Raw genomic sequence first — 61578 nt, forward strand, 5'->3', positions numbered from 1 at the left:
TTAAAAAAGAATTAAATTGTGTCAAAGTCCCACTAAAACCAATAAAAACATTTAAAATCATAATTAAAAACCCCATTATCATCAGTCCAGGTCGGCCTGTTGGAAAAGATATGTCTTAAGGTCACGGCGAAAGGACCGAAGGTCTGGGGCCATCCGGAGCTCAAGCAATGCTCAATGCTCTTGCTCAAGCAATGAGAGCATCCCACCGCTTTTGTCCAGGTTCAGATGTTAAGCTGACCTAATCATGACCTAATCATACTCCTAAACAAGGAGTATCAGGGAACCCCAGAGCTGCAGGTTAGCATATTGGAAGAAGACAATGGCAAGTCATGTCTACACTTGCCCAAAAAACCTGCATGATTGTCAAACGTAACCCAAGGGCATTTTCCCCCTAACCTTTTTACAGAAAACAGACCATTGTGGAGAAATCAACAGCTACTAGAATATATGTTTTCAATGAAAGGCAGCAATAATGAGCAAAAGCACCAGACAAATGTGGGACATGGTGTTCTATATGTTGCCAGGAAGTAACATCCTTTTTACACTTCAGCACAGTCATAAACTGCTCCACCGCTGGCTTGGTTGCTACATTTAGGTTAGAACCAAAACCAAATAAAATCAAGTTAAAGCTTATGCGATGTGTGAACCCCACCGCTCTAAGCACAATGAGGTAGGGATGTAAAAAGTGTCTCACACATCAACCAAGAAACCTGTTAAGAATCCCAGCTAGGCTTCCCTCAAGCCAGCTGGTCTCACCACTACAATTCCTATCATTCTCAGCCAGGAAGCTACAGTCCTGACTCGGAGCTGACATGGGTCTTCCTTGTGCCCCAATTCTTAGAGGTTGAAGCAGGCTGAGCTTACAAAGCCTCCCTCTCTGCCAAAACCAGAAAAACGGACCATCAGGAGAACCTCTGAAAGCCCTATGCCAGGGGTAGTCAACCTTGGCTCTTTAATGCCTCGTGGACTTCAACTCCCAGAATTCCTGAGCCAGCCATACTGAGGGGAAAGAGTGTTTCCAAGCTGAGCCATGCTGGCTCAGGAATTCTGGGAGTTGAAGTCCACGAGTCATAAAAGAGCCCAGGTTGACTACCCCTGCCCTATGCTGTACTGGATAACATAAATATTAAGGTATATTGCTAGTCCGTGCATGATAGCGTCCCTGTACACTAAATAAATATCGGAGAGCAGATTCTGTTTTTAACTAGACCTGCTTTTGAACGTCCAGATTACCACCACCACCACCCCGCCGCCTTAGTTGCTACTTAAACTGGCCGAGATTTCCTCCCTTACTCAGGAAGGCCATTCGAAATCCCAATCGCCTCTTCCCAACGGGGTTAGTTAAGACTACAACTCCTATCACCTCCCAGGCAGTTCCCTAAACCTATCATTACAGCGCCTCACCCCCGCTTTCTTAGCAGACCGTGTCCTTAACCTTCCGAAGGATTTTATTTTTATTTATTTATTTATTATGGGACTTATATGCCGCCCTATCTCCCGAAGGACTCAGGGCAGCTAACAGCAATAAAAAACAACAGTACAAAAGTTAAGGGGAAAAAAATTAAATAACAGCCCCAAATATTAATTACACAGTTAAAAATTACAACTTTTAAAAACCCATCATCAATCCAGGTCAGCCTGATGGAAAAGGAACGTTTTGAGGTCTCGGCGAAAGGACCGGAGGTCCGGGGCCATCCGAAGCTCAAGGGGGAGTTGATTCCAAAGGGCAGGCGCCCCCACAGAGAAGGCCCTCCCCCTGGGGGTCACCAGCCGACATTGTCTGGCCGACGGCACCCTGAGGAGGCCCTCTCTGTGTGAGCGCACTGGGCGATGGGAAGTCGTTCCCGGCAGCAGACGGTCCTGCAGGTATCCCGGGCCTAAGCCATGTAGGGCTTTAAAGCAGGGGTCTTCAAACTCGGCCCTTTTATGACTCATGGACTTCAATTCCCAGAATTCCTCAGCCAGTGTGCCTGGCTGAGGAATTCTGGGAGTTGAAGTCCATAAGTCATAAAAGGGCCGAGTTTGAAGACCTCTGCTTTAAAGGTAAGTACCAGCACCTTAAATCTTGCCCGGAAGACAACCGGTAGCCACTGCAGCTCACGCAGGAGGGGTGTAAGGATGCCGGAATAATCTCTCCTTGGGGATCGAGAAACTCGAGCTGTATCCTCCAACCTTCCTGAAGAACCCGGGTCGCCCCCGCCCAACCCACCCCGCCTCGTCTTTACGTGCACAGACATCAGGTGCTCGGGCCCGGCTGCCAGGGACATATAAGCAGCGCCGTCCTCCCACCCCCGGGATCCGCTTATCTTCGGCTGTGAAATCGGAGGGTGCAGACATAGAGAACAATAGTAGTCCGGAGCTGGCGAAGCTTGCGCGATGATCGGCTGGCCGGCTGCCTGCCCGGTGCCAGAAGCGAGGGAGTTCTCCACCGACCACCACCACCACCACCCCCCTTTTACAACAAGCTCAATTTAAAGAAATAAATAAACCTTTATTGTCAAAGTACAACAAGTGTACGTTGAGATTAGCTGAGCCTCCCCCTGTGCTCTCTCTCCCCCCAACACACAGTGACAACAAACCCTCCAACACCCGATTCGCTTGGATCCTTTTGTCCCCAGAGGCATGGAAGTTCCTACTCATCCCTTCCTGGGCAGAACACCGGAGGCTGTCCGGTACCTACCTACCTACCTGCCTGCTCGCCCGCTTCTAGGATGGATGGATTCTCACCTGTACCTGTTCTCCATTTACTTTAACACGAAGGTGTGTTGGTTGGTTGGTTGGTTGTTTTTTTGTCTTCGGGTCCTTTGCAACTTTCGGCTGCCTTCGAACAAGCGGTTGGGGGAAAGCGCTCCCCTCCCCGCCGCTCTTCAGGCTGCCGTTCTCTGTCCAATGCGCGCGCATCCCCTTTAAATGAAACCGAAGGGAGAAAAAAAAAGAAAATTAAAGGGAACGGCAGAGTCGGTCGCCTTATATTTGCCGCCCGTCAAAAAGGCAAACGCTCGTTCCCGGTTCCCCCCTACCCCACCCCCCCCTACCCTCCGGCCCCAGTTTAAAGGCACAAGACGCTCGTGTAAAATGGCGAGACTCGGTCATACATATAGTGGCGCGCTCATTACGTTTAGGTCAGGGCTAGGCAACCTTGGCTCTTTTATGACTCGTGGACTTCAACTCCCAGAATTCCTGAGCCAGCATGGCTCAGCTTGGAAACACTCTTTCCCCTCAGTATGGCTGGCTGTGCTGGCTCAGGAATTCTGGGAGTTGAAGTCCACGAGTCATAAAAGAGCCAAGGTTGCCTAGCCCTGGCTTATTTATTTATTTATTTTAATTCTATTTATATCCCGCCCTTCTCCGAAGACTCAGGGCGGCTTACAAGCTTAGCAGTAGCCTTCATTCTATGTATATGCCTGCTTATTAGGGCTTTCACACACACACACCCAAGTGGCATTATTACAAGGTCAGCTTAATTGCCCCCAACAATCTGGGTCCTCATTTTCCCTACCTCGGAAGGATGGAAGGCTGAGTCAACCTTGAGTCTGGTGGGATGCGAACCTGCACTAATTGCAGGCAGCTGGTGTTACTTAGGTTAAATCACGGGTGTCCAACCTTGGCAGTTTTTAAAATTATTTTTTTATTTTAATTCCATTTATATTTTTATTTTATTTATTTTTATTCCATTTATATCCCGCCCTTCTCCGAAGACTCAGGGCGGCTTACAAGCTTAGCAATAGCCTTCATTCTATGTATATGCCTGCTTATTAGGGCTTTCACACACACACCCCCCCAAGCGGCATTATTACAAAGTCAGCTTAATTGCCCCCAACAATCTGGGTCCTCATTATGGACTTCAACTGGAGTTGGAAGTCCACAAGTCTTAAAAGTTCCCAAGGTTTAAATACATCCCTGGTTTAAATACAGTATTTTTTCAGTAGAGCAATAAAGCAAGGTGAATTACAGTTGAATCCAAAAATTCTCCTAGGATTAAAATTTGTGTGTGAGGGTTACGTTGCAGCAAGCAGGAGGGTCACCACTTGGTCACAAAAAGAGGCCTACAAATGTAGTTCCCATCCATCATCTAATGGTGGTCTGAATTTTCAGAGCTCACCTCTGATAGCTCAACAGCGACCTTCATAGTGCAATAAATACAGTGAAAGTTAAGAGGGCACCTGTTTTCCTGCACCTCCAGCAAACTTAATTATGCAGGGTAGGGTAACCATATCTAAAATAAACCTGATAAATCTGACTTCTTATAGCTCCAGCGTAAACATGCTATGAGGCTATGTTTGCCCATGTCTTCATGACACATGAAGGGAGTTTAAAGTTGTTCTTAGTTATCCCAATTTCATAGCGTTGCTTCTTTACTCTCAAGCCAAAACTTGATGTTAATCTGATGTCTTTCAATATGGTTGCTGATCAAAGAATGGAATGTTACAGATATTTTTCTTTTTATCCCATATCCCATCACATATCTATAAACATATCCATAAAATATCATTTTTTTCAGTCCTGGTGTCAGTGGAAAATCCAAGAAGGGTAGCTATAAGTAATAACATATTTTAACCTTGCTCAAATAAACCAACTTTATATTCCTTCCTTTTACTTCTATCAGTCGTTATCACTCAAATACTGTTGCAGGGTTTGATTTCATTTCTTCTTTGCTTCTTCGTACAGAGTTCTTCAAGGCTTTAGCAAGCCTCTTCTGTACATACAGTAGGAAAAATTCTCCAAGTCATTCTCTTGGGTTTATTATTTGCATTTTAAATTTTAAAAACCAATCTGTTGTATTTGTATTTTTGTGGATCCAGTGAAACTCCGTTTTCTAAATAATTACTTTCAATACCATATCTATTTTGTCATATGGCATGGGTCCAGATTTCCTTAGGGAGCACCTGCTACCAGCATCAGTTTCCCATCGTCCTGTGCGCGCCCACAGGGAGGGCCTCCTTAGGGTTCTGCCGGTTAGAGATTGCTGGCGGGTGATTCCCAGGGGGAGGGCGTTCTCTGTGAGTGCGCCCGCCCTTTGGAACGAACTGCCGATGGAGCTTCGGACTGCCCCCCACCTTCGCTCGTTTCGCCAGGACTTAAAAACCTGGTTGTTCGAATTGTCTGGCCTGGACTGAGGGATTTTAAATTTTAAAGTATTTAATTAAATTATATTAAATTAATTTTAAAATTTTAATTTTACTGTTATTAGGAATTGTGAGCCTGTACTAATTTAATTCCATTTTATTCTTTTTTGTACTGTTTTAATTGCCCTGTGAACCGCCCTGAGTCCTTCGGGAATAGGGCGGTATATAAATTCAACTAATAAATAAAAAATAAATAAATAAATAAATAAATAAAACATTTGGTCTACATCTGACACTTCTTCAGTAACATGAGCCTTCAGTAACAATGAGCCTTGGTGGAGCAGTGGGCTAATGCCTCCTTAAGTAACACCAGCTGCCTGCAATTATTGCAGGTTCGCATCCCACCAGGCTCAAGGTTGACTCAGCCTTCCATCCTTCCGAGGTAGGTAAAATGAGGACCCAGATTGTTGGGGGCAATAAGCTGACTTTGTAATAATGCCGCTTGGGGGGGGCGAAAGCCCTAATAAGCAGGCATATACATAGAATGAAGGCTATTGCTAAGCACATTTAATTTGTGCTTAGATTGTAAGCCGCCCTGAGTCTTCGGAGAAGGGCGGGATATAAATGGGATTTAAATAAATAAATAAATAAATAAATAAATAAATAAATAAATAAATAAACATCTTTTGGACATAGTCTATCCTTAAAACCAGACATAATTACTGCATTGTTGTTATCCTGGCTACTGATTCCATTCTTCAAAAGTCTCCCTCAGTATTTTTATTGTCATAACCAACTTGACAGGCCTGTTATATTTCCTTTACCTAAAATCTTTAGTTTCCTCTAATGTCCAGTTTTTGAAACCTATTATTTATTTTGTGTCTTGTAAAAAGCAAAACAGCATATATTTCCCATAAGCAGTTGTCTGTATTATATAAATAATTCTAAAATCTTATTGTAAAAGTTTCAATATTCCAGTTTTGTCTGCCTCCCCCCCTTAGTCTGTTTATAACTTTGTAAGATTAAACTCTTACGTTGATTTCGTGCTATTTCAGACTCTTTAAATTCTTACGCTTAAAGTTTTCCTTGGTTCAGGATTAAAGGCAGACTCACTCAGCATTTGCAAACATGGTTTCCTCTGAAAGTCTTCACCACAGTTGTGATCAGGATGACTAATCCTATCATCTTCCATACTCAAACCTGCAGAAATCCATCCTATAGTTTATTTGAGTGGAGCAGCCAGGCAGAGCACATGTGGGCCATCTCCCATCCTTTCCTTATCCAAAGACATTCCAAGGAACCAATCTACTCCCCTGTTCCTTGGCCTTTGCCGCAGTCATGATAGTTCACTATAGCCTCCCCCAGACTCTTAATGTGTGAATGCTCTGATCTTCGAGGCATGCCAGTTTTTATGATCCACCATCCCCTCCTGGAACACCATCTTGTATCATTAGATGATGATGAAATGATGAAAAGATTTTTTTTATCATTTTGTAATCATACAGCATCCCCCAAAGTAATACAACTGAAATGTTTCCATAAAATAAGCAACTCTGCTGGTTTAGAGTGCTAAACATTTTCTTTCCCTAGTTGATTGATTTGTCAATGTTCATCCAGCATAATTAAGAAAGCCCTTGTTTACTGGATTTCAGTAAGGCAGACATGTCAAACACAAGGCCCGGGGGCCGGATCCGGCCCGCGAAGTGGTTTCATGTGGCCCGCGAAGCCATCCTGGAAACAGTGAGGCGTGCCGCCCTAAGACGAGTGGGACGAGAGCAGGAGCGAGACCAGCAGAAAGTTATGGAACCTCCAAAGCGTACTTACAGTGAAGCTGTGGGAGGGGCGCGGTCCAAAGAAGTTACAGGGGCCATTTCAGACGTGCTCCAAAAGCTTTGGGGTGTCAAGATTGGTGACTAAATTTCTAATTTAGAATGTCAGTGGATTAAATTTATCATAGAGGAGAAAGAAAGTCTTTCAATATTCAAAACAATTTAAGACTGATGTTATTTGGTTGCAAGGAACGCATATTAGGGTTATGGTCCAAAAGTATTTATTGAATTTAAGATTTGGTACGCAAGCTCCTAATTAACAACAAGTTGACTTTACTTAATTTACTACATATAAAGGGTACTTAATTGGATTATAAAAAATTTTAAATTTTTTATTTTTTTTTTCATTGGAGATTGGAATGGTGTCCTAGACGTATAGATGGATAAAGTGGGGTTTTTTTTTGTTTTTTTTAAGCGTGTCATGAATCATGCTAGATTGCCTAAATTTTTTTTTATTTGAACTCAAGAATGATCTGGAATTGTGAGACATTTGGCGTGATATACGCAAGAACTATTTTTGATCATAGTTCAGTTTGGTTGAGATTAATAAGGTTAATAGAGATACGCGCTTTTGGCGCGTAATTGAGAATTTGTTTAGAAATTAGAGGTAAATAGTAGATGAAAGTTTTTTTTCTTTTTTGAAATTAATATGAATAAGGATTGGGACTAAGAAATTTCATTTAGCATTTGAGTAAAGCTCCTTTTCTGTTTTTCTTCTTTTTTTATCTGTAATATTAATATTGTTTGTAATCATTTTACATGAGCTAGAGGGTGATAGAATTAATAGTTTATTGTAGATAGCATATGGATGCTTATGTTTGTCTTTTGTTTCTATACCCTGTATTTAGCTCTGGGAAGTCGGGGGAGGGAGGGGGGAATGGGGGAGAGGGATAGGGAGGGTTAGATAGGGGTGGGGGAGGGGGAGATTGATAAAGTTAAAATGTACTGTAAAACTTTTTAAATAAAAAAAAAGAAACAGTGAGGCAATGGCCCCCACTGCCTTGGCCCTGGCCCAGAGACCCTCCTCCTGCCAGAGACACTCAGATCTGTCCCACTCCTGCCCAGGCCCCCATAGGCACCCTTGATGCGAACGATGTAGAGCTGGCCACGCCCACCCAGTAGGCCATACGAACTCAGGCCACGCCCACCCAGGCCACACCCACCCGGCCCCCTGAGGGCAACCGCAATGCTGATGCGGCCCTCAATGAAATTGAGTTTGACACCCCTGCAGTAAGGTATTTGAAAAAGTAGACCACAATTTACTTCTTGGTAAGATAGAACAATGTGCAACTGACAATACACTACCAGACGGCTGATCAACTGTCCCCACTCAGTGGAACTACATCTATATAGGGGGAAGTATGCAGTGAGTGATGGGACGCAGTGGCTCAGTGGGTTAGGACGCTGAGCTTGTCGATCAGAAGGTCGGCAGTTTGGCGGGTTGAATCCCGAGTGCCGTGTAACAGAGTGAGCACCTGTTACTCGTCCCAGCTTCTGCCAACCTAGCAGTTCGAAAGCACATAAAAATGCAAGTAGAAAAATAGGGACCACTACTGTGGGAAGGTAGCAGCGTTCCGTGTACCTTTGGCGTCTAGTTATGCCAGCCACATGACCATGGATACGTCCTCGGACAAGCGCTGGCTCTTCGGCTTTGAAACGGAGATGAGCACCGGAAACGACTAGCACGCATGTGCGGGGGAACTTTTACCTTTACCTTATGCAGTGAGTACCTTATGGTTTTGTCACGGACCCAGGACTCTTTAACACCTTCATAAATGATTTAGATCAGGGGTGTCAAACTGCTGGCCCATGGTTTCATCATACCGAAGCTGTGCCCACCCCATTGCCAGCAATGCAAAAAGAGTCGCGATACGTCGTGACACATCACATGACATGGCAAGTTTGACACCCGTGATTTAGATGGAAGGAAGAGAGGGGGAATTCATCAAATTCGCAGACAACACTAAGCTGGGGGAAGTGCTACCACTTTGGAAGATAGATTCAAGATTCAGGAGGATCTTGACAGATGTGAGCATTGGCCCCTATCCAACAAAATGGAATTTAGTGGTGAAAAAAGTAAGGTGCTACACTTAGGCAAGAAAAAACAAGTACAGAACAGGCAGCACCTGGCTCAACAGTAGTGCCTGTGAGAGGGATCTAGCAGTCCTGGAGGACCCTACTTAAGTATGGGCCAGCAGTGTGCTGCACTTGCCAAAAAAACAAAAACCTAATGTAATTCTGGGCTGCATCAACAGAGGGATAGTAGCAAGATCACGTGAAGCAGTATACCACTTTATAGTACACAAGTGAGGCCACATTTGGAATTCTGTGTCCAGTTCGAGTCACCAGAATACAAAAGGGATGCTGAAAACCTAGAAAGAGTAGAGAAGAGCAACAAAGATGCTTTATCGCTTTCTTTGGAGCAACTGCAAGGATGCTAAGGATGAGGATAAACAGTATGATGGAGGGTTGTGAACACTACGTACTCGTGGACTTCAACTCCCAGAATTCCTGAGCCAGCCATGCTGAGGGAAAAGGGAGAGGTTTCCAAGCTGAGCCATGCTGGCTCAGGAATTCTGGGACTTGAAGTCCACGAGTCATAAAAGAGCCAAGGTTGCCTACCCCTGGTCTAGCCCAGGGGTAGGCAACCTCGGCTCTTTTATGACTCGTGGACTTCAATTCCCAGAATTCCTGAGAGTTGAAGTCCATGAGTCATAAAAGAGCCGAGGTTGCCTACCCCTGCCATAGTCCATAATTGACTAGAGCAGGGGTAGGCAACCTCGGCTCTTTTATGACTCATGGACTTCAACTCTCAGAATTCCTGAGTCAGCATAGCTGACTCAGGAATTCTGGGAGTTGAAGTCCATGAGTCATAAAAGAGCCGAGGTTGCCTACCCCTGGTCTAGCCAAACAAAGAGAAGGACTAAGGGTGACATGATAGCTGTCTTGCAGTACTTGAGTGGCTGTCACAACTTATTCTTCAAAGCCCCTGAGGGCAGAACAAAAAAGTAACAGGTGAAGCTCATTAAAGAGAGATCCAACGTGGAACTAAGGAGAAATTTCCTGATGGTGAGAACAATTAATCAGGGCAAGAGCTTGTCTTCTGAAGTGGTGGGTGCTCAATTGCTGGATGTTTTCAAGAAGAGATTGGACAACGGAAATGGCATAAGGTCTCCTGCCTGAGCAGGGAGTTTCGGCTAGAAGGCCTCCAAGGTCCCTTCCAACCCCATGGTTTTATATTTTTTTGCCCATCCACACCCAAAAGGCTCCCTTCTAGGCAACAGATCAACAAGACAGAGATAACACAGCATGACTTTATTTGAACAGCACAAGAAAATGAACCAGAACCCCAGAGAATGGTTTTTAATTAAAAAAAAGAGAGCAAAAAACAGACTTAAGTCAAATATACAACACTAAGTATCAAACTCACCGCATCACATGACGCGTTGCGACGTATCATGACTTTTTTCACATTGCCGGAGCTGGGGTAGACGTGGCCTCCGCAAGATGCAATCGGCCTGCAGGCCAGCAGTTTGACACCCCCGAAGGAGAGGAAATGTGGCCATAGCATCTCCCTGACTACATACTAGTCCATCTGACACCTTGCAACACATGTCTACACAACAGTCTGTCCTGCTTATTTCCCCAGCCTCACTCACATCCATCACACTACCAAGGAAACAGATCCCAAAACCTGTGAAAATATTGTAGGAAACCATAGTATCCCATATTTCTCCAAATCCAATCTTAGAACTACCGTACCAGGACTGCAGTAGTGCAAGTCAACCAGTAGACGGCAGTATAAATATTTTTTGCTGCAGTATTGTGGTCACCTGGATTCTACAGCCCACATATGGTGGTTGAGGTCAAGTGGGGAGAGGGTTTTTTTTTTTGCTATTAACTTGAAATTACAGCAGTTTTTCTCAACTTGAGCAAAATGAAAATGTATGGGATTTCCCAGCCAGCATAATGAGATTGGAAACACTAATTCTCAGGTAAACTCAAACTTTACCAGTTTTGGCCCAAACTTATCTGGAAAGTTGGGTTAAAATGGCACCAGCTAATTTGAAAAATTAAAAAAAATTAGACTAGACCTGACAAGGGAACAGCTGAAGTACAGGTAATCCTCGACTTACAACAGTTCACATAATGACCGTTCAAAGTTGCAACAGCACTGAAAAATTTTACTTATGCCCGTTTTTCACAAGTTATGATCTTTGCAGCATCCCCATGATCCTGTGATCAAAATTCAGATGTTTGGCATCTGGTTCATATTTATGGCCATTGCTGTGTCCCAGGGTCACGTCATCACCTTTTGCAACGTTCTGAAAAGCAAAGTCAGTGGGGAAGCCAGATTCACTTAACAACCGCGTTATTAACTTACCAACTGCAGTGATTCACTTAACAACTGTGGCAAGAAATGGGGCAAAACAAATGTCTCACTTAACAACAGAAATTTTAAGCTCAATTGTGGTTGAAAGTTGAGAAGTACCTTACTAAACTATCTGAAGTTTGAACTGAAAATCTTTTGGAAGGAATTTTGAAATGTCAGTTTTTACTGGAAAACAATTGAGGGTTTCAAAATAAGAGAGTGCTCAGGTCTTATAGTGAAGGAATACAGGTAGTCCTCAACTTACAACAGTTAACTTAGTGTCTCTTCAGTTACAATGGCACTGAAAAAAATGACTTATGACCGTTTTTCACACGACCATTGCAGCATCCCCAGGGTCATGTGATAAAAATTCAGACGCTTGACAACTGACTCACATATATGACGGCTGCAGTGTCCCAGGCTCATGTGATCACCTTTTTGTGAGCTTGAGAAGCAAAGTCAATGGGGAAGTCAGATTCACCTAACAACCATGATACTAACTTAACAACTGCAATGATTCACTTAACACTTGTGGCAAGAAAGGTCGTAAAAATGGGGCAAAGTTCACTTAACAAATGTTTCACTTAGCTACAGACATTTTGAGCTCAATTGCGGTCATAAGTCGAGGATTACCTGTATACCATATTTTATCCTTTGCTGCCCCAGTTCCCACACTGGGTTTTATGCTTGTAAAAAAAATGTGGAGACGTCTTACAGCAGTGCTTGAATTTTGAGAGGAACAGGGGGAGACTCAATAAGGAAACATCAATTCCTCCTCATTTCCGCTACTTCAAAAGCAGTACCTAAGGGACTGTAAGAGAAGCACTCCTCCCCTCACTTTTTTGTATGTTTGCATTGTCATAAAGGGAGAGTCAAATGCTTGTTTCCCAGGAATTATGGAATTTAGCTTTTCCCCAGCCTCTTCTATCATTCACTTGGACAAAACCTCTGTTCTCTTTGAAACGCCATGTAGAAGAAAAAGATATCCTCAGAGCTGCCCAGTTTAACATCCCTCCCCACACCAGTTGGATGCTTGATACAAACTCTAGAATGGATAGGAAGGCCCTAGTTTTCCACCAGGCTGTTTGTGCGTTGAGGGATACATGAAAAGGGAGGCCTACCTCCAGGCTTAACAGGCAGTAGATTTCGATACCAGTTCTACAAATGCATTCACAGGCATGCAATGTCAGTCTACCTGATAAAACATGCCTTTGGGGCATAGATAATAAAGGCAGTGTTTATGCAGTATGTGTAAGTCTACTTGGGGCCTGTTGGAGTCTCCCTGCCATTTAGGCCTGGCATGAGAAAATGGCTCCTGCCAGAACACAGTAGCCAGGCTAAATGCAACCATGCTATGCTGCGTGTGGTGGGGAAATGATGTCCAGACATGTATCCATGCTAGGTGTGCACTGCCTATACGGCCAATGGTAACAGTGATGCTTGGGAACAAAGCAGAAGGGAAAGGATCTTCCTGGCAGGTTGAGGGGGGAGGAACATACAGGCATGACACACACTAGCATCTATTAAAATATCATACCTGGTCCTCGTTGGCAAGTCAAAGTAGAAGAGGTCTATGCCAAATCTTGGCAAGCTGCTTTTAGCACGCCTGCTAATTTTTAGCACACTTGGGGGAAATTCTCCGCTCACGTTTTTCCTATGGAACAGGTTGTCGTTGTGTTGACTGATGTGGGAATATTGGATCGATAAAACCCAGGAAGATTGAAGCAGGCTAAGATTACCGTTGCATGCATGGAAGCTAGCAGAGCCTGGGATGATGCTTTCCTAAATAGATCTTCGGGCCAAATTAAGTCCCCCTCCCCAAAGGCCAGTCTTTACTGTGTGGGGAGGAGCTGCAGACGATGCTTCCGGCGGATATGCCTCTGGAGGGTGTTGCGTTCCCCGAAGCGCATGTGGCATGCTTCACATTGGTAAGGCCGCTCACCAGTGTGCACCCGCTGGTGATGAGAGAGCTCTCCAGAGTCACGGAAACGGCGCTGGCAGATGGGGCACTGATGAGGCTTCCGGCCCGAATGGGTGTACTTATGGCGCTCCAAGTGGGAGGTGCGCTTGAAAGCTTTGCCACATGCCCGGCAGACGTGGGGCTTGCTTTCCGAGTGAGTGATGCTGTGGCGCTGCAGGTAAGACAGGTACTCGAATGTTCGCAAGCACACAGGGCAGCTGTACACCTTGCGCAAGGTCCCCCCACTCCCACCCCCTTCGGGGCCCCCTGGTGTCCCCACTCCCTCTTCCACCAGTACAGTGTATGGCAGCCCCTGACTGTCAATCAACAGGTAACGCCCAAGTCGAGAGGTTTCTCCTTGGTCGAGGCCTGTCGAGGTCACACCCGGAGCGTGTACCCGCCTGTCCGTTCCCGGTAAGCCATTCAAACTCTGAACAAGGGTGCCGCTAGGAGAGGGTGCTGGTGGCCGAGAGAGCTTAGGAGGTGAAGGGGGGACATCTTCTCCCTCAACCCCCATCTCCAGCTTGATGTGCTGTCCCACATTGCTTTGGGGTTCTTGCAGGCAATCCAATGTTTCTGATAATTTATGAGGATCCCTTATAGATTTGGAATGTCTCTGCAGCTCCATAGGTTTTGTATGAGTGTATGAGTGATTTCCTTGGGGCGCAGTACCAAGTCTGTAAAAAATAAAAAAGAAGCAACTGCAGGAATTAACCTATGATATGCTAATAGCTTTTTTAAAAAAAAAAACACCAAAAAAGCCATATAAAAAGAGGCACAAACATTTTAGGGTAAATCTGTTAAATTTTAGCCAACTAGCCACTTTTAAAATAGCTGTGACTGACATTCAAATATTTAAGAATAAGCAGTTTAAGTGAATAAAATTAGCATCTTAATACAGGTGTCTTTTGGAATGGGTGGGGGGGGGAATGCTACATTATGATTGGATAGACTCTCAGACTGGATTCCCATCTCCCACAAAATAAACCATGATACTATTTCTTTGGACTTTGCTAACAGTGGTGATCTCTACCAAGTGTACTTTATTCATCAAACCAAAGCTACATCAAGTTATGGCTCAGAGCAGATGTATTTTCTCTCCTTGCTATCAATGGTGGCATGACAAGTGGTGTCATCACCACAGGAGAGATAGCTTAAAATATTCTGCTCATCTGCTCTTCTTTGGGGGCAGAGTGGAATGAAATACGGAATGGATACATTTTGCCCCAAAGAGGCTTTCAGAACCACTTTTATTTAGCTTTTTTAAAAAATTTAAATCCAGGCTGTTTAAAAGTACCCACTCTGCTAATGGGGTTTAGCAGGGCAATCTGGATGGTGCTTTATGCCCTGTCAATTAAACTTTTCAGCTATTGATACAGTGACATCCTAAAATTGTGCACGCCTAGTTAGAAGTAGAGATTACTCCAGCTAAGTATCATTATGATTACAATCTAAGGAACACTTGATTGGGCAATAAATCCAACTCGACTATTTCAATTTATATTTTGGGTGCTACACTTCAAAATCTGATTTTCCCAACCTAAATGAGTTATCTTTGAATGAAAAAGCACAGGATTAGGCTGCAAAACTGCAATTGATTATTTCCTTGGTAGCTAAAGTTTGTAGTCCCAACTCCCAACCGATAGGGCTAAGCAAGACTGCAACCTTAAGCATATTTAATTGCCACACTAGCTCTGGAAACATGTATTCTGTATAGTGGCAAACTGTTTTAGCTGGTAGCAAAGTAACCAGCCTTGCCTCGTTTCACTTCTCTTAGCAATGTGATTCAGCAGGATTCTGGGAAATCTGTGCAGGCATTACCCCCTAACAGCCAAACAAAATATTTATGAACACTACAAGTGTCAGGACTCCTGATCAAACCCATAAATAATACTTACGTATTTACTGTCTTTAATAAACATTATCTTAATCCTTATCATCTCTGTCCATGATAGCCAGATTTTGCCCTTTAAAGTCTGGCCCATATAACACACATGTAAAATTCATGTCATCAGTAACAGAAGAAATGCAAAAACAAGAGCTCTAAATAAAGCTTGACTAGGCTAGGACAGGCTAATGTGATGAGAAGAAACCAATTCCAAAAGCCTTCTTCAACTCGGTTAATGTATAAGAGTGTAAGAAGACCAATGATGGTCAGGATAAAGCCCCAGTAAGTCCAATCTTCTGATCTCAAAGTGGCCAACCCAATGATTATCTTGGGTCAGGGATGATAGGCTTTATAAACCAGCACATCTGCAAGGTTCAGATAGGGGAAATCTGGTCTTCAGGACAAGACAAGAGACATTATATACACTACAACTTACAAAGTTATAATTTTTAATTAATCAGACCACCACTTCACCTACTCCTATTACTGTAAGACTGTTTGGTATAGTGGTTAAGGCATCAGGCTAGAAACTGAAAGATTATGAATTTTAATCCTGCTTTAGGCACAAAGCTAGCTGGGTGACCTTGTACCAGTCACTTTCTCTCAGCCCTAGGAAGCAGGCAATAGCAAGACATTTTTGCCAAGAAAAATGCAGGAATTTGTCTCTCTAAGCAGTTGCCAGGAGTCAGCATCAACTCAAAGGGTCAAAACAAAACAAAACTCTCTATTACTAAGAAAAGGATGAGAAAGACTAAGAAATGCAGGAAAAAAAAGTTATGCTGGTTTTTAAGGATTATTGACTGGCTAACACATCAACATTTCACACGAATTCCAAAAAATAACTTACTGAAAAGTGGTGCATGTAGCCATCTTTAAACCACCTTTGAGGAAATAGCAAGGAGTTCCTGATAAGGGTGCCTGGCTTTTTGTATGGCAGCAGCAATTGGAAAGTCAGAGTGCTCAGATGTCTCCTGGGAATTTTTTCTTAAATTTGTGGCTTTGTATTTTGTTCTCAGTTTGAAGCTTTTCATTTCCAGCTTAGCCAACCAGATGCTTTGGGAAGTTTGCAGAGGAAATCACAAAAGCAGCAGTGTTCCTTTACTGTTCACAGTTAAACTGCATCTGAACATGGAAGCTCAGTATTTTGTTTATAATGCTTAAAGGAGAAGCATCCAGCGGCAGTTGAGGATTGAACAGATTGGAAGAAGTGAAGAGCTATATACGGCAGAACTTGCAGGATAATTGGATCTTAGATCCCCCCCCCCATTTTCGGGACAAGCCAATCTGCACCCCCATGATCCTTCTGCTTGAGTACTACATGCCAATTGCTATCCCTCCAATTAGCATTTGCAACAACTTTTCTAGCCTTATCATATGTAGCCTGAGGACTGGCTTATTAAATTCCACAGAAAGTTTTTGGCAGAAGTCCATGTACTTCTTCCTTCCTCTCCCAAATAACAGTAGTACCCATATGTAGAAGAAATTAAACCAGGCTCTAAACTTACCCTGCTTGGGTGATGTTCCAATATCTCTGTTCTCAACTGTCATTTCTGCACCTAACTTTCACAGCAAGGTGCAATTGGTGCCACCATGCATCTTGTGCTATCATCCTGTGGAAGGATGCCACTGTAATGTCCTGGAGAAGATAAGAGAGCTCTTTGGGCCACCTATCAACTGGCCGTGGCAGGCAGTGATCCAAGCAAAACCAAGAGAAATTTAAATCCAAGATCTCCGTAAGGATGTGCCTGGCAGAACATATATATCCCTGCCTGAAAGGCTCAAAAAGAATAAGACAGCAAAGGCATCTTCAACCGGGCAGGCAATAGTCCTGAAGTAACAATCCAGACAGCAGCAAAGTTATCCAAAGCAGAGTTATAAGTGAAGGTAATTCTTAAGAAAAAAATCCGAAATTGGGAGAATCTGCCCAGCGGGCACAGCCAGTGGCAAGCAACGCCAAAAACATCCTGGCAGATGAATCCAAGCTGATCCTTCACCCAAAGACTTGGTAGAGTTAGCACTGGGCTCCTAGTATCCGTTTAAAACCAGCCACCTCCAGCTGCAAGCGGCCCCGATCCCGTTTAGCGCTACCGATGTGGTTTTTGTGATGAATCCTTCTGTTTATGGTAGCTGTCACCTACCTTTCCCCCACTCCCCCAAATCAATAACGGGGGCATGTACAGAACAGGGTATCTCCTCCCCTTAGTGTCTCATAGAAGAGAGAGGCCAGTCCTACAGGAAAAGAAGGGACAACTCAAGAGCAACTCGGAAGAAAGAGGAGAAGAAGCCCCGACAGAGGAGGAAAGGAAGATCTCCCTAAAGGGCGGAGGAGCTACCTAGATCAGAGGTTGGGTGGGCAAGGCTGGAGGGTGGCGGAGGAGGAGAAAAAAGGAGGAGTGAGTGTCACAGCGAAAAACGTCCTGACGGAAACGCAGCAGTTTCTCCCACCGGCTCAGGCTAAAGCGGTTCCCGGAGTAAACATTCCTTCTGTAGGATTGGGGGGAAAAAGCCAGGCGGGGATGGAGGGGTGGGGGGTCCTCAACGTCTCCCAGGGAAGCAAGCGATCCTGGATCCCGGTCATCTCTATTTTCCCCGCGCAAATCCTTTTCTCCGTTTACTTCACCTTCTTTGGAGGGGGGAAAGGGAGAAGAAACGGGCTTTTCGTTTATGCGCAATCTTTTCGAAGCGTCCGCGAATCCTAAGAGAGGAAGCGAGGTGGTAGAATAAAGATATCCCGCCTGTGGCTCCTTCCAGCGCAGGGAGAGTCACCCATTCTGGCAGAACATTTGGGTTCCATCACCACCCCCGGAGTGATTTTTTTATTTTTATTTTTTATTTTATTTTATTTTAATTTAATTCCATTTATATCCCGCCCTTCTCCGAAGACTCAGGGCGGCTTACAAGCTTAGCAGTAGCCTTCATTCTATGTATATGCCTGCTTATTAGGGCTTTCACACACACCCCCAAGCGGCATTATTACAAAGTCAGCTTCATTGCCCCCAACAATCTGGGTCCTCATTTTCCCTACCTCGGAAGGATGGAAGGCTGAGTCAACCTTGGGACTCGAACCTGCACTAATTGCAGGCAGCTGGTGTTACTTAAGGAGGCGTTAGCCCACTGCTCCACCAAGGCTCTTTTTAACATCCAGCCAGGACATCTCTGCTGGGGATGAATTCTTGAGGTCCGCTATCTACCTTCTTTCTATTCGTAGGACGCTTCTTTTCTAGGAACAAATGCAAAAAGATAACCCCAGGCATTTTGGTTTCTTAACCCTCCCACCTATCTGCTTAGTAATTTACTCTCTCCTTCACGACTTTTGCTTCTGCTCAGATCCCTCCAATCTCTCCTAATCTTTGCGCTGTCCAAAAAAAGGCAATTGCGGTCTTGAGTTCCATTTCCGTTTTAAGCCTCCCCTCACTACCAGATATCTTTTGCCTAAAATATAGGCGAAGATCTCCAAGGCCTATCTTATCAAAAACGAAAGTATCGTACATGTGTGTATAGAATTTAAGAAGGATTAATAAGTATAAATGTAGCATTTCCCACTAGGGAACAGAATTACAGAATAAAAATTACATGGGACCTTGGAGGTCTTCTGGTCCAACCCCCTTGCTCAATCAGGAGACCCTATACCAGGGGTAGGCAACCTCGGCTCTTTTATGACTCATGGACTTCAACTCCCAGAATTCCTGAGCCAGCCAAGCTGACTCAGGAATTCTGGGAGTTGAAGTCCATGAGTCATAAAAGAGCCGAGGTTGCCTACCCCATTTCCTCCAAGACCAGCATTTGAAAGCGTTAGCCATATTTTCATGTTAACTTAGAAAACACATGCATGACAGAATGTATCTATACTGTAATTATTCTCTGTCCTGCAAAGAGGAAACTATTTAGGATACAACATCCTGACTTCATTTGTGACAAGTCTGGGGGTTCCGGAAGCTGACTAATAGGGTTAAGTACATATTAATTGGAAATATTTTCCATTTACAGTAGAGACTCTCAGGTGACTTACCCAGTGCTTTTTTTGTAAAAGAAAAAGGTGCCGGAACTCACACATGTCACACAACCTGCCTTGCCTACCCTACAAGGTTCCATCCAAAAAAGGTGGCGGAACTCCGTTCTGAGCGTTCTATGAGGAAAAAAGCCCTGGACCTACCTCAGTGCAGAATGAGGCAAATAAAATCCAAGTGGAATCCTGTCATAACTGAGGAAAGAAACGGTTGTGGGAGAATGTGAAGGAATTCAAAAGAATGCCAAAACAGAATTAGGCATGATTTTACCACCCAAAAGCCATAACTAAAATTAAAAATAAGCCAGGGGTACCTGATTATTAACCTAGTGAGTTGAGGTTATGACCTCTATGAAAATGAAAGGTTGCACCCCGATCATCTCTCATTCTTCCATTGATCAGAGATGAGCAGAAACAAGCGACTGCCTTAGATGCTTTTCTCCAAATCTGTTTATAACTTCTTACATGATGAACTGTTATACGTGGAATGTGTGGCAATCACCTAACCATTTCTTAAAATAAAAATAAAATAGGCCAAACTGGTTCATAAGGAAGTAAAACAAATACTATACTTATAAGTAGCATCAATGACGTTTTCTATGGACACCTTTGGTCACTGATTTGTCTAGTTTGGAGAAAATAAAGTCTATTTCAAACTTGGTTCTGACCTCTGTATATTCCCTATTAGGGGTTAAAAAAGCAAAAATAAAGAGAGGCATTGTAGTTTTTAAAGAAATACAATTTGACATTCAGGTTGAGATATTGCTGGTTAAAAAGCAAAAGACACATTTAAGATGAGCTTGTCCTCTATCTATAAGAATACATTCAGGCAGTTTTCCTGGCACAAAATACACAGGATTTCTAATCCTAACTGTAGTAATGAAGGATTAACTATGCAATTTTATGTCACAGTGTAAACTCTATCCCCATGTAAACTCTACCAAATTGCCAGCCCATGGGCCGGATGCATCATGCCGAAACTTCACCCACCCCATTGCTGGCAATGGGGAAAAAGTTGTGATACGTCGCAACACGTCACGTGATGTTGCGAGTTTGACACCCCTGCTCTATCCTTTCATATAGCTAGTCCTCAACTTTTGACCATTCATTTAGTGACTGTTCAACATTACAACAGCACTGAAAAAAGTGACTTATGACCAGTTCTCACATTTATGACCATTACAGTGTTTTCATGGTCACATGATCAAAATTTGGGTGCTTGGCAACAGCATGTATTTATGATCATTGCAGCATCCTAAGGGACACAGGGTTGCCATTTGTGACCATCCCAGCCAGCTTCCAACAAGCAAAATCACTGGGGGAAGCCAGATTCACTTAACGACCATGGTGATTTGCTTAATGACCACAGCAAAACAGGTCATAAAGTCAGGTATAACTCAATTACTGCTTTGCTTAGTGGTTCTGATCCTAATTATGATTGTAAGTTGAGGACTACCTGTTCTTGCATCATGATATTGCACACAAGTATAATACAGTTTAGTGCTTCCTAATGGATTTTGCAGTTATGTTTGGAAGAGTTAGCAGTAAAAGATCATATAGGAGCCGTGACCAGGGGGGCTTTTGCCCAGGTCCGCCTGGTGCACCAGTTGCGGCTCTATCTGGACCGAGATGCCCTATGCACAGTCACTCATGCGCTTGTGACCTCCCAGTTAGACTACTGCAATGCTCTCTACATGGGGCTGCCCTTGAGGACCACTCGGAGGCTTCAGCTGGTGCAGAATGCAGCCGCGCGAGTTGTGATGGGAGTCTCCCGATACTCCCATGTAACACCTCTCCTCCGCGAGCTGCATTGGCTTCCGGTTGCCCTCCGGGTGAGATTCAAGGTGCTGGTGATGACCTATAAAGCCCTAAATGGCATGGGTCCGGATTATCTTAGGGAGCACCTGCTGCCAGCATCAATTTCCCATCGTCCTGTGCGCTCCCACAGGGAGGGCCTCCTTAGGGTGCCGCCGGTCAGTGAGTGCCGGCGGGTGATCCCCAGGGGAAGGGTGTTCTCTGTGGGTGCGCCTGCCCTATGGAATGATCTGCCTGTGGATCTCTGGACTGCCCCCGACCTTCGTTCATTTCGCCGGGACCTAAAAACCTGGTTATTTGATTTATCTGGCCTGGACTGAGGGGTTTTAAATTTTTAACTTTTTGGGCTATTAATTGTTATTTAATTTTATTTTAACTCTATTTTAACTTATATTGCTTTTTAACTTTGCCCTGTAAACCACCCTGAGTCCTTCGGGAATAGGGTGGTATATAAAACCAAATAAATAAATAAATAAATAAATAAATAAATAAATAAATAAAAGGAAATCAGGCCAGCAAAGAACATGGTGGCTGGACACCATCAAAATGACACTAGCCTGAGCATAGAACAACTCAAAGAAGTAGTGCAAGATTGGAAAACGTGGAGAGACCTGACCCATAGAGTCACAAAGAATTGGACCAAACTGAATGGATAATATAATCACCATCATTTTTGCTCCAAGCAGTTATCAAGCCCTAGCCCGCTTTGATTCCAAAGATAAGTTGGGTAATAGAGGTTCCCAAACAAGCTGAAATCCCCTCCCCTTCCCCCATGTTCTGTTTGCACTGTGTCAAGACATGCTCAATATATTTTATTTCACCATGGTTTACTGACAGAGCCACAATTGCTAGTTACCCACAGTGTTTACATAATATGCTAAGCCACAGATAAATATGTTACCTTATGGTGGCAAGGTCATAGCCACCATATTCTGAAATCACTTCATGGGTAGAAGAATGTTACATAGGCTGAGGCATCAGATCACCCCGAAAAGCCACTGAATCAGGGTGGAACAAACCATTTAGCTTGGAAATAGTTTGGGTGGAAGCAAAAGCCATTAAAGCAAATAAGTAAAGGAAATTTATCATAGATGACTGAATCTGAATGGGGAGGGAGGTAAAACTGTTTGTATCCATTTTTAGAAGTATGTGTGTTTCTCTTCTCTGTAGGAAGCTAACAAATCAGTCAGTCAGTTAGTGGGCTCCGGGCACTTAAATGTATAATTATATAGCTTTCTTGGCAAGATTTTTGGAAATGGTACCTAGGGCTGAGAAGAAGTAATGGTCCCCAAATCCCCCAGCTGGCTTCATGCCTAAGGCAAGATAGAACTCACAACTAATGTCTCTCAAGCTTAGCAACTCTAAAATGCTGGTGGGGGAATTCTGGGAGCTGAAGTCCACATGTCTTAGAGAAGTTGCTAAGGTTGAGAAACACTGTCTTAGCCACTAAACCCGACTGGAGGGTAAACCCTACAATGAATGGTTGTAAGAACTGGAAATGTCTGGTTTAATCAAGAGAAGGGCCAGGGGTGAGGAGATAGCAGCTTTCCAATATTTGAAAGGCTATCACAGGGAGGAGGGGGTCATCTTATTCTCCAAAGCACCTGAGGGAAAGATAAAAAGATGGAAACTTAACAAAAAGAGATCCAACCTAGAATTAAGGAGAAATGTCCTAAGGGTAAGAACAATTAATCAGTGGAACAGCTTGCCACCAGAAATGCTCCATCACCAGAGGTTTTAAAGACGAGGTTGGATAGCCATTTGTCCAGAAGGGTATAGGGCAGGGGTAGGCAAGCTCAGCTCTTTTAGGACTTATGGACTTCAACTCCCAGAATTCCTGAGTCAGCTATGCTGACTGGGAATTGAAGTCCATGAGTCCTAAAAGAGCTGAGGTTGCCTACCCCTGTCCTAGGGCCAAGAGACAGAAATACTATTCTTTAGCAGCGTGGCTCACAAATTGTAGTAGTCTCATATTAGAAGGGGTAGTAAATCTGTGAGAAGAAGCTGTGAGTATTGTGCTTGTGTGCAGATTTCCTAAAGACCAAGGGTGCTTGTGTCGGCCTCTGGGTTTTGAGAGCCAGCTGACTTTGAATGCTGACAAAAAAACCTGTGACACTGGAGAAGGCCCCAACATTAGGAAAGGTGGAAGAAAAGAGAAGAAGAGGACAATTGGCAACAAGGTGGGTGGACTCGGTTATAATGCTGATGGTTGCACCATTGGAAAACTTGAAAGATCAGATTAGGAATAGATTATCCTGGACCAAATCTATGTGGTCAGTAACAGTCAACAAGCTGATGGCACATAGTCATGGTTAGGCAATGAGGCAATAGAAAGAAATGTGATATGATTTGCATAAAAAAAAGTTCTGGCACTTTTTAAAATCTTTACTATTCACTTTGAATCCCACCCATTGAGTTCAGTTCCATCTTACTAGGCATTGTCCTTTTATTCACCATATTTATTTTCATTTATTGTATCCTGTCTTTATTTTACAAATAACTCAAGGTGGCAAACTTCTAACACACCTTCCTATTTTGCCCAAAACAACAACCCTGTGAGGTGGCTTGGGCTGAGAGAGGGTTACTGGCCAAAAGTCACCCAGCTGACTTTCATGGCTAAGCAAGAAACTTTTTTCCTACACTTGTTAAGAGAACCACTGCAGTTAATAACCCAGATGTTAGGTAAATCTGGCTTCCCCTTGACTTTGCTTTCAGAAAGTCGCAAAAGGTGATCACGAGGCCCCGAGACACTGCAACCTTCAAAAATACATGCCAGTTGCCAAGCATCCAAATTTTGTTCACATGACCATGGGGTGCTGCAACAGTTATCTGTTGCAGCACCCCATGGTCACGTGAACAAAATTATGAAGTATGAAAAATGGTCATAAGATACTTTCAGTGGTGGTGTAACTTTGAAGTCACTAAATGAATGGTTGTAAGTTAAGGACTAACTGTACAGACAAACAGATTGGACCCTTGATAATTAGCTAAGACATCTTGCAAATGAATCTATTACTGAAATCAAGGAAGGTGATGTGGTTAGTTTAAGCAGTGGTTAGAGGCATCTGGACAAGGCTCCAAAGGGGAACACAGTTTAGCATTAGCATAGTAAAAATCATACCAGGGTAGTCAATTTATATGATGATGAAGTAGGATTTACTAATAATTATGGGTTTCATGTGATGGCTTTGCTTTGTGGGAATATATGACTGTCACAGTCTAGGAGCTTTCACAGGCAGTGGCATTCTGTGATAGACTATTTGTGTGTTAAATTTAAATTTACGGACAAAGAATTAAAGGGAGACAAGTATAGCTCAAAACAGCTCAAAAGAGCTATACTAGTCTCCCTTTAATTCTTTGTCAATTGAAATTTGCACATTGGTTTGTGCTTAGAATTGTAAGCCGCCCTGAGTCTTCGGAGAAGGGCGGGATATAAATGGGATTTTTTTAAAAAAAAATTAACATATGACTGTAAATGTAACTTTGTAACCCAATCAGCAATTCTCTCTTGTTTTCTGTGGTAAATTGTATAAAAATAACTAGGGCTGATTTCTGGTGGACTCCTTGGGTGGGTAATCCAGAAGCCTAGACTTCTGCTTCTGTATAGAAATAGAAGTTTTGCCTTTCCTTGATCCGGTGAGGAAATAGGCGTCTTCACACTGGTTAAGTCTTCATACTTAACCAGCCTTCTGGCCTACCCTGCCGGTCTTGATTTCTGACAATAATAATTAATAATAATAATAATAATTAATAATAATAATAATAATAATAATAATAATAATAATAATAATAATAATAATAATAATAATAATAATAATATAAAATTGGAAGGGACCTTGGAGGTCATCTAGTCCAACCCCCTGCTCAGGCAGGAAACCCTATACCATTTCAGGCAAATGGCTGTCCAGTCTCTTCTTAAAAACCTCCAGTGTTGGAGCATTCACCACCTCTAGAGGCAGGTTGTTCCACTGGTTAATTGTTCTAACTGTCAGGAAGTTTCTCCTTAGTTCTAGGTTGCTTCTCTCCTTGACTAGTTTCCATCCGTTGCTTCTTGTCCTGCTTTCAGGTGCTTTGGAGAATAGCTTGACTCCCTCTTCTTTGTGGCAGCCCCTGAGATACTGGAACACTGCTATCATGTCACCCCTCACCCTTCTCTTCGTTAAACTACACATACCCAATTCCAGCAACCGTTCCTTATATATTTTAGCCTCCAGTCCCCTGATCATCTTTGTTGCTCTTCTCTGTACCCTTTTTAGAGTCTCGACATCTTTTTTACACCGTGGTGACCAAAACTGGATACAGTATTCCAAGTGTGGCCTTACCAAGGCATTGTAAAGTGGTATTAACACTTCACTTGATCTTGATTCTATCCCTCTGTTAATGCAGCCTAGCAGTGTGTTGGCTTTTTTGGCAGCTGCAGCAAGCTGGATGTTTAAGCAGCTTTTGTGGAAAATACACTGCTGAGGTGTGACGATCTACGTTCTTAATGGCTCATTCCCACGTCTGCCAGGAATCACTGGTCGGAAGGTGCGTGAAGCGGGCGCTGGGATGCGGCCACCGCCGTAGGCGTGCCTGGCTTTCTCGCTTAGGTTTCCCCCCACCCTCCCTCCAGCCCTCTTTCCCAGCTTAAGGCCGTTTTGCTCCTCCTCAGCCCCGCCTCTTCACGCCGCACTTTACAGGAGCTCCCCGGCGCCGCTCGCCTTCCCAAAGCTCCGACTTGGGACGCTTCGCTGTGGTTGGGGCCACCCGGGCGAGGAAGGTAAAAAGTTAAGGCGGGAGGGGGGGGCGGGGGTCCCGGCAGGAGCGAGGCTGCAGGTCGACCCCGGTGGCCAGGTCGGTTTCCCTCGACGCTTTCCGCCTCCTCTCCGCCTCGGAAGAAGCGGCGCGGGCTTCCCTCGAGATCAGTTAGCTAGCCAAAACATCCCAACTTGTCGCGCTCCGAGCGCCCTAAAGCGCACCGGCGGAGGCGCGCGGAGGTCCTTTTGGCGTCTCCAAAGTCCTGATCTGCGCGTCAGCCGCAAGATTTGGAAATTTGGGGGAGGGGAGGGGAGGGGAGGGGAGGGTTGGAAAAAAAAGAAGAAGGGAGGGTTTCTTCATAGCAGGACAACAGCCGAGGCCATTTTGGAGTAGTGGTAATGGACTCTGGATTTTCTTTGCCAAAGGCCTGATTTAATGGAGACGGGGAAGAGGAGGGTTGCTATGGATTCGCCCGCCCAGGGTATTTGTGTGGCATCGTTGTGGCGTACCGGCAGTTTGCTGGCATCTGGGGAGGGGGGGGAGGATGCAGAGTGTGGGAGGAGGGGGCTGTAGGGAAGGGTGGGTTGAAGCGTGGGGCAGGAATTAACGAAGTCCTGCCCCTAAGCATTTGGGTGCACCTTAGAGACTCCTCACCGGTGTGCTTCAAGTCCCCTTGGTAGGTCTCAGATGCTGCTGAAAAATAACTTTCTGACTCCGGTCTGTTTCACTTAGCACCTGTAAAACTGCTTCCCCTCCTGACATTGCTGGCTTTGGACTTTTAGAATGATGTCCTCTAATTATGTGCAGTGGGGAAGAGGTAGCTTGGGAAAGGGGGGGGGTGTCAGGTAAGATAAAAGCCCCTAATTTGGTTTATTCAGAGGTTTTCCCCCCCTTATTTTCATGTATATAAAGGGATATCACAAGGCTTATAGAAAAATGAGTGATGTATTTTGATTAATTGGAAAGTTACTAAGCTAACTCAAGACCACGTTTGGGACCATAATTTCCATGGCTAAGCAAGGTGGTTGTTAAGTGACTCACACCCAATTCTACGACCTTATTTTTTTGCCACAGTTAAGCAGATCGCTCCTGTTGTTAAATGAATCATGCTGTTGGTGAGCAAATTCGGCTGCCCTCATTGGCTTTGCTTGTCAGAAGCCAGCTGGAAAGATTGCAAGTAGAGATCAATCACCCCTGGACGTGGCCAATCATCACAAATGCATACTGGTTGCCAAGTGCCTGAACTGTGATCATTTGACTGTGGGAGCGCTATGACAGTTGTAAGTGTGAGGATTGGTTACATGTCATTTTTTTCAGTGCTGTTGTAACTTCAAATGGTCACTAAATGAATGGTTGTAATCAAGGACTATTTGAAATGGCCACTAAATCTGTATCCATTGGTGAACGGTGATTTAAACTGTGAAGACATTGCCAACACAGTGCATAGCAAATAATTGCATATTACTAAGTAAAAACTTATCAAGCTGGGACCAAGCATAAAGTGTGAATATAGCCATTCACTTGTGGAAAGTTGATAACAAATCAAGAATCCAGTTTTAAAGAAAGACCCACTTCTGCTAACTAGGACCTGGGTTCCTAGTAGGACCCGAGTTCCTTTTTGCTGCTTTGAGTATTGTAATCAGAGGAAATGCATCCCAAGCAAATGGCTGATTGCCAATAGCTTGGGAATAGCAGGTTCATGCAGAAATACATTTTTGAGACGTTATGGTGCTATAAAGGTTTGCATATAGTAATATACTTTTCTTTATGTTCAGATCAGTCTTATACATGTATAACTCCATTTTACAATCCTCCCCAATAAAATAGCCCGTTATTAACTACCAACTATAGCTAACCAAATATGTTGCAAGTTATTAAAGGGAGTGTGGGAATGGGTCACATTTAATTTACAGATGATTTAAATAATGGGAAATCTGGATGCAGCAGCCTTCCCCAACCTGGTGCCCTCTGGATCTGAAGGACAACTCCCTGATTAGACATAATAGGCACATATCCAGCACATCTTAAAGGCATCAGACCTGGGGAAGGCTGAAATATAATGCGGAGACTGACTAAAATAAATCCAAACCAGTTTTAGATTACCGTATTTTCCGGCGTATAAGACAACTTTTTAACCCATGAAAATCTTCTCAAAAGTTGGGGGGTTGTCTTATACGCCGGGTCGTCTTATACGCCGGAAAATACGGTAACATGAGCAAAATTCAGAGGCTTGGCAACTGGCCTGTATTTACAACAATTACACCGTCCTGGGATCATGTAATCATCATTTTGACCTTCACAGTTGGCTTCTGGCAAGCAAAGTCAATGGGAGAAGCCAGTTTTGCTTAACAATTGTGTGATTCACCTAACAATGGCAGTGATTTGCTTAACAACTGTGGCAAAAAAACCATTGCGAAATAAGCCACAACTCACTTAACAACTGCCTTGCTCAACAACAGAAATTTTGGGCCAAATTAAGTCAGGGATTACCTGTGCCTGTTTCGATTATTCTGACCTCTTTGGGTCCATCTGGCATCAGCTGTTTTGTTGGAATAATTGAGATGCCTTGTTGAATGTCGATACTGGTCCTTCGAGAGGAGATTCTAAAATGTGTTTTAATTTTCTGTCACCTGAGAAGAATTTGTATCTAGAAAGATCGGATATAAATAACTGTAATTCATAAATACATACTGTATTGGGGTGGTAAGTGCTGTTAGGTGTGGGCAGATGGACCGGCTTCCTAGAGATGATTCTGGTTCCTGGAATGGAATCAGAAAAGGTGCCTCTGCATTGCAATAATTAAAAATAAATTCAGCTTCACCCTCCTTGAGTTTCTCTGCATGAAAGACCTTGGCCGGGAGCCAGTTCCAGATATGTGAGATCTCTGCAATAGACACAATTCCCAACCCCCTCTCCATTTATTTTTGGCAAAGAAGAGGATGGGTGTGGTTGTAAGATACTGATGAGTGACAAGTTATTTGGTGAGAAGAAAGACGGTTGATCAGTTATTGATTGGTTTGGATTAAAGGGCTAAATAAGAATTGATGCTCAACCCTGATAAGTAAGGCACAGGATTGGTGTTTTTTTTTAAAAAAACAAAACAAAAAAAGCAAAGAAAATAGTTTTTCTCTTTGTGAAATTTAATCTCCAGGGACTTTGGTCTTGAAGAACGTTAAGCAACATATACAGGTTTACTGTGAGCGATGCAAAATTGGCCTCTATGATTGAGACTAAGAGGACTATATAAACATAGCAAAATGGGTAGGTAGTTGTATGGCATTACCTTGTTCTGTAAAACTTTACGCCAACTTCTCTAGGCATTTCTTTAAAAAAAAAAACCTGGTCAGTAATCTATTTCTACATTGTTACCAAAGAAATAACATGGATATTTCTTTTGGGGTTTTGGAGTTCTCTGAGCTTGGTTGCTTTTCTGCAGACTTTTTTGTTCCTGGGCCAGAAGAGACCATGAGTTCAAGTCCCACCTTAGCCATGAAAGCCAGCTGGATGACTTTGGGCCAGTCACTGGGCCTCAGCCCAACCCTCCTCACAGGGCATTGAACTGATCTTTGATTGTGTTTTGTTTTCAAAATATTCATATGATTTCCTCACTTAAGGCTTTAAAATCGGGAAACAAATTCCACATGTGAACAAGCCATTGTAGAAAAAGTGTCATAATTCATAGAATAGTGGACTGATTCAGATACCACCATCTTTTAAATACTACTTTTGGGTGCGAGTAAATTCCTCTACTAAAAAAAAAAATCTCCTGTATAGTTATTTTGGAAGATGCTGTCGTCCACCTGTCATAGACTGTACTAGTTTCTGGAATTGTTCGCCAAGCTTTCTAAATTTCTCTTTTGCCTTCAGTCAGGTGTTTGAAGTTGTTCCCAGGAAGCAAGGAGCTGTGTGAAGAATACTGGGTCCCCAGCTATTACCCTGGCCCAGGCAGAGATTTTGTTATACTCTATTCGTGTAGTGAGCCAATAAGTAGCTGTGCATGGACAATGAGAAAGTTCCAAAAGAGATATCCACTCAGCATAAAACTCCCAAGTTGAATAATTTGAGCCAGTTTGCAGTTGGATTCCTCCTTCATCTTCAAAGCGGAATGAAGCCACACCATGAGAACATGATGTGCAAAGGCAGCCACTGTCTGCTCTAAACTATCCCACACAGTGGTGGAAAAATTAAAATGGAAATTGTGTATGTGTGAACCATGCTCGCTGCTTTGAGATCAATGAAGGAATGGTATAAAAAAACAAAGCAGAAATATTGTAGAGGGTTGCTTGGGGGGGGGAGGGGAGAGGCCTGGTTTATGTGTTATTTACCAAATTTTTATTTTTATTTATTTATTTGTATCCCACTTTTATTATAGTTATAAATAATTCAAAGTGGCAAACATATCCAGCACACCTTTTTTTTGCTCTTATTTTTCCCATAACAACAACCCTGTGAGGTGGTTTCGGCTGAGGGAGAGTGACTGGCCCAAAGTCACTCCTCAGCTGGCTTTCATGGCTAAGGCCGGACTAGAACAAACTGTCTCCAGGTCACCCAGACAACTCAATCCCTGCAGAGGATGTTGGCTTTAGCAGCATGCGAATTGGTTAGGATTGATGGGGACTGTAAGGACAAATGGAAAAGCTCAGATTTTCCAATCCGAATTTTAGTAACCCCACCAGTTGCAGGAATTGGGGAACGTGCATCCCGTTAGGGAATTTCAATAGTTTCTCTGTTCAGGAGGAAGCGTAGGCCTCTTGGTTTCAGTTCTACTGCTATGAAAGTTCTACCGCTGCTATTTCTGTTTCTACCGCAGGGCTTTTCAACCAGTGGTACGGGTACCACCTGTGGTACATTGGCACCTGGCAGGTGGTACGCGACCATCCTAGAAAAGTGGTAGCGGGGGAGGGGAAATGAGCTGAACCGGTGGCAGCACCGCACAAGCCTGAGCAAGAGATGGCTGGAGCTGCAGGGCTGTCAGGGCTCAGCGGAAGCGCCAGGATCAGCGCTTCTTCGGGGCCGTCAGGGCTCAGCGGAAGCACCAGGATCAGCGCCAGGCTCCAGCTGGAGCTCGGCGCTGATCCTGGCGCTTCTGAGCCCAGAAGAAGCATCGATCAGCTGGAATGTGGCAGCATCTCCAGGGTCTTGTGATTTACATTCAGATGCTTGGCATCTGAAGTGAACTAAGCAACTGTTGTAAGTCAAGGACTATCTGTACTTCATCACTTTTTTCCTTTTTTTTTTTTGGTCAAGTTTTTGACACCTTGCTAGGCGACTGGTGGTACTCGGATGTTGCCATAGCCTAAAAGTGGTACAATGGGTGAAAAGGTTGAAAAGCCCTGTTCTACCGTATGGATTTTCCCCTCCCGTATCTGATCTTAAAAAAAATGTTAGACCAACAATTGTGAAAAGTAGCCATTTAGGATTTCCTGAAAGAGGCTCCTTAGTGGCTGAGGAATTTTGTTGAAGGGAGACCTTCAGACTCCTTAACCTGGAGTTGACTTGGGAGGAAAATCTAGACCAGAGGTTTCTGAGAATGGAGAAAGGAGGCATGTGTGATCCATAGCCTTAGTTATAACTTCCATCCTGTCCTCTAGGTTGGAAATATTCATCTCATTCGGGGAGGCAGGACGATGAATGAAAGCAACCACCACGAGCGAGCAGATGTAGGTAGGGGTCTCCGTGGAGCTGGAACAAAGCAAGGTGTGTATATGGGCTGGCAATGAGGTCGATTGTCCCAGGCTTGAGGCAAAGTCCTGGTAATCACGGAGTAATGCTTCAGGAAGACGCATGTTAGCTAGCTTTGCATTTTACTGAAATCAAGATGAAAATCTGAATCCAACCTATTGAGTGGGTTCATATGCTGCACTAAATCAAATCCAGATAAGCCCATTTCTGGCTTCTGAGTATGTTCATTAGAGATACCCGTGGAGCGCCTGGTAAGAATATTGACTGCACTCCTTCATCACGATGAGCCATGATTTATTTAATAATCATTAGGGTAAATTACAGATGGCTGGGTTCCCATCCTCAACTCACAAACATATCATTTACAAGCTACATGTAGGAATCAGCCCCTCTGGCTTGGAAATGAGCCTTTATGATTAGCGTAATGAAGGAACCCAGCCCAAAGTTTTTGTTAAGAAATGAGTATCCATAGGGGAATCGATTTCTGATCGGGGGAACCTCTAAATTTAAAGATTTTAGAAATAGCACCTGTATAATGACAATTCTTTACTTTTGTGCCAAAATGTCAGATCACTGTCATACTGTAGAGCTAAAAATGTGATACAGAGGAAGTGATAAAGTACTACCACTTCCATGCAGTTTCCTCATATTATACTCTATATTTCCGATAAACATGAATTGTTATTACATAGTTGTGTTTATTTTCTTGCCAATGGAATTGTCTCTTTTATTTAACTGTTAGTGAAAGTCTTTAACCAAGAATATTTTTGTTTGCCTCAGCTTAGGACTTCATGAACTATTGATGTGTTCAAACAAAATTGTGCTCTACGTCTTTTAGTTCATCTACTTTGATAAGCCATAATATTGTTTGCTTGGCTTGGGGGTGATGTGAACCTGTTACTGAGATTTGTGTACTATTCCCTAACATATATAAACCAAGTCCCATGTGATTTATTGAGTAGATCACTGGTTCTCAGTCTGTGATCTGCGGACCTCTGGGGAGGTGTAATGTTATCACATGAGGTTGAGTTACGTCTTGGTGGTCCGTGGCCACAAAAGGTATTTAAAGAGGGTCTGTTGTGAAGAAAAGGTTGAGAACCATTGGAGAAAACTGAAATTGAACAAATCGTGGTTTAGTATGATGTTGAACTTTGTGTATTCCAAGTTTATTACATTTCTTCTCCTCCCCCTGCCCCCCCATATTTATGTTTACAGTGAAAGAGAATAATGAAACTTACAAACTAGCCTTACCTTTGGATGAGCCATGCCAAATGGAGTCCCAGACGCAAACTCGTCAACGGTTATACTATGGTCTGAGCATCCCGGAAAATTTTGATGGTGAGAAACAATTGTCACCTTCCCCGTGTCAGCAACTAAACATCCTTTAACTGTGTCCTGGACTATGTATAGGCAGAGGACCCCAAGGCAATCCATTTCAGTCACTGGGAATTGGGATGGGCTTTTCTGTTTCTTCCCTGATTATGGTAACTCTGGAAAAGTGCTAAGAAAAATCACCCCAAAAAGTCACCATCACGGAAACCGCAGTAGAAAAGGGACCTCTGGGGTATTTGGGGACCACAGCTGTGTAGCACTGAGGATTCTGTCTCCAGAAAGTGCTGTGAGACAGGTGAGAGCACACAGAGATGGCACTTATTTAGAACGCAGTAAAAAGTGGTGTCCTTTTCTGAGACTGAACCCAAGTACAGATAGTCCTCATTTAACAACTGCTCTATTTAGTGGCCGTCCAAAGTTATGACAGTGCTGGAAAGATAATTTTGGGACTGGTCCTCGCATTTATGACTGTTGCAATGCTTCAAGTCGCGTGGTTGAGATTCGGGCACTTTGCAGCTGCCAGGCATTTTCAGCCTCCTGCGGTCATGTGATTGCCATTTGCATGTTTCATAGCCAGCTTCCAACAAGCAGAGTCAATGGAAAAACCAGTTGTAAAATCAGAAGTGGTGGTCACATGATATCTTACTTAACAACCTCCAGTGTCTTGTTTAATGTCCACAGCAGAAGTGAAATTGTAAATCTGTCATGGTCATGTGATGCTTTGCTTAATGACCACATTGCTTAGTGACAGTTGTTAATCAAAGACTAGATAAGTTGGTTGTTAACCAAGGACTAGTAATAGTCCTAATAGATTTTTCTATAAACGTGGGAGATGTTCTATATACAATCCTTACAACTCTGAGAGACTGTAGCTTCCTAGCAGAGCACATGTTTTCTAGGCAGAAATTTGCACAACAGACTAAGCTGTGATGTGGTTGGCTATTTTGTGATTTATTGTATCAGGCAAACACTGCCTTTGCCTGACATTTTGCAAAGACGTTTCTTAACAGGAATGGTCAGGGGACCTCTGCAGAATGCCTGTGTTAATTCTGTATTTCGGTCTAACGTAGACAGGTAGCTTTGAATCGTTTTCCTCAATAAATAGATGAACAAGTATCATGTTTTTGACTCATTTGTATAATTGGGGTCCCTTAGGACTAGTGTGGAGAACAGATCACATTTTAGATCACAGAAATATTGAACATTCAACCTGGTTCACAAACTTTAAGCACGCCCGTACTATACTCAGACAAATCAGCCACATCATGGCTAAAGCTGGTGACCTGATTCATAGTGCATTCTAAGAGAAAGATTGGATATCCCCACAATACGCTGAACTAGGAACTGCCAAACTGTTTCAACCTAAACTAGAGCTTTGCACAAACCCAGTTCAGCACGGTGCATGAATGGAGCCCCGTGTTGTGCCTCTTGTTGTGTCTTAGAGGTTCCAGAGATGCCAGCTCCATCACTGACCCTGGTGACCAATATGAAGACCCAGTTACAGATGGCATTGGAAAGGAACTCTTGGCTGCAGAAGCGAATCGAGGACCTGGAAGAAGAACGAGATTTCTTGCGCTGCCAGCTAGACAAATTCATCTCTTCAGCCCGCCTGGATGCTGGTAAACGTTCTGGAGCCTAAGGGAGTGGTTTTGCTGGATTAGTGGAAAGCACTTTATTGGAAAGAAGAAATAAAGGTGGGCAGGGAGGAGAATGGGTGCCAAGACACTCGGCTCTTAAGAGAAAGGAGGGAACTATTTAGGATAGGGATAGACCATGGTAGTAGACACTTTTGGCTTGAGGGCCCATTCAGCATTTTGAGACAGGCTGGGGAATTCTAGCCGTTGAAGTCCACTTATCTTCAAGCCCCCAAAGTTGAGAAACATAATGGGGATAATGTGCAATGTGTAGTCTAATCAGGAGCCATTCTGATTGAGGTTGATAGATGTCGAATTTAGCCGCCCATGAAGGACCATAGGCTGATTATCCTTATTAAAATAAAAGTATGCAGTAATGGCCGTGATTTGGAGGAAATTAGTAACCCAGGTGGGTGCTCTTGAGCTTCCCATCTCCCTCGTCAAATGCGATTCACTTAGCCTTTCTCTCTTCCAACCTAGATGATCACTGTTGTAACAAACAACTGCCCCGGAGATCTGAAGTATTGGAGAGCCGAAATGGGGAGGTGACAGACGATGACAGCCTGGGCTCCTGGATGACCACCAGCCCTGAAGAAGGTGGTTCTGTGGAACACAAGAAACCCAAAGCAGGGTTGAACCGGCGACGCTTTGCCAAGCCTAAAGTCCGGGAGAGGCAGAGAGGTAAGTACTAAGGCTTCAAAGGTTTGGAGAGCCATGGCTCAAGGTTTACAGCAGCATCTCTCAACCTTACCACCTTTAAGATCTAGAATCCCCCAGCCAGATACTATAGTCTTCGATTTACAACCATTCATTTAGAGACCGTTTGAAGGGACGACTTATGACCGGTGCTCATACTTAACAACCTGTCATAGCATGTAGCATCCGCATTGTCACATGATCAAAATTCAGGCCCAGCAACTGGCATGTATTTGCCCCAGTGGCAGTGACCTGGGGGGGGGTGTCAGGTGACTGCTGTTTGCAACCTTCCCAGCCAGCTTCTGACAAGCAAAATCAATGGGGGAAGTTGGATTCGCTTAACAACTGTGTGATTTAGTTAACAACCAGACTGATTCACTTAGCGACCCTGGCGACAAAGGTCATAAAATCAGGTGGGGCACACTTAACAATCCCAATTGTGGTTGTAACTCAAGGATTACCTGTATAATAAAATAATAATTTGCATAGCTATGCAGCATTTCCAATTAGATCTCAAAAAATGACTTGAAAGTAGAAGGGCAAGACAACCATTTCATTTGTCCTCTTGGGGTGGATTTTTTTATATGTTTTTTTTAGCATATCTTACGATCAAAACAGATTATTTTCTCCACTGATAACCTCTTAGGATTCTCCCTCTCCAATCTGTTTTTTAAAAGAGGATATTTACCGTATTTTCTGGCGTATAAGATGACTTTTTAACCCATGAAGATCTTCCCAAAAGTCAGGGGTCTTCTTATACGCCTGGTGCTGAAACTTTAGGGACAGGGCTGGCTGGAAAACCTGGAGCGGATCTCCCATTTGGTCTGCGCAGGGAAAGCTTTAGAGTGAATTAGGAAAAGTTTAATCCATTTGCACTGTTTTATGTTTACGTTTGATGACAAACAGCCTTATGTTTATAAGTGACAGTTTTCCTACTAAGTACCTGCATGTCATAAGCATTTGAATTAAAATTACCATATTAAAATCAAATCTGATGTTTTTTAATTTTTATTTGGTGTGCGTTGGAAGAGGGGTAGTCTTATACGGCGAGTATAGCCCAAACCCTATAATTTAACAGGAAATGTAGGGGGTCATCTTATACGCCCAGTCATCTTATACGCCGGAAAATACGGTAATATTAGTTTCATTTTCAGTTCCATCGAAAGTGGGTCTTTTTCCTAATAGACAGTTACTTTCTTAATAGTCTTCATTCATTATTGTCTTTATTTATTTAAGTAAGAAATAAATGGTCAACAGAGCATCCAGATGTTTATATAAGGCCAGCAGAAGATAAAATAGTTATTGCCATCATCATCTAAAATAATCTAGCACAAAAGGGACCGCAAGAGGAAAGAAGAAAAATAAACAAATTTGAAATTAGATTTAAATGTACTGCAACCGTATTTGCAATCATTTTGAATTAAAAATTCTAAATTCTAAAACACTAAATGGAACTAATTTCTCAGTATTTCTACTGCCATCTCTTTGCTACAGTAAAGTGAAGTTCTTTAAATTTAAGTGTTTTAAGTTTCTTCCAGCATTTTTTTCTTACTAGATTTAAGAACAAACATGATTTCATTTAGCCATAGATCTAGTAGACAAGAAACTGTTGTTGTGGTCTATGGATGAACAGCTGTAGATATTTCTCTAAAATTTTAGATTTGATGTTCTTTTCCAAAGTCTTAAAACTTGGCATTTTTCAGTAAAACAGGGGTTCCCAAACTCTTTTTTCCCCGCAGCAGTGTCCCATTCCAGTGAAACTTTTTATCTTTCTCCACCTTTAAAAATATTTAGCCCAGAGCATGAATCCCTGATAAAACTCTTCACTTGGGTTAACTAGTGTCTTATTTCACAATAAATATAAAATTAAAACCTCCATGTAGTTACCGGTAAGTGAAAAGACAATAAAAAAATGGAATTAGAAACTGTTTTATTGCAAACATCCAACAGCAGACAAATAAAAGATGACCATATATTCATTCCCATCTTCTCCCTTTATGTTTAACAAAGGCAATAATTACGAGTATATTAGATATGTTGCAAACTTATTTATTTATATCCCACTTTTATTATTCTGGAAATGACTCAGCATGCCTAATATCCCTTCCTCTTCTTTTCCCCGCAACAATTGGCACAGTTTTAATCATTTTTTTTAAATTTATACCTTGAATTCATCCCTATTTATGATCGCAAAGAAAGACTGGAAACCACAAAAGAACACATTTGTCACATTGACATGAAATAGAATTGTTCTTGAATGTCCCCTTACAGCCCCCTTATCTTTTACTGCTCTTGAATATCGTCTCTGAATGCTAATACCTACATTGGAAGATGCTTTTCTAGTACAAAGGCATTGAGACACCGGAAAAGAGAACACATACAGGAGAAATGCAATCGAGCGCTTGACCATCGGTTGCTAGGTAATACCGGTGTGGATGTTTAGGTGTGAGGCTTAGCATTCTCCTATTTTTGGCTTTTGGGAAGCATCTCATTAGCTACCATGGGAACAAAATCCTGAAATAGACCATTTTGATTTGATCCAACAGAACCCTTACAATATTATAACATAGAAGTTATGATATTGTAGTGTAAGTCTTTTTTTTATTTTGAGGAAAGAAAGGGAGAAGTAGGAAGGAGAATCTAGAGTTTGAAAATCAAGATCTCTACAGTATTGCAAGGATAGGCAACCGGGCATCTGAGACATTTTACATTCTTCACAGTCTCAACCCATATGGGCAGTGTAAGATATGGTTAGAGCTTTCATTAAAATGTTTGTAAGGGATATCTTGTTAAGATGTACGGAAACAGGGAATTTTGATTTAGCTTATCCCGATCTCACCTTAAAGCCTCAAGTCTTGGTAAAAAGAAATGATCCGTTCTCCTTTCCTCTCCCTCCCCTCCTCACCTTGCCCTTCCCTTCCCTCTTTTTTTTTTTATCCATCCTTAAACTACTCACCATCTTATTTCCTATTTCTGATCTTGACAATTATGGCATATGCCTCCTCCTTGACTTTTCTTTCCTTCTTTTTGCAACCTATCTTCTCTGTCCCTGTATTCATCCTTTCATGTCTATCGATGTTCTCAACTATAAATGTATGTTTTTTTTTAACCTGATCCGATTTATTTTTTGCCTTTTGCCTTTCCTGTCCTATACGGCATATTATAACCCTCCCACATCATGTCCTTATCTGCGTCTCCATCCCAACTTGTTGCTTTCTTGCCTTAAATGGCAATTTTTCATTCCTTTCATCTTGGCTTTCATGGCGTCTGGTGTTGATGAGGTGCTGTTCTTCTCTTTTTGCATTTTGCGGTTCAATTACACTGCTGTTTGTCTCTATCCTCCATGGTATTGTCTACCTGAACCCAAATTCACCATTCAGTGAAGGATGTGGATGGAGTTCTCTGCCGGTATAAGAAGATCCTGTACACTTTTCAGAAGCTGCAAAGCATGAGTCGGGCCTTTGAACATCATCGGGTGGACCGTAACACTGTGGCCTTGACCACCCCCATAGCAGAGCTCCTTATCGTTGCTCCCGAAAAATTGGCTGAAGTGGGTGAGTTTGACCCATCTAAGGAGCGTCTGCTTGAATATTCCCGGCGATGTTTCATGGCGCTAGATGATGAGACGCTCAAGAAAGTGCAGGCCCTCAAGAAAAGCAAGCTTCTACTGCCCATCACTTACCGCTTTAAGAGGAAAACGGACTCTCCTGGCTCCGCTGCTGGCAACTCTGTCCCTTCTCCTGCCACGCCACCCAAGCAACTTCTGCCGATCGCTGAATGTTACACGCGATGAATGCTCTCCTGGAGCTACTGCTGGAAACTACTTTGCCAGCCCTTTGACCTCTCTTTCTTTGTACCTCCTGCATCCCCCCCGAACCCCCATCCATTATTCAGCAAACTCTGTTTGTGTTGAGTTTTCTACCATGATGCACAATAACCTTCCACCTTCTCCTAGGTTTAAATACTGAATGAAGCCGCTGTTTCACAGGAAGGGCCAGCTCATCATTACACAAGAGGCCTAGGAGTGGTTTCCTAGGATTATTACTTGACTATAGATCTGCCTATCTATGCTTCCCTCTTTAAAGCCTTCCCCACAGCTACCAGATTGCTTTCATTTTCCTTCCTTCCATTTGAGACTTTGGCCAGAGGAGACATAATGGCGAAGGAGAAGTTGGCAGACCTAATATGTCCCATCCCACAATAAATGACATCATGGATAGATTGATTGTAATTGTTGCACAGGTAACTTGAAACTGCTAACAATGTTAGTTTATTGATTGATGGTAATTATAGCCTTGCTATACAGCATACATTATGCTATACACACATTTTTTTAAAAAATAAAACTCCTGTCATTTGGGGTATGTCAAAACAAATGATATAACAAGAAGATGGTAAAAGTTTGCAAAAATGTCCCTGTCAGCCGCAGTTATGTCCCCAACTTTGTTGGTTAGGGTGATTTGGTCTTACCTTAAGGGCCACCATCTAACAGTAGGTTAAATAACAGTAGCCTGAGGGAGAGGGGTTGCCTCGGTGAGAGCCAAATCACTCTTAACCAACAGAACTTATTCTTTTCTAAACTGGAAGAGGGAAAATAAAGTTGCATGATGCACTTCTGTAGTTTTTCCTCTCCTTGCTTGAGAACCTTTTCCGTGTTTTCTGAGCTGTTAGCAGATGCCACTGGTACTGTTATCAATTCTATTTTGCTGCTGTTGTGGTTACCATTCCGTTTTCATTACAATCTTGCTATGATTGGAAGAATTGCAGAATTGAGCTGCCTCTGCTTTCCTATTGTCTCCCAAAGATGGTCTCACATCCTGAGCCCCTACTACATCTTTTGCCTCATAGATTTGGAAGGTATTGCCTAAAACTTTTCCCTAGCTATTGTCCCACTCCAAGCCCTCAACTGAAATTTTCTGCTGGCAATTTTGCTTTCTCCCCCGCCCGCCCCCCTCGCCCTCTCAGTATGTTCGTGAGGAAGTGTGTTTGAATGCAAGGACTTGAATTATATATTGTGTTCCTTGAGGGTGCTTCCTTTTTATTCAGTGTAATTAGCAAACTCTTCCCACTGTGCCTGTAATTTTTTTCTCTCCAATCGGTTTTCTGTGTTAAAAAAGAAATTAAAAAGAAAATATTAAACATTTTATTAAAACAGAATTTAAATTAAAGAGAACATTTTGGTATAACATTCTGCACTATGTATTTTTTTTACATAACCTTGTGTAACACATTGCAAAATGGGGCAAATATACAGCCTGGGAAAACAAATGTGTGAATTATTAGAGTGGAGAAGTCCAGTTTCCTTTGTTGAAAGGAAATGGAGGCTGCTTGGGAAAGAAGGTTTTTGTTTATTTAGTTACCAGAAACTTCAATGACACAGCATGTTTCTGGGGTGGCTGACAAAATGGAATTGGGAGTGTTTTTATATCTTCTTTGGACTTTGTATTTGAGGTTGTTCCTGTTCCACATACTTTGACCTCAGCTTAAGTGTGCCCTTTTGGTATTCTAATGGTGGTAAAGGTTCCCCCACACATGTGTGCTAGTTGTTTCCGACTCTAGGGGCCGGTGCTCATCTCCATTTCAAAGCCGAAGAGCCAGCGCTTGTCCGAGGACGTCTCCGTGGTCATGTGGCCAGCATGACTAGACACCAAAGGCGCACGGAACGCTGTTATCTTCCCACCGTAGTGGTCCCTATTTTTCTACTTGCATTTTTATGTGCTTTCGAACTGCTAGGTTGGCAGAAGCTGGGACGAGTAACAGGCGCTCACTCTGTTACGCAGCACTCGGGATTCGACCCGCCAAACTGCCGACCTTCTGATTGACAAGCTCAGCGTCCTAACCCACTGAGCCACCATCACCCTTCTAATGGTGGTAGGTTAATCCTATTATGTCCTAAAGGTCATGTTCCTGTCCTTGAAATCTTTTGTTTTCTAATCCCATCAGCTCAAACCTTCTCTGGGGCCGTGGCTAAAGGCATTTTGCTTATGAATAGGTGACCCAGTCTTTCTGAATAGGATTATCAAATCTGCATTTCTAAAAGTTGGCCTGCTCAGTTTCTGCTGGGGGCAGGGGCTGCTTTTAAGATTTTTTGGGGAAATATGATATTCTGCCTTCTTAATATTCTCCAAAGTATTTCCTTTTTTAGGAAGGTGGGTGGGTGCTACTTCCAACACCTTCATTCTCTGAGAGTTCCTGGATTACATTTGGACTTGTTCAGTTGGTTTTCCCTTGGTAAGACGGGCGTACTGGTTAGCTTCCCAGTTAAATTTGTACAAAGATGGGATTTATAAGTGTATAATAGTATATAGAACCTACATCACTTCAAAGTTTCCTAAAAGGCAGAAAATATGTTTAAAATGAGGGCACAGTAAGTTCAAGAGACAATCTGCAAATAAGTGGTGCATTAGAAAAAAGAAATAGGTACTTTTGAATTTTCATAAAGAAATGGAGACACTTTCATGCTGATAAAATTCAACATGGAAGATGAAAGTATAACCCCTTAAGAAAATATGCAGGAAAACGCCCCATAAAGTAGCACAGATTGCACAAGCTTTAGGAATATGTCTGTTCCCTTTCAAAAATATAAAAACCAGCAATTATCTTTCTATAACATTAATTAGCATGATCCTTGTGAAAAAGGGAAAATAGCAGCGCTCTTTATATTAGAACAGTTGCCCTGGAAAAAATAGTGTCTGTGAATTACATCCCTACAAGTATTTTAGTAAAAATTCAGTGCCAACTGGCCACCTGAACACAAAAATCTACCCGGTATGCATTGCCTACATTTTAACAACTTCCCATGCTTGTCTGTGCTATGTTTAAACAAGGCTATTCAGGGTTTATTAAATGAACCTATTTTCTAGGTTTGCGTGACACTCGATACACATCGAATGAGGGTGCGTGTTCGTGTGTGATTTAACATGCCCTGCAAATATAGCTACATCCGTGCAACATGCTAAGCATCTTCATCTTTTTTAGCGCCACATGTGAAATTACTCAAGTTTAGTATATTTCACAAAAACAATTAAGACCAAAAAAAATAAGACTGCTCTCATTCTTCCGCTGTTTTGTACATTGACATTGAAAGCCCAGCCACCATACAGGCCCTCTGTTAAAAAAAACATCCACAGGAAGCACTCAAGCAACATCCGGCGGAAATACTTCAAGAATCTTTTATTTTTAAGAAGCCACGGTTTTTGTTTTTTGGGGGTTTTGTTTTGTGTTTTAAGCGGGAAGAAGACAAAGGCATGTGTCAGGCTCCCGAAAGGTTTTAAGACGAAGGAAATGACGTCAAAAAGAGTATCCGAGTCTCCATAAGAAATCCGAAGCTTTCCTAGAGAGGCAGACTTTCCCGAGAGCTTCTGCGAACGATTCGGGGGAGGGGAAAGTAGGAGTGGGGGGGGGGCGGGCGGAAAGGGAAGGCCAACCACGTCTCGAAAGGCGTTCCGGAGATAGCCGAGAGTTTCCGTTCACAGCCGAAGCCGTCAGCGGAAGTTGCCGAACTCCCAGAGAAGGCGCTGTTGAGGCCTACTGCGTGAGGAGGACCTGGGGCTAGCAGGCGCCAGCACATTACAACCGTAGCTAGGCCGGACCAGGGGACGTCCTCCTCTTTCCACCGCAACCATGTCGGACTTCGACGAGTTCGAGCGGCAACTAAATGAAAACAAACAGGGTAAGCAAGCGTGGCGGCGGCGGTGGGGTGGTGGTGGTGGCGGCAAGTAAGTCGGCCGGGTCCGAGCCAGAGGGAGGAAAAAAAGTGAAGTACGAGGCGGCGAGAGCGGCGGGTGTTTCCCTTTGACCCTTCCGTTCTTCACACTCCTCTGGTTTTCGACGCGGCCCGTCGGCTGCCTTGGAAGGCCCCGTTGTGGAAGAGACGGGGGGGGGCGACCCTCGCGCGCCCGGCCTCCTCCTCCTCCTCTTTACCATCCCCTTCCCTCCGCCTAATTTGGCGCGAGTCTGAAGTGGTTCGTGGGGGGCGGGGGAGGCCGCGCGCCCGGGACCGTTGGCGGCCGAGCGCGCGCGGCGCGCGTTTAAAACGAGTGGGGGAGGGGAACGCCGAGGGGTGTGTGTGTGTGTGTGTGTGGTAAAGGTGTGTGTGTGTGTGTGGGGGGGAAAGCCCTCCGTTTTTCGGGATTGCGGGCGGGCGGGTTTGTCCAGAGTTGGGAGAACGCACGTGGTGCACCCCCCCCTCCTCAGGCGAGGCCGCGCCTGGGACAGGAGGCTCTCCTCTGCCTTTCACGGACTTTCCTGCCAGGGCGGAAGAAAGGCGAGCCGCGGAGCTCGCGGGAGAGCGGCAAGTTAGCGAAATCCGCTCTCTCGGCCGCTTTCCTCGGCCGCCGTGGTGGGAGGGACGCCAGGGGTTGAATGGAAGGCGGCTGCCTAGGCCCCGCGAGGAAGCTTGCCTCTCAAGCCTTACTTCCTAAAGGCCGTGTGGCCTGACAGCTGTTGCAAGGGGATTTCTGATTTGGGGAGGGTGGGGGGCTGGGGGCTTTTCTTTCTCCGAGTCGGGAGGCGCCGGAGGTTAAATCGTACAGTACGGATAGTTCTCGACTGACGACCACCACTGCCTCCTTAAGTAACGCCAGCTGCCTGCAATTAGTGCAGGTTCGAGTCCCACCAGGCTCAAGGTTGACTCAGCCTTCCATCCTTCCGAGGTAGGTACAATGAGGACCCAGATTGTTGGGGGGCAATTAAGCTGACTTTGTAATAATGCCGCTGGAGATGGGGCCGAAAGCCCTAATAAGCAGGCATATATATAGAATGAAGGCTATTGCTAAGCACATTGGTTTGTGCTTTAAATTGTAAGCCGCTCTGAGTCTTCGGAGAAGGGCGGGATATAAATGGGATTAAAATAAAAATAAAAAATAAATTTCCCTAGTTAAGGCAGTTGTTAAATGAGTTTTGCCTCATTTGATCTTTTTTTTTTGGCCACACTTAAGTGAATCGCTTCACTGGTGGTCGTTAAGCGATTCTGACTTCCCCCGTTGAGTTTGCTAGTCGGAAGATGGTTGGGAAGGTTACGAATGGTGACCACATGACCCCCCCCCCCAGGACTATGCAATGGTCCTAAGTGTGAAAATTGGTCATATGCAGTGCTTTTTTTTTGTAAAAGAAAAAGGTGCCAGAACTCACACATGTCATACAACCCGCCTTGCCTACCGTACAAGGTTCCATCCAAAAAAGGTGCCCGAACTCCGTTCTGGGGTGTTCTATGACAAAAAAAGCCCTGGTCATATGTCATTTTTTTCAGTGCCACTGAAACTTAGAATGGTCACCAAATGAATGGTGGTAAGTCGACGACTACCTGTATACAACATGCCTGTGCTTCTTCCAGAAAACGCCATAGAATAATATCTTGGCAGTAGAGGTTTCCTTGTATCAGTCAAAATATTTGGATTAAGCTACAGTACTGTATTCCTGATTTCACTCCCTACTGACATACCTATTTCTGTTTGTCGGGAATCACAATAATTCACAGACTCCTAGGCCAAATTGGTTATCACCCACCAGCTGGTTGCTAGCATTGAAGCAAAACAGAAGGTGTAGTTCAGACATGTCAAACACAAGGCCCGGGGGCCGGATCCGGCCCGCGAAGTGGTTTCATGTGGCCCGCAAAGCCTTCCTGGAAACAGTGAGGGAATGGCCCCCACTGCCTTGGCCCTGGCCCAGAGACCCTCCTTCTGCCATAGACCCTCAGATCTGTCCTACTCCTGCCCAGGCCCCCATAGGCACCCTTGATGCAAACGATGTAGAGCTGGCCATGCCCACCCAGTAGGCCATACGTACCCTAGCCCCGCCCACCCAGTAGGCCCCGCCCACCCTGGCCACACCCACCTGGCCCCTTGAGGGCAACCGCAATGCTGATGCGGCCCTCAGTGAAATTGAGTTTGACACCCCTGGTGTAGTTCTAAGTGCAAATTATTCATGTTCTGCTTTTGAACGGTATAATTCAGAGGCTGCCTCTTTGCTCCCCAGAATGGATTTCCTTTGAAATAAATCCATTCCACCCTTTCTGAAAGTACAAGCATTCATGGGGTTTTTTAGAATTCAGTCCATTTTTTAAAAAAACTGGAGACTGTTTTGGACATCTTGGGTATACCAAATGGAAGCAATGTGGGTCCTTGTTTTAAGCTTTCTTGATGGTGAAACTAGGGCATAAGAATGTTTAGCACTGCAGGTCCTATGATAACACTGGACTTACCAGTAGTTTGGATTATATGACTAATATATAGAAATAGAAGAGAAAGCATGCTGTTTTTAAAAAATACTGTTTTATAGATCCTTAGTTAAAACTGAAGCTTCCCTGTTTTCACTTCAGTTAGGACTTTCTGCTTTACATGAATGTTTTCAACACAGAAATTTCTGTATTGTATGCCTGTTACCAAAGCATCTTAAAACAGCCCCATTGACCACACAAATAACATTTTGTACTTGTTCTAAAACATTGTTTGTGTCCAGTGCAGCTGCATCAGTCTTCTCCGGTCTCCAGAACAGTTCTTTGTTTAAGATCTATTGTATCTAATTCTGTTCCATACCCCTCCTATAGCAGGTCTCATAGTAGTTCAGAACTATTAGAAAGCAGTATTAGTTGAAATAACATCCTGCATTCTTGCAATTATAGATACTTATATATTTTAGAAGCAGACAGGCAAATCATTTGATACCCTTTCCCTCATGCTATTTTACTTTGTTTTTGTTATGTAGTGTTTGTATCTAAAAGTCTTAAAAAATCTGGGTAGAATTATGCCCAGATTTTCCTCTATTTTTTAAAAAATAGAAAACAGATTACTTGTTTTTGACTTTTAAAGAAATTAAATTGTTGACACCAAATTGTATTTAGTTTACTTCATTTTTTACTCCTTGAGAATATGTTACAAAAATAATGGAAATTAATGTGTGTCTATAAGTTTGCATCAAGGGTTTCCAAATTGGGCCAAACAAACACTGCTTGCTAGATTTGGAGATAAACTTTGAGATAGTTGTGTGCCATATTAATGTTGAGAAATTCTAAAACAATTTAATCTATTGTCTCTATTTCTCCTGTTTGATTCATTTGTTGTTGCCATTTTCCAGGGGCAATTAAGATAATTCCAGATGATTATACAACAGACACGATCCAATCATGGTATCAGTTTCTTCTTGGCAATGTTTCTTTTCCTCAATGTTCTCCTTTGAAAGCCAAACCCCCCCCCCTGCTCACTGTTTTAGGGAAATGAAATGGGTTGCAACAACCAGAGGAGATATGTTTTCTGTTCTGAAGCAGCAGCTGATGGCTCACTGTGTTCTATCCTGTTGCCTTTAGAACGTGATAAAGAGAATCGTCATCGTAAACGCAGCCACAGTCGTTCACGGAGTCGTGACAGGAAACGTCGCAGTCGTAGCCGTGACAGGCGCAACAGGGATCAGCGCAGTGTTTCACGAGATCGTAGGAGGCGCAGGTACAGATCCTCAACAACATTTTTATATGGAGTAGAGAATCTTAGGCAAAACCTCAGAAACAGAGATCGTTTTGCCATTCAGAATTATGCAGAATAGTGATTTTTCTGAAAACTGTTAATTAATTTAGAGAAACAGATTTTGAACATTCTCTGAGACCATAATAATATCTAATAATCCAGATTACTAGAGACCAAAAGTCTAATTTTGTAATATTGTCATTTTGGCAAATGGAGCTAATTAATTATCATTGGAAATGAATGATTAGTTAATCTGCTGAAACTAAATTTGTTAAGGAAAGTGTGTTCAGGGATCACCAAAATGAAAGTAGTTATGTCAGAGATATATGGGAGCATGCCGAAATTGCACATAAGCAGTATCTTCTGTAAATTATGTACTGCATCCTTTGTAATCTTGCCAACTATTTTGCCTCTGCATATTGGGTGAGTTGGGAAATGAATTTAACAAAGCTTCAGGAGACTAAAAAGGAAGGAGCAACAGAGAAATGTAATACAATAGAAACTACTAGGTTTTTTGACGTTATATTTTTGTTTACCATATCTTTTTTGTAAAATGTGGGATTGGAAAGCCTACAAACTGCTTTACAATTATATTTCTTGTTTTCTCCTTGTCTTTAAACTTTTGTTTCCTTGGCCAGCAGGACTATTGCAGTATTTTACTGTATCTTTATCTTATATATGTGGTTGAAACAGCTTTATCCTTTGAAAACCCTGGAATCTTATTATTGATAATCAAACACACTTACTGATTAATATCTGGCATCCAGTGTCCTTGGTGATGGATACACATGATATAGGTATTTGTGCCTGGACACTTTTTAAACCCAGTTAGAAATGTCATATGCCACAAGAATAAATGAATAAAGTTCTTTCTGGAACTTTTTTCCTTACACTGCTCATTTGTCTACCTTGGTTGCACCTCTGCTCGCAGTTGCAAGGTTGACAAAGCTATTAAATGTTATTAAATTTCTATAAATGTTTTTCTGGGGTTGCTTTAAACCCATTTTGTTTTTGCTTTTCAGATCTCCTCTAAGCCTGTCAGGTCCTCTAAGGTGAGCATTGCCAGTTCCTCCTAGTGCTGCCAGGGACAACAAAAAGCCATAGGAGGCTTCACTAAAAAAAACAAACCCTAAAATTAAAGGAAACAGTCCAAGAATCAGAATTAATTGTAGGGGTTATTAAATTAAAAGGATTGATCCTGGATATTACAGCGTATAATATCCCAACTGGAACAAGCATAGACTTGACTAGGAATTCATTTTAATGTTAAGATTACAGGAAAGTATGCTTTTTTTTCTTTCTTCCTACTAACGTTTTACTTTTGCTCCCCAATACAGCCGTTCTCCCCGGCATGAGAAGAAGAAGAAAATCCGCAAGTATTGGGATGTCCCTCCTCCAGGGTTTGAGCACATTACACCCATGCAGTATAAAGCTATGCAGGGTAGGCTTCTCTTTGCTTAAGTCACCTTGATTCACTCAGTTTTAGAACAGGGATAGGCAGCTTGCATAATTTAAAAATCTGAAGCAAGCAGTTTTGATCTGTCTCTGGTAACAGATTTTTGTCCCTTCCCTGGCAGTTTGAACTTTGGGCAGGTCAGTAATAGAGAACATGTGTGGCCCTACTCGCTAGTTGCTTCATTGCGCATCTACCTTGAGTAGCCTCCCCCAGTATCTCATCTCTGTCTCCTCAAAACATGTCTCACCAGTCTGTAAGGCTTGCAGTTGAGTTAACGTCCATGAATTTGATTTATATTATATATTATATTATATTATAACTTTCATTGGTGAGTAAATTTTCCCATCTGAAATTCTTTTTATTAGTCTTTGGATTTTTGTATCTTGAGTTACAATAATTATAATCGTTGCCCTTCCATCATGCTGGAAACAATGTATAAAAATACCATAATGAGATTTTAAAATGGGGGTAATAATTTATTACATTGATAAGCTGCTTGGCTCTCAGGAACTCTGGACAGTTTGTAAATTGTTAAAAACATTTAAAACTAGGAATACAGAAACCATGCAAAAACAGAAGAACAGAGATAGCAGGCAAAATAAACCTGGATGGGAACAGTGAAAAAGGAAAATGACGTCAGTTGTGCTTGCCAAAAGGCTGGTTGAAGAATCATGTCTAATAGACCGTTTCTGAAATGTGCCTATGTGCAGAATTCCACAAGAGAGCATAGGAGCTAAAGTGCTATATCAAACCAAACCTTATCAAACGTCAATTGAAGGCATATCCAGTACTTCCTGCAAGTCATAGCCACAAAATTGTGTGTCTGTGATTTAACAATAAGCATGTTTTTAACTTCTACTTCTAGATTTCATTAACCACAGAGCTTAATCTAAAGGTGGTTTATGTGAGAGAACATCTAGACCAAATTCATATTTAAATTTGGCTGGTGTTCTTCAGTAGCAGAGCTGTATGATGTTATTAATCTTAAACAAACCACAGTCTGTCATTTCTGTGACTGCTGCTTAGAAGGAAGAAGCAGTGGGTATGTGTGAACCAGTTTGATACAATGATTAAGGTGCTGGCCTGGAAACCAGGAAACTTCGGCGTTCCTAGTCCTACCTTAGGCATGAAAGATGGCTGGGTGATTTTGGGTCATTCACACTTTCAGCCCAGCCCACCTCATAGGGTTGTTGGGGAAAATAGGAGGAAGGAGTTGGCTGCCTTGGGTTTCTTATAAGGCAATAAGGTGGGGTAAAAAATAATAAATAAAGGAACACATGATTTTAAAGGCACCAAAAAGGCCTTTAAATGGCATTGAAAAGCCTCAGCCTGGGAGTTCCCCAGTTTGACCTTATAACAACTGTAAAAATATATGTTGTGATCAGAATGTTCTGTTTCAACTTGGGAGCATTTTTTCCTGTATCTGGTGCATTTTGGGTTGATGATTTACTGGGCATAATGGAAAAAGATAGCTGTGTGGTCTTTGCTATTTTTTTACTGAAGAAATAACAAAATTTAATACTTTCTTGTGTTTTGAAAAGTAATTGGATTGCTAGTTCTCTTCATCATTCCATGTATGTTTTTATAACACCTTAATTCTCACTGTTGCCACAGATTGTTTAGGGCTCTTCAAAATGTTCTGACTCCAGAATAAGGTATTCCGAGTGTTTTGGCAGTGCTCTTATCTTCAAATTAGACCTATTTTAAACCACTTCTGTAACGCACAAAATAGGCCTGTTTTGGGGTTGGCATATTTCATAGTGGCACATTTTGCACATCCTTAATCCTTTGTGTTTATGTCATCAAGACTTTCCCAATATATAATGTTTTTATTAGGAGAATCAGAACTGGTAACTTTCACTATACTTTTTCATTTCTAGCTGCGGGACAAATTCCAGCTACAGCCCTACTACCAACCATGACTCCAGATGGGCTGGCAGTAACACCTACACCTGTGCCTGTAGTCGGCAGCCAAATGACGCGACAAGCTCGACGTCTCTATGTTGGCAATATCCCTTTTGGAATCACCGAGGTACTTGTTAGCGTACTCTGTTATCTCTGCTCGGCATTGAAACTTTTGGCTGCTGCAACAAGTGCTCAATTTCAGTGACACCACCAGAAAAAGCAGCCTGGTTTGTTATTTGTTTCTTCTTTTTTATTTTTAAAAAGATGGGGTAAGAATGGAAATGGGAGTGCTTCCCTTACTCAGAGGAATTTTCACTTCCTGTCTTATTTTGCCATTTTTGGATCAAAAATTACATATTTCACATTTTGCCATTGAATTTGTAGATTTGCAAAAGGAATACTGGAAGTTTTAAGTTGGAATTGCTGACTTGATTCTCTTAAGTCCAGCCATGCTCAAATTGTTGTTATGACCTGGCATGTTAATGACTCAAATAGATACAAACCTTTCATCAGCGAATCACATGAAATGAATTTTTGCTTTCCCTGAACTGTTACCTTCCAGATACAATGATGGGAATTGTAGCCTGACTGAAAGGATATTCTAAATATTCCTTCCTATCGGATCATGTCTTATCCCCACACATTTTAGTGTTTGTCTTTAAAAAGAAAACTCTTCGATTTGGGGTTACTGCCATTCCCTCTTTTGAGGTTGGGTGCAGTAGAGACATAACCATCCTTAGTGCGACTGCCAGAATTGGTTAAATGGTGGCTTGAAGCTCTGCTGAGCATACAGAAAAAGCAACTCAACTGTTTGTCTCTATGTGACACAGATAACAGGATGCTGTTTTCAAAGGACATTTCTTGCTTTTCATTCATTATGAGCCAAAATGACTACATTGAGTCAGTGAGTTGTTCAGTTTAATATAGTATCTTTTCTCGGCATCTTTTAAAATTTGTCTTTTACAATTGATACTGACATTTGATCAATGTTGTTGGCCTGAAGAGGTGAATTCTGATTTAGACATCCGGATATGGGAACGGGGCCATTATTATTTCATTAAATTTGTTATGGCTGCTACTCCACTAGACCCTGGGCAGCATTATATTTTTATTTGCAGTCCTGACTGTAACTCAGTGGTCCTTATATCTAACAGAGGGAGATGTATTAAAACCTAAATGACCAAAGAAATAAATATGGTTGCTTGTTTTTTAATTATCCCTACCAAAAAGGAAAAAAAAGACCAAAGAGTTTTCCATTTCTCTTTAAGTGAATAATGTATGGGACAGCAATCCTCATAGCTTCACAGTTTGCTACCATCATAGCAGGCAAGTAGGAAATGTTATTTTGTAATCTATTTGAGGTCCAGGTTGCCATTCCAGCTTATATCATACATCTACTCTTTGCATCTCTTTCCATGATTCCAACAGGAAGCAATGATGGACTTCTTCAATGCCCAGATGCGCCTTGGTGGCCTTACTCAGGCTCCCGGTAATCCTGTCTTGGCAGTGCAAATTAACCAGGACAAGAACTTCGCTTTTCTGGAGGTGAGTTTACAGTGGCTCAAAACAGGTTTAAAGCACCACTGATTTACTCGCACAGTTATGATTCTGGAGAAATCAAAGCAAATGCATAAAATTGCTTCATATGGACTTGTTGAATGTGTATGAGGCCCTATTAAGAGCTAATTCTCTTTAGATGTTTTACTGTGATCTTAGGCCACAACTGTGGAGCTTGATGGTGTAATGGTAATCCAGCCTCTGCATGTTAATAAATTTAATTAAAAGCCTAAATTCAGTTTTTAGAAAAGATTTCCATAGAGTAATGTGATAGTAGGAGAGGAAACATTTACAATAGTAATTTATACAAATGCTGAAAAACCAGATGGAAAGGTATCCATTCTTTCCCAATATATGAAACAGAGAAGCCAGGAGACAGCGGGATTGACCTTTACTGGATGCAAGACATTTTAGAAATAGTCGTGTCTTGCTTATTTGTTCAGTTGACAAATTTAGTAGCATTGTTTTCTGGAATTTGGGACTAATTTGAGCACTCCAATTGTGCTGCAAACTTGTTTTATTATTTCATTATTCTAATTACAGGCATCTCTTGCTGATGCTACCCTTTGCTGAATGCATTTAATTGAACAGTAAAACATGGACTTTGTACAAACGGGAAAAAGCTAATATGAAATAGATTGCATGTCATGCATTAATGGACAGGAGATAGAAGTAAAAAGTGGAATGGGTGGCTTGTAGAAATGAAACCAGCATTCCTACCCTCCCAAAAAATAAATAATTTTGTGGACCTTAAAGGTGAAGAAGTTGAATTATTTGGAACCTTAATCTTGATAAACATGAATATGCATTTAGTTATCAGCCCCAAGAGAATTGTGAAACATTTGCAATCTCCTAAAAACGTTCTTAAAATAAAAATGCTAAATGTAGTGGTTATAATTCCATCTTTCTTGAGGTTCTTTGACTTTTAACTTCATATTTGTTTGTATTTTATCTACTCTAAATGCTTTGTGGACACATGCATAAATCTCCACTTCAGCTCAAGGCACGTCTCCTTGGGTGTGCAAAATAATAGCTTCCTTGTTCTATGTATTCTTCAATCTTCCAGATTGTTGGTGAGAAGTTCATTGCTTGTAAATTTTGCAAGATATGTCTACTGCTTCCATACCCGGGCATTGATTATCTAACCTCATATAAGTGTAGAATTTAATTGCTTCTTGCCCAATATTTTAGAGTTCACCTGAAGATGGGTGAGGTGAAACGTCCTGAGATAAGAATCGCAATAGCCATGCATTCTGTAAGAGACTATGACACCGATTTTCCCATTTGTTTTTTTTTCCTTTTCTTTGCTACAGTTCCGTTCTGTGGATGAAACTACACAGGCCATGGCTTTTGATGGGATTATTTTCCAGGGACAGTCACTGAAGATCAGACGCCCCCATGATTATCAGCCACTTCCTGGCATGTCTGAAAACCCATCAGTTTATGTGCCAGGTGGGTTTATCAGAAATCTGCTGAATAAAGAAGTCCTAGTCATATATAGGGTGGGAACCATTTAGCAATGTTGTGTGCAGTGGGTGTGTATAATTTCATATGTTTTCCTGCCATGTCAAACCACTTCTTCCTTATAGGTGTCGTTTCCACAGTGGTCCCAGATTCTGCTCATAAACTGTTCATTGGGGGTCTGCCAAACTATCTTAATGATGATCAGGTCAGTCTGGGTATATTACATAATTCAGGATAACATGGGCAAGTGTTTCATTCTCCATTCTCCTTACGTCTTAGCCAGCCGGGACACGTTTCATACTCAGTGTAATCCTTTGCTGATGCCAGTTTTAAGCCAGTTAATAGCCAGTTTGAGCTAGCACTTGATGGGAAGTCCTTCTCCTGAAATATTTACTGATTTTAATAATCTTTTGACAAAAGCCAGATCAGTCTTTAAAGACTAGTTTTCATTCTTCATGCTATCGTGCTACGGTGAAAGTTTGCATTTGGTACGATGACAATGGTTAACCTTGTTCCTTCCTTCCTCCGTCAGGTCAAGGAATTGCTCACTTCCTTTGGACCTCTGAAGGCTTTCAATTTGGTGAAGGACAGCGCCACTGGCCTGTCAAAAGGCTATGCCTTCTGTGAATATGTGGACATCAACGTCACAGACCAGGTAGGGCCAGCCTCTCTTGCCTCGTCCTCTTTTCATTTTTTTTGCTCTGCAGCGGCCCGCCGATCTTCCCGTGGGATGAGGGGGGGTTCTTTGTCCTTTGAGCAGGTGGGGTGTTTTTTTCTCTCCTCCCCTCTAGGGGGTGCCAGCTTTTCTCTCCTTTACAGCACAGCTGCTGACTTAGCGGCAGACACCATCGAGTTAGTGTTCTGATCACTTCTGCTTTTTGTTCCCCCCAAAAAAACAACAACTCTCCCCGAATGTTAGTCGGAGAAGGCTTCGGCCTTTTTGCGAAGACCCTGGCCGCCGTGCCCGACCGAGAGCCGGTAAGAAGCCCTCCCCTCACCAGCCAGGGAAGAGCCGGGTCCGTAGTGCATTTCACCCATTTCCCTACCCCCCCCCCCAGTAAATTCTCTGTTCTGCACCCCTAATGACTTATGTTTCCTTTCTCCCGCTGTGCTTTCTGTTACAGCGGGGGGGGGGAGGAGGAACAGGCCCGTAATCAGACATGCTTGCTGACTCCAGTGGGAGTTGTAAAATGCAAGTATTGGCGTTTATAGTTTTAACAGTAAAACAAAGGAAAAGCACCCCAGTTTCCCCTTGCCCCGTTGGAGAGGGGGGACCTGTGGTGGAGAGGAAACACCCCACAATTCCCAATAAGGCTCAGAGCGTGTCGGTGGTAACTTTGCATGCAGAGCATAAGCTCTTGTTTTTGGGTTGATCTCCATCAGGGTTATGCATGTGTTTCTTTGTAATTGAGTGCCGTTGTTAGTGTGTATGGATACATGTGTTTGTATATAAATATTTATATATATATATAATTCCCCACACCTGCTTCCTGTCCCATGCAGTCTTTCTTCCCACATGCTACTTGGGAAGTGTGTGTTTTCCCATGCTCTCCCTTCCCCTCCTTTGGTCTCTCTGCATCAAGGAGAAAGCTATGAGGTTTTAGCAAAAGCTAAAATCCTGGATGAGATCCAAAATCAGATGGTAAATCTGAGAGTGGATATTTACCTCTCTAACATCCTAGGCCACCAACCTCCAAAATGGCTTCATAGATTAAGAAGACAATAACGTTACAAAAAGAGTAACAGTAGCCCCAAGAAAGCATACAAAATACACTCTGTGTTATTCCCAAGCCAAAGGGGCCTGTCAAAGCACCCTAACCTGGGAAAAAGAGCCACGGTTTTAGAGTTCACTTGAGGTTGGGTGAGGTGAAAGCTGTGTGAATCTCGGGGAATCCTGTTCTAGAGGGTTCATTTTCTGGGTTCTGCAAGATGATATTGCTTGATCAGTGGAACCCAAAGCAAGCCAAATCTGATTATAGAGAACAGGAGTAGACACTATTAAGAGATGGACGGCCCCTCGGATAGGACCTATGTGATGGAAGGCTTTATGGCAATAACCAGCATCTTGAATTGCACCGGGACGTTTACTGATAATCAGTGCAGCTCCTAAAGGAAAGGGGTTTGTTGCAGGGGCATAATATCGTCTGCTCATTATGTCACTGCAAGGTGGACCAATTGTAGCTTCTGATTAATCATTAAGAGCAGCCTTGTATAGTGTGAATTGTAAGTCTATTCACTAGATAGCCAAGGCATTTATGACTTATAAGGAGAGTCTCATGATTCGGAAACAGCTGCATCTGAAGCAAAACCCATACAAAGAACTTCCTGCTTACAATGGCTACCTGCTCCTTAAACAGGAATTGAAGGTCCAGGAAGACCCTCACCCGTATTGTGCACCAATCCAGAGAGAGATAGTGTGATCCCATTCAGAATAAAAGATCCCTGGAACTGGGAGAATCCCAAGTATCTACAGCTACTCTTGATGGGATGGAGTTTGAGCATGTTTCTCCCCAGAGCCTCCAGACACCAGGACAACCTAGCTTGCTTTCTTGAGATGTGCACAATTGAATATCGTCCATGCAGTAATAGGAGGAGGAGTAAAAGTATTCAGCTCAGTGATACCCCATAAATTGCAGGCTCTGAAAATGCTAACAGGCTTTTCTGATTTTTTAAATATTAATATATATACACATATTATATGAGGAAGCGGTACAGCTTGCTCGAACATCAGCTAATTACTTTTGGTTAGATATTAGGATAAATGCCCTAATTGTAAGAAATAATTCTACAGAGGCATAGCAACTGCACACCTTAGGCCCCAGAAAGCCATAGACGCACCTTATGGATCTTCTTAAGGTTGCCATCAAATTGCTATTTGTAATGCAGTACAAAGACATAGTATTGATTACATGGAAAACATTTTCTGATGTAATTTCCGTTACATTTATATTAAATGCTACCAAAAGTCCCAATTTGACTCTTGCTTCAAGAAATCCTCTGAAGGAGCAAGTATCTGAAATAGTCTATTAAATGAGGTTTATTTTTAGTGAACTTTTTTTTTTACCAATGATAGATACTTGATTCTTCAGGAGACTTAGAATTTTTTATATACTCCACAGATTCTTAAAATACATAGTTCAAGTTATAACAATTTATTTTGCCAAGAAGACCTAAAATTTTAACCTGCAAATAGAATGTTGAGCATTTTCTGTGGAAAAGGGACGATCCTGGGGCAGATGGCATTAAGGGAAAGAGGATTACACCATCTGAATAAATGAACATTACTTTCTGACTAGACAGGTGTATAATTGTACCAAATATTGGTTAAATAACTATTTTTAAAACTGTCATTCTCCCCCCCCTTTTTTTATTCTATGTCTTATACTCTTACTTTCTCTAGAAACAAGTTATTAGAAAATTGTCTCTGAGAAAATTAGATGCTGGAAATTTGTGCCCGTATGTGTATTTTGAAGTTACACAGTCATAAATACAAATTATAGATCATAATTTGAAATATTTTGGCCAAGTTGTAGTTTGGTATGTATTTTGCTCCATCCCTGGCTGAACCAGCCGTTCATCCACTGGATTCTTCTGTGCGGAAAAGGATTAGTAAATTTGCTTGCCAGATTTTTTAAAAAAAACTTAATTGGTAACTTAAATGTGAAATGTGCATTCTTTCATAAAACCTCAGTTTATATATTGTAGCTGGGAAATTATTTGGCCTCATAATCTTCCTTCTGAAATTGGTCTGTGTGGAAAACAAATTCTCAATATTGTAAAACCTGATACTAAATTCTTTATTGGGGCTGGACTGGTTAGATGTAAGCTCCCGAAGCAGTGACAACCTCAAATCAGTGGAATTCTCCTTCCGAGAAATATGTGGTCTCATCTGCATCCTTTTAGAATTTTCTGTCTTTGTTGGCAACATTTGGCTGAGGCTGAAATCTCACCTTTGCTCTTCTCCTTCATGCAGACAGTCTTGTTGACTCATCTTAATCCCTTCCAACAAGATCTATTTTTTAAAAAAACATGCTGATTTTGAGGCCCGGCAGGTAAATAACCTAAATGTGGTATTAAATCCAAGAGCAGTGCAGTTCAGGTAGGAATCTGGTGGGGGGTGCGGGGGGGGCAGGCATAAAATAAGCTACTTTTTGTGTATGAATGTGTGGATGTGTTTTGGAGCCTGGGGCAGAGGGGGTGTGTGGTTGGTGGCCTTGGAGGCTCAAGTTTTGAAGTGTCTGGATTCACTTTTTTTTGCCCTCGCAGGCCATCGCGGGGTTGAACGGCATGCAGTTGGGCGACAAGAAGCTTTTGGTGCAGAGAGCTAGCGTGGGAGCCAAGAATGCTACCTTGGTAAGGAAGGAAAGGGATTGGGACGAGGGTAAAACAGTACCAAAGAACAACCTTTCCAGGATACATTTGCAGGTTCTGTTTTTGAAAGTTAGTAGATTGGTCTTATCAATACTATCAAATGCCAGTGGTTGCAGGCATAAGGGAACTACTAGTTTCTTGCCTTGCTTAACGAGAGAGAAGCAGTTTCAGGCCAAAGAAGGTTCCCAGGCCCTTCAGGTCAGGCATGTCAAACTTGCGACGTTTCCCCATTGCCGGCAATGGGGTGGGCGCGGTTTTTGTCGTGACGTCTCCAGCCCGCAGGCCGGTAGTTTGACATGCCTGCTTTAGATTTATCTCAGAAATAAGTGTGCACGAAGTGGGGAAAATGCTTCAAATTTGGAACAGCTGTGACTCTTTCATATCACCCTTGGCTTGGCAGTACCAAAACATCTTTGGTGGCTCTGGGTTTCAGGTGAAACATAATCCAAATGAGAAAGACAAGGCTGGTGTGTGTTGCCTTCGTTCTCTCCTCCTCTACCCAGAAGCTCCCAGTGCAGCTGTCCTGCTGGCTTGACTGTCCCCATTGTCTGTCCAGCACTTTCAGTCCCTCCCTTCAGCCGCTGCCAACAATTTCTGGTTGAGTGTTCCAGGAAGCTTCATGATAGTCTAAAACACTCTTGTTCAGATGGTGAAGGCTCTTTTTGGTTTTCACAAAGGTCTCTTTAGCGCATAGACTTTATTTTCTGTACTTGTACGTGGGAGCGGTAATAAAATGCTTAAAGGCAAAGGTTCCCCCGCACAGGCGTGCCAGTCGTTTCCGACTCTAGGGGGGCCGGTGCTCATCTCCATTTCAAAGCCGAAGAGCCAGCGCTTGTCCGAGGACGTCTCCGTGGTCATGTGGCCGGCATGACTAGACGCCAAAGGCGCACGGAACGCTGTTACCTTCCCACCATAGTGGTCCCTTACATCACATTTATTTCTGAATTCAGTTCTTATTTTTTATATTAAACCTATCTAGCCAGATATGCAATGGACCCAGGATAATTTGATACCAAAAATGAAATCTCTTTATAAAGACATTGCTGGTATGATCAGCTAGTGCATTGAAGCCATATATTAGAAGAATAGGGCATCATGCTGATTTCTGGTGATCTGAAAAACCAGTTTCCAAAGTAACCAGTACCCAAAGAATTACAGTATAGCCAAAAGCTATTACATTTTTGAGAATCAAAAATGATTATTTCTGCTTTGCTTATTTCTGCCGGTCACAAGAAACATAAACTAGCTATTTCGTTGACAGAGAAGTAACACTTTTCAGAGTTTCAGATTTGGGGACTTGGTTTTAAAATAGAATTAGTAGGAGCTGTTTGGTATGTTTGAGATAGAAAAAAAACAGCTACTCTGAATTCTTCCAGAAAATAAAATCAGAGCTTGCAAAGAAAGAATACAGAATGTTTGAGTGTGTTTGGGATTGCCAGTTTAAATGGTTGTATTGTTGAATTCCTTTGTGGCTTTGTCTCTTCCTCTCTTGCTGCCCCTCCAGAGTACAATAAACCAGACCCCAGTGACCCTGCAGGTACCGGGTCTAATGAGTTCACAAGTACAGATGGGCGGTCATCCAACTGAGGTGCTGTGCCTCATGAATATGGTATTACCTGAGGAGCTCCTGGATGATGAGGAATATGAAGAGATCGTTGAAGATGTCCGTGATGAGTGTAGCAAGTATGGTGTTGTCAAATCCATTGAAATCCCCCGGCCTGTTGATGGAGTTGAGGTGCCTGGCTGTGGCAAGGTACTTAATGGTTGTAGGGTTGGCGGGATGGGATGGTGTTTTAGAAGGAAACGACGCTGTTGCTCGGTTAGCAGAGAATGCTTCTGTTCTTAAGTATTTATTTGGCTCCGTGAGCTCCAAGGTATATGTGGGATATAGAAGTGCCCAGTCGGATGGCTCTGCTCTAAAACACAAAGTTATCCACTAAGGAATGAAGAGGTTGAATCATGGGAATCCAAATTAGGATTTCATTAAGTGTGGATTGATGTCTTGCCTTTGCAGAAACGTCCGGTATCCCATCTCTAAAGTAAATTGAAAAGGTAGTGGGGTTTTTGTAAAGTAAACCATTTGGTTGCAGACTGGGTATCAAAAGTGATTATTATTTTGAAAAAAACGACTGATTTTTATTTTTTGAGAAAAAACAAAATGTTTTGCTTCCTATCCTGGAAGCTTCATCAGTTGTATTGGACTGGTGATTTTACATGCCTGCCCCGTAGGCCACGGGTGGGAAACCCTGGCTCTTTTATGATTTGTGGGCTTCAACTCCCAGAATTCCTGAGCCAGCATGGATAGCTCAGGAATTCTGGGAGTTGAATCCACAAGTCATAAAAGGGCCAGGGTTCCCCACCCCTGTACTAGGCACATCAGAACCTACTTAGTTGTTAAAGATTGGCTAGGTGCTATCTGTTTTAAATCAGCCAGTGTAAAACTGGGTAGCTTTAAGAATAGTAAGGTGGTGATCAGTTCATAAAAGCAGCTATCTACAAATTGAGTGTGGTAAGTAAATTAGATTAGATGCATGGAAGAAACATTTCATGAGACTCAAATTGCAATAGAGGTACAGTTGCTTCAGTTTATTTTCCTACTCGCATTCTTATATGTATGATCTGGACCAGATTTGAATCCTTTAATGGTCACTTTTTTCAAATGTACCACTAATTGTCTTCTCTTTTGTCCCCTCGCTCTTTTTGTAGATATTTGTGGAGTTCACATCTGTCTTTGACTGTCAGAAGGCCATGCAAGGTCTGACTGGACGCAAGTTTGCAAACCGGGTCGTTGTGACCAAGTACTGCGATCCTGACTCGTATCATCGCCGAGACTTCTGGTAGCCCAGCCCTTGAAAAAACAGCCTTGAGGGGGTTTTGTGGAGGCAGGGGCAACTCGCTGGCCAGAGTGGCTCCTTTAGCAGCATAGCCTGTTTATATTTTATGGCCAAAATCTGTATTTCCCCCTCCCCTTTCCATTTATCCCAGTTCCTTCCTTTTCTAAACCTACCATCAGCCCACCCACCCATGCCCCCACTGGTTTCCCAATGATGGTTACTCTGTAGTAGAAGTGTTGTCTCTTACCCCATATTTTCCTTCCCTCCCTTTCTCTGTGATGTTTCAGATTTTTTGCTAAAAGGAGTTTTGCTGTCAAAACAGTGGGCCTGTTTTTGTTGTATTTTCCTTTCTTCTACGCTGTGTGTATGGACAACTATTTCTCTAGTGTTGTCTCTCATAATTAAAACATTTTTTTTCCAATTCCCTGGTGTCATTGGGGCGACTTCCTCAATTTTAAATCCCTGATTGTAAACTAAGACGGTTTAACATGCTTTTCAAAGGGAAATTTATCAAAGATGCTTGCAATATCAAAACCCATCAATAACGTACTTAATAATCCTTAATGATGATAATTGGGATTAGAATTTGTTGGTAAATGCAATGTCACCTGACTGCCACTTAGTTCTGGCATTTCTGTTAGCTGGCATTAAGTGCAACATCATGTGATCACCATTTGCAACTTCTTGCTGGGCGCCCCATTGACTTTGTCAAAAGCTGGCAGTGAAGATTACAAATGGCAATCATGTTAGCATAGGATGTTGCAGTGTCAAAATTGCCAGCCAGGCTCCAAGCACCATGTGCAACTTTGGTCACTGAACAAATGATCATTAAATGAGAACTACCTGTACAACTGGAATCCTGGTTGAATCTTAAGAATGAGAGATGGAAGTAATTATTTTTAACTGGGGTATTGAGTTCTGCCAGAAGAATACTGCACACACTGTTTCTGTAATGAAGAAATTGGCAAATCTGTGATTACAGATTTCTCAGATAGTGGGACTATGGTTGCAAATAGCTTATATTCCTTGGGTCAGTGCAGTGTTGTCTGTATAAGGCAGGGGTCTTCAAATCTGGCCTTTTTATGACTTTTGGACTTCAACTCCCAGAATTCCCTAGCCAGCGAATTCTGGGAGTTGAAGTCCACAAGTCATAAAAGGGCCAAGTTTGAAGATCCCTGGTATAAAGTGCCGAAGGCTGAGTTTTTGGTAACCTTGAGTAGAATGAAATGCCGGTTTGTGGTACTCGGTGAATCTATACATGTTCCAAAAATCTTCATTTTCATCCAACCCCTTTCCACAAAACTATTACTTCCCCTTAGAGGTACAGGTGCATACTTAAGACTGGTCAATTCATGCTGAGAACTTTATCCTGAGGAATTGCTGAATAAGCCTTCCAACATTTCTATGGGAATACTTCACTGCCCAATATAACGGTGGCCCATACCAACAACTAGCAGTAGAAATGATGAAATTAGCATGGTCTGTTACATGATCTGTTCAGGTTGCAATATTAAACTA

General features: G+C 42.6%; 4 protein-coding genes across 5 annotated transcripts in view; 2 read left to right on the top strand and 2 right to left on the bottom strand.

The window, feature by feature from the left end:
- LOC308678450 (uncharacterized protein) overlaps window positions 1-2891 on the bottom strand; it is a 6437-nt gene extending 3546 nt beyond the window's left edge. For both annotated transcript variants that reach the window (XM_081345653.1, XM_081345652.1), the window contains exon 1: window positions 2728-2891. The gene's annotated coding sequence lies outside the window, so the exon portion shown is untranslated. The remainder of the gene's footprint in view (window positions 1-2727) is intronic.
- A 9446-nt stretch (window positions 2892-12337) lies between these two features.
- On the bottom strand, window positions 12338-16543 carry LOC308677064 (uncharacterized protein). The gene is made up of 2 exons (XM_081343225.1): window positions 15963-16543; window positions 12338-13904 (listed from the first exon to the last, which is right to left on the bottom strand). The coding sequence occupies exons 1-2, from the start codon at window positions 15983-15985 to the stop codon at window positions 13100-13102; spliced, it is 828 nt and encodes a 275-aa protein (XP_081199351.1). The 5' UTR covers window positions 15986-16543; the 3' UTR covers window positions 12338-13099.
- A 9105-nt stretch (window positions 16544-25648) lies between these two features.
- On the top strand, window positions 25649-40164 carry LOC308678321 (coiled-coil domain-containing protein 106-like). Its single transcript, XM_081345433.1, has 6 exons — window positions 25649-25695; window positions 31265-31370; window positions 32571-32693; window positions 34130-34306; window positions 34802-35002; window positions 38398-40164. Exons 2-6 carry the CDS (start codon window positions 31301-31303, stop codon window positions 38808-38810), a joined length of 984 nt encoding a protein of 327 aa, XP_081201559.1. The 5' UTR covers window positions 25649-25695; window positions 31265-31300; the 3' UTR covers window positions 38811-40164.
- Window positions 40165-42467: 2303 nt separating this feature from the next.
- LOC308677427 (splicing factor U2AF 65 kDa subunit) lies at window positions 42468-60481 on the top strand. Its single transcript, XM_081343798.1, has 12 exons — window positions 42468-42689; window positions 46320-46455; window positions 47496-47525; window positions 47811-47914; window positions 49810-49961; window positions 51263-51379; window positions 52705-52843; window positions 52981-53060; window positions 53388-53510; window positions 57122-57208; window positions 58731-58979; window positions 59933-60481. Exons 1-12 carry the CDS (start codon window positions 42641-42643, stop codon window positions 60065-60067), a joined length of 1401 nt encoding a protein of 466 aa, XP_081199924.1. The 5' UTR covers window positions 42468-42640; the 3' UTR covers window positions 60068-60481.
- Window positions 60482-61578: the final 1097 nt, after the last annotated feature.

The sequence above is a fragment of the Vipera berus genome (assembly GCF_964194415.1).
Source record: "Vipera berus genome assembly, chromosome: Z".
NCBI lineage: Eukaryota > Metazoa > Chordata > Lepidosauria > Squamata > Viperidae > Vipera > Vipera berus.

Excerpts from the sequence above, each read along its gene's own strand:
- LOC308678321 (XM_081345433.1), top strand. The coding sequence starts at position 31,301 with ATGAATGAAAGCAACCACCACGAGCGAGCAGATGTAGGTAGGGGTCTC. Across the intron at positions 31,371-32,570 it reads TGGAGCTGGAACAAAGCAAG|TGAAAGAGAATAATGAAACT; the intron begins GTGTGTATATGG and ends TTATGTTTACAG. Across the intron at positions 32,694-34,129 it reads CATCCCGGAAAATTTTGATG|AGGTTCCAGAGATGCCAGCT; the intron begins GTGAGAAACAAT and ends GTTGTGTCTTAG.
- LOC308677064 (XM_081343225.1), bottom strand. The coding sequence starts at position 15,985 with ATGGCTACATGCACCACTTTTCA. Across the intron at positions 13,905-15,962 it reads GCTACATGCACCACTTTTCA|ACTTGGTACTGCGCCCCAAG; the intron begins GTAAGTTATTTT and ends TATTTTTTACAG.
- LOC308677427 (XM_081343798.1), top strand. The coding sequence starts at position 42,641 with ATGTCGGACTTCGACGAGTTCGAGCGGCAACTAAATGAAAACAAACAG. Across the intron at positions 47,526-47,810 it reads AGCCTGTCAGGTCCTCTAAG|CCGTTCTCCCCGGCATGAGA; the intron begins GTGAGCATTGCC and ends TCCCCAATACAG. Across the intron at positions 49,962-51,262 it reads TCCCTTTTGGAATCACCGAG|GAAGCAATGATGGACTTCTT; the intron begins GTACTTGTTAGC and ends TGATTCCAACAG.